Genomic DNA, 72089 nt, shown 5'->3' with positions numbered 1-72089 from the left:
ATACATTATTTTTTACGACGTCGGACAAATAGTTAAGGACCACACAAATAATGAGAGGAAACCCACTGCCGCCATTCCATGGGCTACTCTTTGATAATACCTAGAGGTGCAAAACCATTTGTTTTTTAATGGAAAAATGGACCCGGCGTGCTGCCACTAAAAATCATATCTACATATATCTAGGATCACAACCTCATTCAGTCATTGCCCATTAAAAATGGCCACCAGAATGATGCAACTTTCAACTGGTTTTACCAAATATAAATCCTTGATGATTTTATATTGTATAATTATTGTCATAGTTTTGTAGCATATTAATAAGCAGATAGAAATGACCGAAAATGGCCGTTAGAAATAGAGAAATGTTATCAGATGATAATATCGAAATAATAAAGCATGTTCACAAAGAAACAATAAACCTAGATTGAGTAGGTTTGTTTTTAGATACCGGGCGAGACGTAGCCCAGTGGTAAAGCGCTCGCTCGGTTTGGGATCGATTCCCGTCAGTAGGCCCATTGGGCTATTTCTCGCTCCAGCCAGTGCACCACGACTGGTACATCAAAGGCCGTGGTATGTGCTATCCTGTCTATGGGATGGTGCATATAAAAGAACCCTTGCTGCTAATCGAAAAAGAGTAGCCCAAGAAGTGGCGACAGCGGGTTTCCTCTCGCAATCTCTGTGTGGTCCTTAACCATAGGTTCGACGCCATATAACCGTAAGTAAAATGTGTTAAATGCGTCGTTAAATAAAACATTTCCTTCCTTGTTTTTAAATATTTATCGTGAAATGGTTGATTGACATAATTCACGCTGAAGTTTATCAATGATCTGGTATTTTCATAAATTATAATTATTAATTCATAGTGGTGGCATTATTTTTTTGGGGGGGGGGGAATGTGACTGATCAACTATCATAAATTATGAAAATGTTATTTATTTTTTGACCTTCATGTTTGTTTCTTGTAAATTTAGTAAGGGGTAAACATTTTAAATCTACGCTACTATAAACAGTTGTTTAAAACACTCATAACTTTAAACAAAGTGAACACTTTCCAAAAAAGATAACAAATGTAAGACTATTGAGCAAATGGAAAACCCTGCGCGAATTTCGTAGAGTTCCATCATATTTAACAACAACCTACACATTTCTAGTAGCTTGTTGGCAAGGTTGTTCACCTAGGTTGTGATCCTAGATATTAATACGTAGATATGATTTTAGGTGGCAAACCTTTTACAGCACGCAGGGTCCCTGGGTATTATTAGCAGCAAACCGGCCTCACTGGCGTCGTGGTTCGGTCATCGGTCTACAGGCTGGTAGGTACTGGGTTCGGATCCCAGTCGAGGCATGGCATTTTAAATCCAAATACCGACTCCAAACCCTGAGTGAGTGCTCCGCAAGGCTCAATGGGAAAGTGTAAACCACTAGCACTGACCAGTGATCCATAACTGGTTCAACTAAGGCCATGGTTTGTGCTATCCTGCCTGTGGGAAGCGCAAATAAAAGATCCCTTGCTGCCTGTCGTAAAAGAGTAGCCTATGTGGCGACAGCGGGTTTCCTCTAAAAAAACCTGTCAGAATGACCATATGTTTGACGTCCAATAGCCGATGATAAGATAAAAAATCAATGTGCTCTAGTGGCGTCGTTACATAAAACAAACTTTACTTTTAATAGCAGCAAGGGATTTTTTATATGCCGATTACCACACAGTATAGGACATACCACGGCTGTTGTAACACCGGCTTAGGAGCAAAGACTGGAACGAGAAATAGCCCAAGGGTCCACCGTCGAGGATTGATCCTAAAAAAACCCACTTGACTGATGACATGAACTTTTCGAAGATGACCCCTGCCCTCGCCCTATGTTACAAGTTGTTATTGTGCTCGCCCAATACACAGAAGCGTGACAAAGGCTTCGATGGTCGGGAGTTGATGAAAAACACGCGGGGTGAAGTCAGCGTGGCATTACTATCGACGTGTTTGTTACTTCTCGTTGACGCAACTGTAATGCTTTTTGACATCGGCCCAGTGAGTGACCTACGAGTCAACCCCACTCGGTGAGAAACCTTCGACCTAGGGTCAAACCGATAATCAGGTGGAGCTATCTCCCCAGGGTCGGATCCATAACCAGGAGCCATCTCCCCTAGGGCGAGATCCGTAACCAGCAAGTTTGATATATAGGGTTGATACTAAATTAGAAGGAAGGAAATGCTTTAACGACGCAGTCAACACATTTTATCAATCTAATTAAAATTAGCTCCACTGGTTAATTACTGTTACCTCAATAGAGCTAATTTTAATCAGATTGACATTTTATTTACAGTTATATGACGTCGCACATATGCTGAAGAACCACACAGATATTGAGGGAGGAAACCCGTTGTCGCCACTTCATGGGCTACTCTTTCCGATTAGCAGCAAGGGATCTTTTATATGCACCATCCCATAGACAGGATAGCACATAAAACGGCCTTTGATGTACCAGTCGTGGTGCATTTGCTGGGACGAGAAATGGATGATACTAGAAGGTGCAGCTCTACTATGCATAATGAAAACAATTAAGCACTCATGTGATAAAGTCCAGTATGTGACCATTAATGAAAACTCATTGCCATGGTGATTATGACAAGGATTGTTAATTTGTAACAAAGTTTAACGCACCACTAATGCATGTGTAGCGTGCTTATTGGAAAGCGCAATAGCTTCTTGTAATGTTGAAACATTCCCGTGAACATAGCACGAACACGGGTACAGATACATATTTTATTTGTAGGCACACATACATATTTATAAATAAAATAATTGCGGGGCTTGGAAAGTAGCAACGAAATAGGGTCAATAAAAGTAAAAAATAAATGGGTACTACATGCCTAGTAATAATGTACAATATAATAATACACGTCATGTGTCAATGTTGTCTGTTCTATGAGTGTAGAAGTGATCAAATATTTACACAATTAGCCGTTTTAAATTATTGCTGGACAGTAGTTGCGTTAATTTAAACGTTGATGGTTTATTCTAATGATAAGGTTTAATATATTTATATCTTATGGTACTGTAGAAAGGACACACTAGAACAAAGCAGTATTCGTCTTTTATTACATTAATTTCGTATTGCAGAGACTACACATTCTGTCCTGTCGACATTGTGGTATCTGCCTGTTGCTATGGAGAAATTATGGGAAGATAGTCTATATTTACTCAAACTATGTTTCTATTTCAGGGCAATAAGCTTCTGAAAGTAAGGTTGTAGGCAATTATTAACCAGTTTGTATAACAGACACTTCGGAGAATTGTTAAATACAGCAAACAAAGATTGAATAAATTGATCTGTCATTCTGTTTTAATAGTAATATAAATGTACTGCAATTTTCTACATTTTGATTCTACCATACATGGCCAAACCATTAGTGAGAAGGTCTCGTATTTGACTAACCCAGTTAACAACACGTGTTATCTAATGCTTGACATAAACCTACAGATTAATGCCGACCGGTATGTGTTAAAATCGTGACTGAACTCTCAAAACAACTGTTGTTATTAGATTTTTAATGAATCCTCGTTGTTGACGGATTTTTCATAAATTTTTCTAAGCTCATGTTGTCAGATTTGAATGACAGTATTAATTTCATCAGTTATTGTGAAATGCACGGAAAGGACGTTCAATTGCCATTGTGTGCATTTAATTGAATTCTTCACGACGGTAGAAGTCCCATCAAATCAGAATCGGTAAAATTTACAATTTTATCTAAGAATAATTTTATACGATATTTATTCCATTAATTTGACATTTGACAAAGCTGTCGAATTGAGCAATGAAGAAAGACCCAAGAATACCTACATTACACATGAAGTGTATTGTGTACGTTAGTGTATTACATAAAAGCGTATTACACACGGTGTGTTGCATAAGAAGAGCTATTACACACGGTGTGTTGCATAAGAAGAGCGTATTACACACGGTGTGTTGCATAAGAAGAGCGTATTACACACGGTGTGTTACATAAGAAGAGCGTATTACACACGGTGTGTTACATAAGAAGAGCGTATTACACACGGAGAGTGTAGTACACGCTGCATTGCACACGGTGAGTGTAGTACACATGGTGAGTAGTACACACGGTGTATTCACTGGTGTAGCCAGGATTTCTTATTGCGGGGGGGGGGGAGAGACCCACACTATGTATTAGAATTTAATAGTTAATAAATGCTACGCCACTGAATGTATTACATAAGAAGAGTGTATTACACACAGTGTATTTCAAATAGGGAATGTTGCAAAGGAGAGTTGTGAAAGTAAGTAAAGTTTGTTTTCTTGAACGACGCCACTGGAGCACATTGATTTTTTATCTTATCATCGGCTATTGGACGTCAAACATATGGTCATTCTGACACTGGTTTTTTTTAGAGGAAACCCGCTGTCGCCACATAGGCTACTCTTTTAATACAGGCAGCAAGGGATCTTTTATTTGCGCTTCCCACAGGCAGGATAGCATACACACACACACCTATTGGACGTCAAACATATGGTCATTCTGACACTGGTTTTTTTTTTAGAGGAAATCCGCTGTCGCCACATTGGCTACTCTTTTAATACAGGCAGCAAGGGGTCTTTTATTTGCGCTTCCCACAGGCAGGATAGCACAAACCATGGCCTTTGTTGAACCAGTTATGGATCACTAGTCGGTGCAAGTGGTATACGCCTACCCATTGAGCCTTGCGGAGCACTCAAGGTTTGGAGTCGGTATCTGGATTAAAAATCCCATGCCTCGACTGGGATCCGAACCCAGTACCTACCAGCCTCTGGCCTAACCACGACGCCACCGAGGCCGGTCTCAAGATTTTGAGTCGGTATCTGGATTAAAAAACCCATAACTCGAATGGGATCCGAACCCAGTACCTACCAGCCTGTAGACCGATGGCCTAACCACGACGCCACCGAGGCTGTTGTGAAAGCAACGATCAGATTAATGGTCAACAGACAAATAAGAATGAGTAATCAAGCCAGCTTATTAAAATAAAATGGGTGTACGAAGCCACTGACGACTTCATTCTATAGCAATTGACGAAGGAAGATTGGAAAGAAAAAGACTTTACTCTGGAGATTACACCGGCCTTGGATAACAAAGTAATTCCAGCTTTCGGAGTTTATGAAGCTTCCAACTTGATCTCACTTCGTTCCGACAAATTGATCGGTATTTTTTCTTCCACGATAGATGTTCATGCAAACAAATAATTCGTCTTGACGGAAATGTTCCGTTAAGCCCATCGATCGTTTCGCGCACCGATGACGTCTTTGCATTAGGTGGCCTCGTCTGCTTCACGATTCTTCAATTAACGGGATAAATAGTGGGTGTTGGCAACAAGGTGGGCGGAAGGATAGGTTTTTCGGATTTATTTTTCTGACAGTTGCATTAATGAATGTTAAAAATTAAAGTTTGTTTTGTTTAACGACACCGCTAAAGCACATTGATATATTGATCATCGGCTATTGTCATGCATTTGGTAATTTTGACATATAGTGTTAGAGTGGAAACCCGCTACATTGTTCCATTAGTAGCAAGGGATCTTTTATATGCACCATCCTATAGACAGGATAACACATACCACGGCCTTTGATATACCAGTCGTGGTGTACTGGATGGAACTAAAAATAGCCTAATGGGCCCACCGACGGGGATCGATCCCAACCAAACTGGAGTAAATCCGCTGTTAGACTCTGGGGTGTCGTTAAACATTCATTCATTCATTCATTAGTATAAGTAAAAAAGGAGAAAGAAAAGAAAAACAAGAACAACGTTTGATATCCAATAGCCGATGATTAACTAATCAATATGCTCTAGTGGTGGCGTTAACAAAGCAAACTTTAACTTGTTTTTACAGTAGCAGTGTATCATGTGGAGGCACCGCGGGTGTTATGTCTTGTTACACTAACCCGTTAACTTTGTTCCAGGCAGACGATCGAGCCCATCGAGTAAGTTGTGTGCATAATAATGCTGCGTTCAACAGAAATGTATATTTTATTTCCCAGTTTACAATTTATGAAGTTAAAGTTTATTTTTTAGTCAAACATTACCAAATGCTTCTAACGATCTAATGGTGTCGTTAAACATAACAACGGCAAAAGAAGTACACAGACACACACAAAGCACACTGTTGCAGCTTTGAAGCTGACCGATGACACATACAAATCATTTTATTAATGAATTTTGCCTTCTGCTAGCAGATAAGAAATTATATCACAGAAGCTATCATAGTGCATCAATGTAAAGGTTAATGTTTTATTTTTATTTTTTATTAACACTTATCTCACCAGATATACTGAATAAATAAAGGATATTTCATGTCAAATATGATTTATATCTCGAGTGAAGTTTGCAATCATATCTCACGAGTCGTGCTTGCGCGACGAGTGTGATATGATTGTATGATTGCAAACCTCACGAGATGAGATATAAATCATATTTGACAAAAAACATGATTTTTTTCTTCTATTTATTATATAACTTTTTCATAATTTTGTTTTGTTCAACAACACCACTAGAGCACATTGATTTACTAATCATCGGCTATTAGATGTCAAACTTTTGGTAATTTTGAGTCTTGGAGAGGAAACTCGGTACATTTTTTCATTAGTAGCAAGGGATCTTTGATATGCATCATCCCACAAACAGGATAGCACAGATATATAGTTGTGGTTCACTGGCTACAACGAAAAATAGCCTTCAAAAATCCTAAACCGACCGCCCCTGCGCGTGCTGTAACCTCACTTTGGTGCAGGGGTGTAACATTCTCTTTGAGAATGGCCAATACAGCACAAAATTGAAATTTTGAGTAAAAGTCGGTATCTATCCGTGATATTTGTATTTTTGCACAGTTCTTTACACCGTTTTATTTAAATCTTGAATTTTTTTTATTGATGTTGATCATCACTTTATTTGTTTGCATTACCATAGTTTGACACCCAATAGCCGATGTATATTTCGTGCTGGGGTGTCGTTAAACATTCATTCATTCATTCCTAAACCGACCGAGCATCAGGCGAGCACTTTAACACTGGGCTGCGTTTCGCTACTTGTGAAGAGCGTTCGTTTTGGTGAAATAACCCGTGAACACAACTTGTGAAATGGGCTAGGATTTTCTGTCTCAATCTTCACAACTCGTGGAAAAAATAGCGGAACAAACACAAATCATTCGTGGTAAATTTTGAAAAGAATTGCAATTTTTAGTTGATTATCATTTCTAGGCCTACCTCACGGTTATTGTAGGGTTCGATATGTGAAACACGATTGAAAAGGAAAAAAAAATGTTTTATTTAACGACGCACTCAACACATTTTATTTACGGTTATATGGCGTCAGACATATGGTTAAGGACCACACAGATTTTTTGAGAGGAAACCCGCTGTCGCCACTACATGGGCTACTCTTTCCGATTAGCAGCAAGGGATCTTTTATTTGCACTTCCCACAGGCAGGATAGCACAAACCATGGCCTTTGTTGAACCAGTTATGGATCACTGGTCGGTGCAAGTGGTTTACACCTACCCATTGAGCCTTGCGGAGCACTCACTCAGGGTTTGGAGTCGGTATCTGGATTAAAAATCCCATGCCTCGACTGGGATCCGAACCCAGTACCTACCATCCTGTATACCGATGGCCTACCACGACGCCACCGAGGCCGGTCGATTGAAAAGGAAAATTGACTGCTTAGTGTTTCTAATTAATCAATTAGCGTCCACTTGATAACTGATTTCAACGTGGCTCCAACAATTTATCGATTATGTGCAATTATGAGTTGGGGTGTGTGAGATTGGAGTGACAGTGCAGACTGTCTATAAATCGTTTGAAAGCTCTCCACTTGGTGAAGTCGTGTTCACAACTTGAAACTTGTGAACTCAAGATATTCACGAACACCAAATGAACGCAGCAGGTTTTAAATGTACTTACAGCAGTGTGGGGGTTTTATGTATAAAACGTAATTCCTTGTTTTAAAGGGACATTCCTGAGTTTGCTGCATTGTAAGATGTTTCAGACTAATAAAATACTTCTTCGATTAAACTTACATATTAAATATATTTTCTTGTTAAGAATATCAATGTCTGTACATTCAATGTATTTCTGGTCGTCTTAATATTTGTAAGAAGCCCAAACTGGATTTTGTCTTCAAATAATTTCGTACGTACGAAAAAATAATATTTTAGGAAATAAAATGAAATGTAACCGAGTACAAAATATTAGAACGATCAGAAACACGTTTAATACACAACCACTAATATTTTTTGCAGAAAAATGTATATTAAGATATAATTACAATCGTTAAAAAGTCTTTGTTAGTCGATAACATCTTTAAAATTGCAGCAAACTCAGGAACGTCCCTTTAAAAGAAACTTTTAAACATCTAGCCATATGATGAATGAGATCGCTGAATAAGCTGTGTGAATTATTCAACTTTATATGTACTTGGTCAGCTTACAACATTGTTTTTAAAAGTAACTTTTAAACATCTAGCCATATGATGAATGAGATCGCTGAATAAGTTGTGTGAATTATTCAACTTTATATGTACTTGGTCAGCTTACAACATTGTTTTTAAAAGTAACTTTTAAACATCTAGCCATATGATGAATGAGATCGCTGAATAAGTTGTGTGAATTATTCAACTTTATATGTACTTGGTCAGCTTACAACATTGTTTTTAAAAGTAACTTTTAAACATCTAGCCATATGATGAATGAGATCGCTGAATAAGTTGTGTGAATTATTCAACTTTATATGTACTTGGTCAGCTTACAACATTGTTTTTAAAAGTAACTTTTAAACATCTAGCCATATGATGAATGAGATCGCTGAATAAGTTGTGTGAATTATTCAACTTTATATGTACTTGGTCAGCTTACAACATTGCTTTTAAAAGTAACTTTTAAACATCTAGCCATATGATGAATGAGATCGCTGAATAAGTTGTGTGAATTATTCAACTTTATATGTACTTGGTCAGCTTACAACATTGCTTTTAAAAGTAACTTTTAAACATCTAGCCATATGATGAATGAGATCGCTGAATAAGTTGTGTGAATTATTCAACTTTATATGTACTTGGTCAGCTTACAACATTGTTTTTAAAAGTAACTTTTAAACATCTAGCCATATGATGAATGAGATCGCTGAATAAGTTGTGTGAATTATTCAACTTTATATGTACTTGGTCAGCTTACAACATTGTTTTTAAAAGTAACTTTTAAACATCTAGCCATATGATGAATGAGATCGCTGAATAAGTTGTGTGAATTATTCAACTTTATATGTACTTGGTCAGCTTACAACATTGTTTTTAAAAGTAACTTTTAAACATCTAGTAATCTAAAATTTATTTCCGAATGTATAATACCAGCAGATTCGCTCGGCGAGAGAAAACAAAAACATTTTAAATTTTTATTAGCTGTAAAAGCGCATACAATACTGCGCCCCGATTTTTTTCTTTTCACTGCCTCCCCGTAGTTATTTAAGATTAGATTCGGCCCTAGATAATTAGCAGATTGTGTACTCTACGCAAGTGGGTGTACATGAAATTGTGTTTACCGATAAATCAGATGACAGGCTCACGGACTACTATTTATAAGAACGCTACAAGCTATAATTTGCCTGCTAAAACATAATAATATTAAATTATGCCACAACCGCTTGGTACATAATCAATATCATTACTGTTACATGATATAATATAGTTTACTCGCTGGCTACAAACCATTAACGAACTTTACGCAGGCAGATTAAAAGTATTTGTAAACATAATCCAAAGATGTACTCATTTAATATCAAAATATCTGCTTAAACGCAAAAGTCGGTAAATCAATAAATCCGATGATACTCTTTCCATAATTAACTTTAGAATACTAATTTTAAAACAGTCTTGCACTGGGCGACGAGGGGTTTCCCGAATAATATGTGACTAAATATAGAAAAATAACAATGGAATAATGCCTATTCAAATTTTAATAAAGTAACTTGATCTAACTGATACATGTAAAATAATGTGACGGACGTACATAAAATGTGTCATGAACGTACGAGTCCGATTTGAATGAATGAATTTATTAATTTTACTAAGGTCAATACTAGTCTGCCCAAAGCCCATAACTAGACTTTAATGGTGAAACAGAATATTAATTGAGGAAAAAAAAGAAAAAGGAAGATAAAATTTCCACCAGGAAAACCCCCCAAAACAAAACAAACCCACAAACATTTCGATGAGGTACATGAAACGCCCATCAGATGTACATAATAGATGAGCACACAAATAAAATGAATGTTTTACCTCTATCAATTATCATTATGTGAAATTTGAACAACGGGATGGGTTAACAGTTTGTTTCGCACCAACTTCTGATCACATTGCACCCATTGGAGAAGGTGCTGTCCGATTAGTGATGTTATTGTTCTTTACTAGCAAGGGAACAGTTTTGTAGAATTGGTACCATGGTGACACATTTATATTGACAGAGAAACAATTTATGTATACATGTAATACTAACTTCTGGCAAAGTAAACCGTCTTGGCTTCTTCATAGGCCTTCTACTGATATGCAGTAAACAATAAAACATAAAGGACAGTCGGACGAATAGACTAACAGACGAACGAGCAACGCCAAAGACGGGCGTGTTACAAAATGTTAAAGGGGGAGGGGGGGGGGGGAGAATCACACACACCTCTCAAACCCAACCCCGATAAAAAACCCAAAAAACCTCTCCTCAAAAAAAAAAAAAAAAAAAAAAACACTGTGGGTCTTCAAATCAAAATACATTCTGTTTATTATTGTCTTTTTCAATGCACTTAAGCCTGATTTTGTTCCATTCCGTGGTCAGTTTTAGAAAACATATGTAATCATTTCTGAGGTTGCCATTATTCTATTTGTTCCTTAATCTTATTGGGTAACAAGGTCGTTCTAATTTATTTCCCAAGCGCCATAGATGCAGCACCACCAGCGGATACTTGCGAGTCAAGGACAGTTCTGTAAAATTAATATCTAGGGAAATTTAACTAGATGATTAATAATGATTTCTGTATTTCAGACAGCTATTTTGTCTCATGGCTTCTGGGAATTCGTTGTTATTAGGAGCGACATTATTACAGAGATTATGGAAATACACACGAACACACACACACACACACACACACACACACAGAGAGAGAGAGAGAGAGAGAGAGAGAGAGAGAGAGAGAGAGAGAGAGAGAGAGAGAGATTTGTCAAACGCATTGTTAATTTCATTCCAAAGTACAACAAATAAATAGTATTTCAGTCGGTGTATAAACGTAGTTCAGTCAGACCGAGCAGAAAAACGTGTGGGGGGGGGGGGGGGGGGCGCACACGTTTATATTTACACTTTTACACACTATTATAAAGCAAAATATCCGAAGTGGGGGGCACATGTCCCCTTGCCCTCTCCCCGCTTTCTACGCCAGTGTTAACGAAATACTAGTGTATATTTTTGCAATTTTGTGCAAACGCTTAAGAATCAACCTTCATCGTTGTAACAACAAATAAAAATTATTTAACTCAGGACATAAATTTAATAATAACTGACAACTCATTTATTATTATCTATATAATTCACCTCGAGCCTGAGATTACTGCCGTTAATAAAATAAAACAAAACAAAACTAACAGAACAGTCCGGCCATTAACAACTGACCGATCGAAGAAGCAATCGGTAAAACTATCGGTCGTTAAGCTTTTAATATATTAATCACTGAAAATGAAGCACTATAGTTAATGATGTGCAGGATGTGTTTCATCAGTTCTTTCTTTTGTAGCAAGCCATTACCAACAGAAAACAAAATTGACGCCTAACTCTGCATCAGCAACAATCGCCGACGACGTTGGGTGACCAATGCTTTAGACATCCGCTTCCTTCCATATTGATCGCTCAGCTTTATTGGATTGAAAATAAATCGTGATGCTTTTGGATTCAATTAGTATGAAATCAATCATAGCAGTCCAAACCAAGGCAGCGCGTTTAGTTCAGGTATCACAGGAAAACACCGCCACCAACACGAGAAAGTAGTGTTTATCAAGTTAATAATTGTATGTTCAGAGAGGTCGATAACGTTTGAGGTGTTTGCTGCCGTCATGGATTTAACTTCCGGTGGTGCACAGCGGGTATTCGTGATTACAGAGGTCTCTGAAATGAGTTTTCAATCACTAGAACTGGAATATCAGGAATCTTTTCAAAATATGCAGTGTTCACGAAACTTTCTCTTTATCTGGTTTAAAATCATTAGCGTGGTTAGTCTTTTTGGCAAACTTGTAAATACTATTACTTTCTACTGTTTTAATACACTTTTATTTGTGTTTGTTATGTATATGTAGTTAAACAAAACAAAACTTGCATCTGAACGGGATCTTTGGCTCGCCTGTTATATGCTTACAAACTGAATGAGAGAATCTGATTTCCCAAACCCCTGCCATGTTCTTCAAGCAGTTATAAGGTTTTATATGTCAGAATCTTACCGCCAACAGTGATTTAACATATGGTTGGGGGTTTTAAAAGTGAAAATCAGTAATTTTTACTTCAATGATTGTCGAATTCCTTTAACACAACTGACATGCTGAGACAAAATATAAACAATATAAGCCCTAAACAGATTAATTTTGTACACTTTCCTAATTTAAAAAAGCTGAATAAATTTAATATGTGATTTGACAATAAACTAAAATAGCTTGCTCCAAATGCTTTTCTTAGAAATAACAATGCACATGCGCTCGCTTCTGTTGATGTATGTCAATTGCAAATACATCAGTATTATAATTACCACCCCTCTTATTCAAACAAACAACAAACAAAACAACATTGATTTAAACGGCTTCCAATGGTTACAGCCTGCGTCTAGCAGTTTCACCCTTCAATAAAACGTCTAGCAGTTTTATTGACCAGTGGCAAAACCTAGAAACCCATTTTTGAGAATTAATCTTCAAGTCACCCTGGTTATGCACAGACTATTTTTCAACGACTTGTTACAAACTGATGAACAGTTAGTTTGTTTTACCGTTGGCAAGTCAGTAGAGTTTTCATCGTCAAGCGGTCAGAACATCTTTAGTGACCAGGGGCGGGATCTGGGTCGGTTATAGAGCATTCACCCGAGGTGCTATGGTCGCAGGATCAAACCTCCTCGGTGGACCCATTCTCCCGTCCCAAGCAGTGCCCTACAACTAGTATATCAAAGACTGTGGTATGTGCTGTGGTATAAAACATCACTAGCTGCTAATGGAAAAATGAAGCGCGTTTCCTCTAAAGATTACCAGTCACAATTACCAAATGTTTGACATTCAGTAGCCGATGATTAATAAATCAGTGTGCTCTGGTGGTGTCGTTAAACAAAAACAAACTTTACTTTCTCCAGTGACCAAGTCAGTTTCCATCCATAAAATAAAAGATATTCATATATAAAAACTCCAAAAGGTATTAGCAATAATCTTGTTACTACAATCAACTAGTCCCTAAACATAATACATGTATATGATAAGGCGGTATCTCTGCACAATGCAAAATAGTGTTTGATTCCACGAATCTCTATTATATCTAGTGGCTGATCTACAGGAGATAATCACTGCAGATTTCAACCCTCTCGCACTGCCGTAAAGAGGACTACCACTACTAGACTAGTTTACTAAATCAAAACTATCACCGTGCAGAGGTCATTATAATACGTACAGTTGTGATGACATGCACTCATGAATCACTGTAATAACAGTGGTGATATCAGGTGTTCCCCACCGGTCGCACCCGTCATGACTACTGCCCTCCACAGCTGGCAAATCACTCACTTCATCTAAAATGATGAAAAATAACAAAATGTGCACGTTGTTTTCACCAAAGAGATGAAAAAAGTGAATTACTAAGGGTTTTTTTTCAATTTGACAACACAGTTTTAAAGCCGCACACCCTAGTTCCATCCAGCGAAAATAAATTATAATTTGGTTAATCTACAAACCTGTAACACACTTAGATCACGTTTTTATTAAATGGAGTGAAAAAGCAGGTTTTATATCGATAAATACCATGGGAATCCCCATGTCCCAATTGTTTGAAATAATTTTGAAAGTTAGTATTCTGATGTCACCGGTAGATGTCGCTCGAAGCACAACAATGCCTACGTCACGACAAATTTCACAGAGTGCGCACAGACTTGGGGTGCGTTCTTTTCACCTCTCCTGGACATGTTCCAACTGTTCTGTCCTGGTTGTATCCCCTCTCCAGATATAGTAAGACGTAGCAAAATTATTGGTTTTAAGGGTTTGTAACGTTTTGTACTGAGACACTTACTTGTCTGAACTTTATTGTTACTGAAAATGTTCACGAACTGTGAAGAAAAATCTCACAAATGAACAACAAATCGGATGTTGATTGCGCGAACCGTGCACGAGAAAACAAACCGAACCAAAATGATAACGGTCACGTGGTATACCAACGTCTGTGACATTGAAATGGAAATATCCCGTCTAAATATAGATTAGACCTTGTCTGCTCAATGGTATTTTCTCAAACGTGCGACCGTTCTTAAGAAATACGAAAAATGCATTTTGTGGTATTACAAAAACCAGGATTACCAGGATTACCAAAAAACACTTCAGGTGAATGGAAATGCATATTCTAAATAATAAACGGTAAGTAAAGTGCAATTTTATTTGTGAAAAAATGGGTTTAATAGCGAAAAACAACGCCGTAATGGTTAACAACTAGCCGTAACTAGGGTGTGTCCCTTTAAGGTAAAACGACTTTGCGACTACAGTGATCTTAACAGAGTGAGACAGGAAATGAACAACACCCAGTAGCCAGGACACCGGTAGTTGTACTCTTATATTCAACAATCGGAGTACTAAGTGCCCTGCTGCAACCAGAGCTCTCCCGTGTGACATACATACACCGCTTGATGCTAATCGGAATAAAGACAAAAATATCACTGTTAATGGATCTATGACACCTAATACCGATCAATTAAAAAATCAAAGTCTTTAAAATGTCATTGAACAAATGTTTCTTTCTTTCCTTTTTTTCTGTTTAGGAACTAAAATCTGAAATCTAAACTATTCAGAAAAACGCACGAGAGTTTCAGCACAAATGTGAACATTATCGCATTAACTTCCTCCGTGAAAATCGTTTTTCTGAAGACCGCCTATTTATTATTGTAGTTAGTCGCGTGATGGCGTTGCATTTCTTGCGTTTGTTACGCGTGCTGAATAGATGACCCACGCTATCGGATGACAGCCGGCAATCGTGGGAAATAAGGGTGTTCAGTGACTGCGAATGCCTTTGAAAAACTTAATAATACGATGCCAATTTATTGTAAGCAAACCACAAGATCGTCCTATTAACCAGACAAGCAATTCGTAAAAGGATTATCCACCCACCTAAAATCTTTATTTCCTAAGATGTTTATTTAAAACCTGTTGAATACATACTTTACTGTTAGTATATACCCTCCCGCCCCGGAATCGGCAACTGGCGAAGTCAGAGGCTGAATCCGGGGTGGGCGTGCCTGAACCCTTGTGGATAGGGGCACGTAAATATAGTTGCCCGTTGCCCGTTAGTATATCAGTTCAGTTTAATAAACTACACATGATGTTTAAGACAGAATATAAAAGTATGCATATTTATGACTTCCATATTTATACTAAAATGATGAAATATCTGTGTTCAGTGTTGAAAATTCTGTAATTATTTAAGTCATTAAGTATATAAATTTGGTTGAATTATTGAAATTTGATAAATATTACTGCTTCTTGTATTAAAAATAGTAATCAGAGCGTTAAAAAACTAAAACGCAATTACAAAAATATGTTTCTGTCATCAACGTTTATTATGACAACGTCAATCATTATAAACGTAATCTTTGAGCGGTTTATATCGTCTGAAAGGGGATACCTCAAAGTTGGAATTACAATATTTCGATATTCTTACATTTACATGTGAGCAATAAATTCAACACAACATCTCACTATATTCAATTGTTTCTAAGGCCAGTAACATCAGTTGTGTGTGTCTGCCTTGTCCTAATTTGAAATCTACTTGCCGATGGTTAATTAGTCAGTGTGCTCCAGTGGTGTCGTTAAAGAAAACTAATATTTCTTTTTGCTTTATCCTGAATGGCGTATTGTCGCTGAAAGATTCTAGACCATGTGTTGATGACATATAATTATCCATCAACGGAAACTCTTTATAACAGATATATGCCTTTCCTGCGATGTTCATTTAAAACATTTGAATATATACTTTACTGTTAATATTTCAGTTCACAGTTTAATAACATCATTATTAATGCATGGTATTTTAGACAGAATTAAAAAAAGAATAACCATATTATGCTATTAAAAAAACGTACAGACAATAAAATATATATGAACACTTTATTGGGGTTATTTAAAGGAAGATTTTTTTCATTCAATTTATTTTCGTACTTATATTCCAATTAAGGTTCAAACACGCTGTCCTGGGCACACATCTCAGCTATCTGGGAAGAGGGTTAGTTGTTAATGGTTAGTGAGAGAGAAGAGGGTGTAGTGGTCTTAGTGGTGGGAGCCGGTGCCGGGCTGTGAACCCTCTACCTACCAGCCTTACATCCGATGGTTTCACACGAAGAAGAAAATGATAAAAGTTATAAACTGGTATAAGGCCCGATTCCAAATAATGTCATTAAAGGTTTAAATCTTGAACTAGGCTCAGAAAAAATCTTGATTTACAATGAATTGTCCATCATGTCAGAAAGGATTTCTTGGGCAAAAGTATTCAGTTCAGATTTTGACCGGACATCAAAACTGGATCGTTATCGTGGAATTGAAAGTTCAAATGATATTTTCTCAAATTGAATTAGAACCATGAATCAAGAATGAAGCGTCAGCAAACCAGAAAAAAAAAAAACGCCGAAGAAACTAGACCTAACGGTATGTTACGAAATCTTATATTCTGTTGTTCTTACTGCAATAATTCTTCACCTCAGTGTACTCCAAATCGTGAATAAAGTATGAAACTGAGCGATGATATCGGTTTTGAAGCTTAATAATTATCTAATGCAACTAGATACGATAACATTTAGTTATCGTTCGTGTATACTATCATATTACGCTTTTTAATTTGCGATAACAACTTAACGTCATAAAAAGTTGTACTAAAATCTGCTGGAAATGGAAATGCGAGTATATAACTATTAAAAAAACAATATTAATAAAAGTTTGGAAAATCAATTACGTAATATATCCGATAAAAAAAAATCATACCTCTTTTAAAAAAAAGGTATAGTTGAAAATTGTGTGCCCAGAATCCATAATCATGTTGTATATATTCATTAATTCATTCAAATGACTTATGCATAAGGATACACCATCTTTAATGTTAAAATAGTGACATTTCTTTTCGGTTGTTTTTTTTGTTTTTTTTCGTAATGTCGATTTCTTTTGCGTAAAGAAAAAGGCCTATAATACGGAATGTATGCAGATTTCAGGGGAAAAGAAACAATTACAAACCAAATGCGCAAGAGAAGTGTGTAGGACGATGAACTTGTTTTTACCATTGTCCACTGCCGATCGTCAGATGTGTGGAAATGGGTTTGCCTTGTCCTTTACGTTTTAGCCCCAAGACACCAAATGATAAGTCAGGTTCTTATTTCATCCTGACAACAGTCAATCTGTTCACAAGAATTCGTTCTCTCAATACTTCGATATCAAAAGGAAACCCGCAGTGGATAACGGTTATTCGTCTCGGTGTCGCATTCGCTATAGGGGAGTATATGGAGCCAGATGATCAAAGATGTATTTTTGTCATGGTGGGCGATGACGAAAGTACTCATTAAGTTTCGTTAGCATTTGTCTAGACAGCCAAGGTTGTTCAAGACAATATGGACAACACTCGCAAGAGTTCGACACACCAATAATAATTTTAAAAAAAATTAAACAATAGAAACATTTAATTTTTTGGCAAATTTCCAAACAATGTTCATTTCAATGACACTGCTACTCGAGCTGTGCTACAATGCATTTGTGTTTAGCAAACGTCGAGGTTTCTCCCCCCACCCCCAATCCTCCCCACCCTTTCGGCTGTGTTGCGCGAGTTTGGCCATTTGGCCAAGTATCGCGTTGAACACAATCCCTGTCAATGGGAGAATGGCTGTTGTCACCCTTTATTATGGTGACAACAGACAAAAGAGATCGGGAAGTAGGAGATGGCGTCCCACGGCGGTTCGGGGGTGGGGACCAAACCGGGCGGCTCAACCGCCAGGGGCGGTCCCTCCGGTTTTACAGACGAAGACGAGACCGGCAGGGGCGGTTCAGGGGGGATCAAAACCGGCAGCTCAACTGCCGGCGGCGGTCCCTTCTGCGTCATCGCTCCCACTACTCGGAAGCAGCAGACGCCAGAAGCGGCAAATGGGTGGGGGGGGGGGGGGGGGGGGGCGGGGGCTAAAGCTAAAGCTGTCGGCTAAACCAGCATAATTCAAAAACTAAAACTGCCGAGTAAAGAACGTTATTTCTGAAATGTGTACGAGTATAATTTTTCACATTTCAAAATTGATATATAATTTCTAAACATTAATACATTTTTGTAACAAAATCAAGTATACCGATTTAAACTACAAAAGTGCAATAGGACACTCTTCGAGTTTAATTTGATTACGTGAGTATATAGAGAAGAACTGATTAGTCTTTAAGATATCGAGTTTATTCTGAGAAGGTCAGAATGACGAATGCCGCGAGGCTCTGCCAATCGACCTACAATATGTATACTCCAAAAGAAAATAGTTCTTAAATAACAACAATTTATTTATTATTTAATAACAACACAGCATTCCTTTGCTAAACATAACTAGTGTAAGTGAAAGTAGTTCCGTCCGTTAGTGACCGAAAATATAGAAATTTATATAGTCAGTCCAATCCTCCAACAATTGTTTCTGGGGGTAAATAATTTCAGTTTGGTTTGACGTAAGAAGAAAAGTAAAAGTGTTTCGGAAATAACAAAAAACAATTAATTAAAAAATTACTATTTTTGTGTGCACTTTATAAAACAATCGGCTTAGAAATAAATAACTTACAGTAAATTCCACAGTATGAAAAATGTATCCCTTCTGTGGGAAGAACTATAGTCTTGACAATGCATATAGTGAATACAGTATAAATATTATATATCACATCACTTTGGGAATCTGTACAAGGAGATTCATGGGATGGGTATATGTAACGTATATATTTTGTCTTACTAACGTAGCGAATCTTGATTCTTAAAAGTATTTTTTCGATGTATTGTGTTACATATTCTACTCAGTATCCATTGTGTCCATGATACAGTTTTGCAATCTTATATCTTCTTTCTTCTTTTCGTTCGCTTGTTGACTACATGTGAAATGTAGTCATAATAGCTGTTGATGCATGGTATTGTAGTCTATTAGAGTGCGCCGTGCGGCCCAATACCTCTGATTTAGCACTCGAGATTTCATTTCGGGTTACCTCACCCTTAGTCCATATCAATCTTGCCTCTACCCATTGACCAGTCCAGCTTGGGTGTCCCTAAACTAAAGTATTTGTTACATGCTGCACACAAATTGTAACGAATTTTGTGTTTTCCTGGCAACATGCACAATACATCAACGACAGAATATTTCTTTCTCTGTGAAATATATACCAGACAATTATGTACATGTAGGCTACATGTAGCTGTACAGAGAGAAATATTAAGTCTAAATCCATCAGTGGTTTAACGCCTACAATGAAAGCATATGTAAATAGTCACTATTAGTCAGTCGGATACTTGATTCGTTTCAATTAATTGTAGTTGTGGCTGAAATACTTCACTAGATGTCACTAGCACCCAATCTCCAATGTTTTAACAACACAGGGCACAATATTTCACGCGAACCGCCGTTCTGTTCGCGTGTCGGTTACGCAAAACTAAATTTACGCGAACCGCAAATTGGTTACGTCATGACCTGTAAACGTTCAGAAATTAAAACTTGCAAACTTCACGATTACAGGAAGTTTATTCACGCAGACATACTACTAGTATTCCGACAAATGTTTTAGGCTGAATTTTAGATACTTGATGCGCAACAAACCAGTAGACAACGTTATATTGCAACAGTTGTAACTTGCAACCAGTCTAAACTTTAAAAAAAGTTTTAAAGAAATGTGCTCGGACCTCTAGGGACGGCTAAATTATCTGCTGCTATTTTATCTCTAAAGGAATATATGTAGACATAATATTGGATTGCCTATAATTTTACATATGTTAAAAACAGTTTTAACGTAAACAGGAATCCAAAAGTGTCACAAAAATTGAAAAATACTAACATCGCATAACGAGCTTTAAAAAGCAAACATTTGGAACGTCACTGTAGTATAGAAGTACCATCGATAATGTGAAAGTAGCGTAACCAGCGCAAAACGAAAAAAGGAATCCCTTCAAATAATTATGTATCTATTTCAAAGACGTAGTGCCCATTACGCACAGTACGCATGTGCGTAATGCAAAAACATAATCCGGGAATAGGTCGAGGCTTATGTAATTGTTCTATAAAATATCCTTTTAAAATTGACTCGAAAAAAGATAGAAAAAAATGCCTTCGAAAAGGTTCAAAATGCATCTACAGCGATTCTGAGTTTAAACATTTTTCACAGGGGGAGACCTCCCGAATCCCCCCGGCTCGGGCACACCTTTGGCGTGCGAAATGCTAAAAAAATGTCTCGTTATGCCACTGTATTTTGTTTCAGTACTGGGGCTGATATTCAGTTCTTTTATAATATTGTTAACTTTAGCAAGCATTAAAGACATATTTTTTTGGTAAAATGTTTTCTTTTGTATTTGTTTTAACTTTGTCTTTGAGCTAAAAACTATGTATTTAAAATATAATTTCAACGTAATTTTGAGGTAACCAATCAGGTAACCCACGGGTTACGCAAATATAATTCAAGTAACCGAGCAATTGATTACCTAGGTAAAAACCACGTGAACCGACTTCCGGTTACCTCAGATTTCGAAATATTGTCCCCTGCAACATCAAAAAATTTACGTTTTTTGATCATAGGGTTAGATTGCGCTAGAAACTACGATAACCATATATTTGACATGCAAAAAATAAACATTCAGATGCTTAAAATACAGCATTTTATATTACCTTATTGGTTTGGTAAAAACAAACAATAACCAAAAATGCACTTTGATATACCAGTCGATGGCACTGGTTGTGATGAAAACAAATCGGAATCTAGATAGTGGTAGGCCTATTACTGTTAGATATTGTGTTCTAATAGGTTTGATTTTGTTCCCAGTGTCTTCATGAACATTATAGGCTAATAGGCTAAGTATGCTTAAATTTGATAGTATCAGAAGAAGAAGAAAACCTCTGCAAAATTGTGTGTGTGTGTGGGAGGGGGAGAGGCAAAGCCGCCCTCAGCACACATACCCCAACTCCGACAGCCCTGAACTTTTTGTAGGTGTCCAAATCTCGCGGGCTATTCCGTGTGCGTGTGTGTATGAATTTTACCAGGGGCCAGGAGGTGATGGTGGTATAGACTGGCGGGTGTAGTTTAAAGCGGGGACGAGTACTGTTTCCCAGGAAAATGTACTGGGAATAAACGAGAAAATTTGCTTGAGCAAGGGTTCTGTGGGGGGGTTGTTGTGATGGTTTCGATCCCGACCCCCCCCCCCCCCCCCCCCCAACATACATCCATGCACAGGCACCTGTTTTTTCATATATACTAATCAGTCTATATAACAGGATATTGTTTAGAATTTTTTTTTTTTTTTTTTTTTTTTTTTTTTTTTTTTTAAATAAATAAAAATAACTTAAAGTTTGACTTGGTGGAATGTCCTCTAGCCCAGGCCTGTCACTCTTCGACTGACCACCCAGTCGAGGCATGGGATTTTTAATCCAGATACCGACTCCAAACCCTGAGTGAGTGCTCCGCAAGGCTCAATGGGTAGGTGTAAAGCACTTGCACCGACCAGTGATCCATAACTGGTTCAACAAAGGCCATGGTTTGTGCTATCCTGCCTGTGGGAAGCGCAAATAAAAGATCCCTTGCTGCCAATCGGAAGAGTAGCTCATGTAATGGCGACAGCGGGTTTCCTCTCAAAATATGTGTGGTCCTTAACCATATGTCTGACGCCATATAACCGTAAATAAAATGTGTTGAGTGCGTCGTTAAATAAAACATTTCTTTCTTTCTTCGACTGACCATGACATTTGACTCATTTCCAAATACGATTGTCAGATTTTAATTTAGTAAATGCCGCTCTCTAAAACATATTCCCTGGCTGTGCTAACCAGAATTTTTGCTCTGTAATATTGCAAAAGGAATAAGCACCTTTAAATGTTCATTTTGTACAATATGGACGTAAATCAACCAACACTTTCCATGAAATTTCAAGCACGTCTATCATGGATACTTCTCGAGAGATTTTTGTATACCACAAACATTTAATAAGCATTTTCATTCATTCGGTCTATTATCGATCCCCGTCGGTGTGCCCATTGGTATATCAAAAGTCGTGGTATGTGCTATCCTGTCTCTGGGATGGTACATATATAGAAGATGCTATTAGTAGAAAATACTTGTTGCGGGTTTCCTCTCTGACTAAAATTACCATGTTTGACATCCAATAGCCGATGATCAGTAGCGTAGGAAGGTGCCAAAACGTAGGGGGGGGGGGGAACACTTTTATATTTACATACTTTTACACTATTATAAAGCAAAATATCTGAAAGGTGGAGGGGGGGCACATGCCCCCCGCTTCCTACGCCAGTGATGATTAATAAATCAATGTGCTCTAGTGGTGCCGTTAAACAAAACAAAGTTCTTCATTTATTAATTTGTAGTTATTTTCGTACTTGTATCCAATTAATGTAATGTTCAAGCAAGCTGTCCTGGGCACACACTTCAGCTACCTGAACTGTCTAGACTATCCAGAACAGTGGGTTACTAAGTTGTATGTTAATGGGTAGTGGCCTTACATACGTCTACCCATCGCTCTCAGTGGGAGCTAGTATTGGGAGGCGAACCCAGTACCTACCAGCCTTAACCACTATACCACCGAAGCCGGTGGAAATAAGCACAAGGTCCTACTTGTTTGTACCATGTGGAGCAAATGCTGCAAATACCCACGTTGCTCGCAAGCGAAAACGACAGGCGCCAGTTTTAAAAATCCCCGCTGATTGGTCAATTAACAAAGCTGTCTGACCAATGAACAGACAGCTATCACAGCGATACGCGGAGTACAGTCAAAGTCATAACAATAGGTGTGTAGAGTAATGCCACTTTGTTATCGAGTGGATGGCGCTAACGGTTAAACTTTGAGGAAGTTGCAGACTTGAGTTCATTGCGGGATAGCCAGGTGACTCGGCAGACAGACAAGTGTTGAGACTAACCAGTAGTAAACAGCTGATATGGTGGGCTGGGAGTTTAGACTGTGGCTGACGCTGATCGTGGTGTATTACGTGGCGCATGGAAGAGAAGATTCAGATTATGGCAAGGTAAAACAACATAGTATCATTACATAGTGTTGTTATTTGTGGTCACAGTGAAGTGTCGTATGGTACGTTCGAAGATCCCAGCCTTACGCAACGTATTAGGTTGATATAACATGTAACATTTGAAGGGAATCTCAGTCAATGTGGCGAAAGCCAGGTCACAGACTTGTTCATCAAAATAAACCTTGACGTGGCCCATGGGCCAGTATCATGAGTATGATTATCTCAGTATGGCCTACCTGTCGAGTTTTTTGTTGATGAGGCTTCAGGTTGGCCTACCCCGCAGGATGGGGAGGCTTGGGGTTAGTTATTCTGTGAAGATACCACAAGTATCATTAACCCTGGGGACCGTTGGCTCTGTTGAAGTGGAGAGGGTGGGTGAGGTGGGAGTAGCCCAGTGGTAAAGCCCTCGCTTGATGTGCTGTTGTTTTGGGATTGATCGTGGTCAGTGGACCCATTCGACTATTTCTCGTTCCAGCCAGTACAAGTAAAAGTGTTTTGAAAATTACTATAAATTTTTGTGTGTAATTTAGAATCGATTAAAAAACAAATAACTTATAGTAAATTCCACAGTATAAAAAAAGGTGTTTCCTGTGGGAAGGACTGTAGGTGTAATTACACTGATCCTTAAGCTTAATAGCCAAATACTTGGATAACAAAATATCAGGTGTCATCAAAGTTAAAGTTTGTTTTGTTTAACAACACCACTTGAGCACATTGATTAGTTAATCAGCGGCTATTGGATGTCAAACATGTTTAAAACTGACATAGTCTTGGAAACCTGCTACATTTTCCCATTAGAAGCAAGGGATCTTTTATATGTACCTTTCTCACAGACAGGATAGCACATACCACAGTCTTTGACCAGTTGTGGTGCAGGTATCATCAGTGCATGCCCCTGATACCATTATGCTTTTCTGTTTTTTTTGTGTGCACACAATTCTTGTAGTCACTGAATTAGTATGTACAGTGTTCTTACGGGAGGACTTGCCCCCATCTCATAACCCCTGCCCCCAATCAGAATGTGAAAACTATTTGAAACATTGGTTAATAAAAAGTATTTTTGTTAATGTTTAGACAATATCTTTTATTTTTTAACCCTCAATTTGCCTGTTAAAACCAAATTCCCCACAAGGTTGTCTTTGTTGTGGACACCAAACATATCAGAATCTGGGGGTCTTTTGCTTTCGAATCATATTAACACCACTAATGTCTGTACAAAACAGAATGAGAGTGTGTAATGCATCTAGATTTTTATATTGGAAATAAGGCTTCTCATTTTGATTACCAAACTTGCTAAATGCCCAACTATAATGTTACGCTGTTATATTGAAACGCTTGTGTTGTTCAGTCTGATGTAACACCAAGCTGCTAATTGCCAACAGATGAACTTACATGCTTCGAGTTTACACGTTTGTAAACGTATATACTGAACCAAAAAAGAAAATTCTGGTAAATTTGACAGCAGATATTTGGAAAGGTTAAAACCAAACCAAAATATGTTTATATTGAAAGAATGTTCGATGGTGCATTTGTTTGAAAAAGAAATATGACCCAAATTTTACAATAGAAATAAGAATTTATTGATACAAATGTGGTATGGATCGGGTATGTCCACCTGCCAAATTGATTACTGCATTGCATCACTGCAGTGTTCGAAATAAGCACTTGTCTGTTTGTCCCAACAGGTGAAAATCTATTCGGACAAGCAAAATGTGCCTCGGTGGTTGTCCAGTGCAGTTTCATTTTGAGCAATCACAAACATCATCCTAGTACTTGAATAAAACAATCCATTTAATTGGACAAGTGAAAATATTGCAGGACAAATAGATTTATAGATGTATTTGTCCAGTGGACTAGTAAAATGTTTTGCTTATTTCTGTCACTGCACTGCCGCATGGAACTGACAAATGTGTTGATTTCTGCCTGTGGAATATTATTCCATTCCTCAGTTAATACTTGTCGAAGTTCATTATACATTATTTGGTATAATCAGGGCATATAAAAAAAGAATAAATTTCAATAAATTAAAAATTACAACATTTTATTCATAATGACTACAAAAACCCCACTCAAAACATACAGAACATAATTGAGCCATGCTTGCAGATGCAAATCAACTTTCATGTCGTTGTTTTGTTCCACTACACACATGGTGAGTAAAATCGATAAATTCTAAAATTCAAGATGACAGGAGAACATTTATAATTCATTTTAAATATTAAAGGAATGTTTAAGCAAGGCTTTTGGACTGGTAGGCATATTGAACGATATATAACGCACATTATTGCTTAATATTAACAAGTGTATTGGTATAATTAGTTGCAGCCATTTTGTTTGATCCCAGTGAATACGCCCTCTGGTTACGTAATACTTAACACATCATGTCAGGAATTAGTCTTGGAACTGAAGAAACTAATGAACCTGATGAGACAGGCATGCAGCACAACATTTTGTAACAATGTGAAACATCTGCAATTTAAGAATAACAGACTTCATAAATTTTATTCGCTATTAAAGGGACATTCCTGAATTTGCTGTAATGTTTAAGATGTTACCGACTAACAGACTTTTTAGGTAGTACTAAACCAAATAACTTCCGGCTGGGTCAAAGTTCAAGGTGCACCGAACTTTTGATAGAGAAGTGAACACCACAAGTCCTGTGATTGGTTATAAATGTGAGTGTGTTGGTTGTAAAAAATAATAGTTTCATCTGGGTAAAAAAAATGTGCAATTTTATTTCATCTAGTACCAATGTGTCAAGTAGCCTTGTGCTTGCGAAACTAAGGTAATCATAGACGCTACCCATTATCTCAGAAACGAGCAGCTTGACCCCATTTTTTTCTAATTCACTTCAAGTGTAAGGGGTGGTAGTATTTATATCCGTGGCGTTTATGTCGGTTGATACGTTGCAGGTAGGAGTTTTAGCCACATATGTTACTATTGTCGTCTATGGGATTTGATTTGGTAGTATACACCCTATAGCACATATTCAGTGCCTAATAAAAAATATGATTTTGTCATTTTATTTAATTAAACTATACTGGTTGATTAATTAGCCATCACTCGATCATGCAAGTTCACAATGACCTTGACCTTGACAATAATCTCTGTACATGGCTCTGAATGGAGTTTGAATCAAAGTTAGCACTGAAGGAAAGTTGGTTTTGGCCTATAATTCATACTGTAAAGATTTCAATAATTTCTTTTTACATGGTATTTGACTTGCCATATACAACTGCTCTTAAATATGGTATTATATATAGGCAACCTGAACTAAGATTTTAATAGCAATTTATTTTTATATTAAAAATAGCATGTGCCAATAGTGGGTTAATGTCTTTAGTTTCCATTAACATTGTTAATTTTTTATGTATGAAATTCTGAAAACTCAAATTTGTAAAGAAGTTGATTTTTATTGTCATTTTGACATATTTATAGGGTGCTAAGTTATATTTTAGACAAATTTGTAGTTTTATGCAAAATTTAAAGTAAATTTGAGGAAAAACTTTACCAAAAACATAATTAAATTTGTTGTCACTATTGTGCCTTCTGTTCTTATTTGTACATAACAATAAGGTTGTTAAACATATACTTAGATCTCCAGATCATTTTTGTTTCTTAATAATCACTTAGTTAGCTCTCATGAAAAGCATTTTGAGTTTATACTAGATTCAGCACCAATTTTTTCAGATTTGATTATCTGCCTTGGATTAAGTTGATAATTTATTTTATTGTTAAAGCTGTATTACCTAATGTTACTAGCTAAATAAAATGCTGGATTACAGATTGTAGGAATACATCTAATGTACATATTGTATTCATCCGGATTAGAAAATAATGCAAGAAAATAGATGTTCGGGTAATTTTGTAATTTAAAAATAGTTTTTTTCAGTAACTAATCAAAAATAAATGTGTTAAAGCTGCATAATTATTCCAGATATCACAACTATTAAAACCTCCAACTACAGTAGGCTATAAATAAAATATAGTCAGGAATATTGGTGGCTGCCAATAGTTTTGATGGACATTATGAAAATCAGCATGGCCGATGGATTTGAAATTCCCACACCTGGTAACTTGAAGACACACACACCCAGCATACAGGATTTCCTCCCAACACTAATGTTCAGGACATTAAGTCATTACTTCATACAGGTACAGTCATGTTTGTGTTTCCTTCCTCAGACAGTGTTTTTTTTAATACTGGTATTTCTTTGATGTGCCTGTTAAGGTCTTCATAATCTAGGGGTCAATCAAGTGCATGTGTTTTAATGGAATTCTTTAAAGGGGTAGAGGAACTCTGACTATCTTTGTTGTCTCTACATATATACCCGAGTACACACACCCAACTGAAAGTAAATATCTTCAGGAGTTTTATTTTAAAACAATTTGTTGTTTAATATGACATATTGCATTTGTACAAAACTATATGCAATATATATGCTTTTTGAGGTGTACATTATATTAGGTTGCACTGTAGAAACAACAGTTTCAGTGAGGTTGTCAGTTTATGTCAGAATACACCAGACCCTGGTTGTCATAAAGACACATAGCTGGACACTTTTTGAAAAATGTATGTTATCAGTATAAGTAGTACTAAACCAAATAACTTCCGGCTGGGTCAAAGTTCGAGGTGCACCGAACTTTTGATAGAGAAGTGAACACCACAAGTACTGTGATTGGTTATAAATGTGAGTGTGTTGGTTGTAAAAAATAATAGTTTCATATGGGTAAAAAAAATGTGCAATTTTATTTCATCTAGTACCAATGTGTCAAGTAGCCTTGTGCTTGAAACATGTATGGGGTACCTGTAAAAAAAAGTACTCGAATTTTGTGTGAAACTAGGGTAGTCATAGACGCTACCCGTTATCTCAGAAAAGAGCAGCTTGACCCCCATTTTTTTCTGATTCACTTTAAGTGTAAGGGGTGGTAGTATTTATATCTGTGGCATTTATGTCGGTTGATACATTGCAGGTAGGAGTTTTAGCCACATATGTTACTATTGTCGTCTGTGGTATTTGATTTGGTAGTATACACCCTATAACGATTGTAATTACCTATCAAATATATTTTTCTGCATAAAACATTGGTGTTAAATGTGTTTCTGATCGTTCTACTATTTGTACAAGGTTAAATTTTATTTTATTTCCTAAAACAAATTTTTTATACATACGAAATTATATGAAGACAAAATCCAGTTTGGTCTTCTTACAAATATTAAGAGCCAGAATAACATTGCAAATACAGACACTGATAAATTCTAAACAAGAAAATATATTTAATATGTAAGTTTAATGTTAGAAATATTTTTTTGTTCGGAAACATCTTACAAGGCAGCAAACTCGGGAATGTCCCTTTAATATAACTGGCCCAACACAAGGCTAGGGATTTAGCTCAGTCGGTAGAGTGCTCGCTTGAGGTGCTTGCATTGCAAGATCGAACCACCTCGGTGGATCCATTCTACTGATTTTTTCTCTCTCATTCCAACCAGTGCACCACAACTGGACAAAGGCTGTGGTATGTGCTTTCCTATTTGTGGGAAAGTACATATAAAATATCCCTTGCTGCATTAGAAAAAATGTAGCATGTTTCATCTGATAACTATGTGTCAGAATTATCAAATGTTTGGCATCCAATAGCCAATGATTAATAAATCAGTGTGCACTAGTGGTGTCATTAAACAAAGCAAACTATAACACTAGGCTGAGGAAAATGGCTCCACCAGGTTCAGCTTCTTCATTTACCATGATTTCCTTAACCATAATGTCCTAGATTCTAATATATATTTGCATTAGCCCACAATAGAGCAATGCACCCATTGTGTGGCTTACTGCCAGTGGGACATGGAGATTACACATAAGTTGCAGATGACGGTGGACATTAATCTAAGTGGGAAAAGTCTCAGCCCCAGAAGATGTTTAAGATAGATGACTTTCTATCTACCTAATGGCACTAGAGATATCATGTTAACTAATGTCCACAGCAGGCTTACACATATTCAAAATTTGCATAAATTGCAACGGGTGGGGGATACCAGTTTTTATATTATTTAAAAAATAAAATAGAAAGTTAAAGGTTTTTTGTTTGTTTAATCTGCTACATTTTCCCATAAGCAGTAAGGGATCTTTTATATACACATTCTTGACAGAAAGAATGGCACATATCACAGCCTTTGATCCCAGTGGGTCTGCTGGGGAGGTTCGACCTTACAACCCAAGCATGTCAAGCGAGTGCTTTATTATATCAACTGAGTTAAATCCAGCTCCCTAAAACAAAACAGGAGACATTGCTGGGACTAATGATTTGATTGTGGGGGCCTGCACTGTGTCATTTGATGTAAATCAAGTACATAAACAATCTCTTCCCTTTAAACTCACTGACCCTAGTGCGTTTGACACTTTGCAACAATTGCGTTTGAATCTTAAGTAACACCAGAATGATGAGAAACAGATTGTATTTGCCAAAATTGATAATTTCAGCAATAATTTGAAACAGATGGTTTGAACAAATGATTTTATGTATGAATAATTTTGTTACATGTTTTAACATTTTTGCTGTGGTATCTAAAATTGTTGTTCTGTTTGCGCATCAATTACACAAACCAAGACCTGAACAGCCAGTCGGTTATGTGGTAAATTGTCTTTGCATTGAGCCTAATGAAGGTGAGCTGAAAATCACTCTCTTAAAATGGTGCCTGGCAGTCATGTGAACTTTCAAATAAAATACATTAAACAAGTTTTATTGAAAGGTGATCAATTTGTCACTCTCTCCTAAAACTTTCCTTACAAGTATGGAGAAGAGGTGATGTGATCAATCACCTTTCCTATCGAAGAATGAAAAACAATTTCTAGATATTTTGTCCTCTGAAATAACATAATGTCTCATCAAACACTGGTGGGAAGAAACATGACATTTTGTGATAAGAGTAACTAGCGCAATAGTCTGGTACGTTAAAGCAACACTTATCTGTTACATGATTGTAAATATAGAGAATAATACATGAGTGGCTGTTAGATACCATTTATAGTATGAGTTGTTTTAAAATGTATCTTAACAAGCGAAAGTGAGTTTGATACATTTTTAAACGAGGTCCCAGACCTTTGTTTTTGACGGGCGTGAGCGCTATCATGCCCGTGAACCCCCGTCAACACAATCTGATGGGCGCGAAATAACGCGTCCCTAAATCAGGGGACAATATTTCGAAATCTGAGGTAACCGGAAGTCGGTTCACGTGGTTTTTACCTATGTAATCAATTGTTCGGTTACATGAATTATATTTGCGTAACCCGTGGGTTACCTGATTGGTTACCTCAAAATTACGTTGAAATTATATTTTAAATACATAGTTTTTAGCTCAAACACAAAGTTAAAACAAATACAAAAGAAAACATTTTACCAAAAAATTATGTCTTTAATGCTTGCTAAAGTTAACAATATTTAAAAGAACTGAATATCAGCCCCAGTACTGAAACAAAATACAGTGGCATAACCAGACATTTTTTTAGCATTTCGCACGCCAAAGGTGTGCCCGAGCCGGGGGATTCGGGAGGTCTCCCCCTGTGAAAAATGTTTAAACAGAACCGCTGTAGATGCATTTTGAACCTTTTCGAAAGCGTTTTTTTCTATCTTTTTTCGAGTCAATTTTAAGAGGATATTTTATAGAACAATTACATAAGCCTCGACCTATTCCCGGATTATGTTTTTGCATTACGCACATGCGTACTGTGCGTAATGGGCACTACATCTTTGAAATAGATACATAATTATTTGAAGGGATTCCTTTTTTTCGTTTTGCGCTGGTTACACTACTTTCACATTATCGATGGTACTTCTATACTACAGTGACGTTCCAAATGTTTGTTTTTTAAAGCTCGTTATGCGATGTTTGTATTTTTCAATTTTTGTGACACTTTTGGATTCCTGTTTACGTTAAAACTGTTTTTAACATATGTAAAATTATAGGCAATCCAATATTATGTCTACATATATTCCTTTAGAGATAAAATAGCAGCAGATAATTTAGCCGTCCCTAGAGGTCCGAGCACATTTCTTTAAAACTTTTTAAAAAGTTTAGACTGGTTGCAAGTTACAACTGTTGCAATATAACGTTGTCTACTGGTTTGCTGTGCATCAAGTATCTAAAATTCAGCCTAAAACATTTGTCGGAATACTAGTAGTATGTCTGCATGAATAAACTTCCTGTAATCGTGAAGTTTGCAAGTTTTAATTTCTGAACGTTTACAGGTCATGACGTAACCAATTTGCGGTTCGCGTAAATTTAGTTTTGCGTAACCGACACGCGAACAGAACGGCGGTTCGCGTGAAATATTGTGCCATGTAAATTGAACAAATCACGCTTGTGTTGTTTGTTTTTTAACTCCGCCATTTTAATTGTTTATTGAATCCAATCCACAACGCCACAAATCTTTCCATTCTGTGTTAACTATAGTACACCGATAATTAAAGTTAATCCTGTTTGTAAAAATATATGTTTTTAAAAATTGTAGTAAGATATATTTGGGTAGAAAACAATAGCTGTTGACATTATCTCTGTTATGACATTATTATTATTATCATTTTTAAATAGAGAATTTGAAGGTACATGACATGTATATTATGATATAATGATAAATGTGATAACCCTGTGCTATGTGGTTGTTACACATTTAATTTCTTTTTAGTTTAAATGATTTACAAATAGGCCTACTGACATTGTTTTTTGTGAGTGTTTTATTAGATATTTTACAGTTAGAATTCTTAATAACAATACCATAGTTGTTACAATGCCAATTCACATTCAGTTCACAGGTTTGTGTCCATGGAGAAATCATATTATTCTGCGATGAAGATTAAAATTATTGTACTTGTTTTAAATAAAACAGAATAAACACAAACAAATCAGTTTCAATTCTTTATTCATAAATAGTCAACAGATTATCATGATTCAGAATTTTAATGGAACATAATATGCATATAATACATAAGAAATCAATAAATGTTGTGTTCATGGTGTTTCTTTTTCTTGTGAAAGACTGCAATGGCCCATTCCTTCATCTTTGAGAACAACTATCATATTAGTTAAATTAGGATATTTATTTTGAAAACACAAAACTAACTCTTAATATATTTAATTTAGATATCATTACTCCTCAAACTTAATAATGTTCATGGGTGCAATTCCTCTCGGGCTCTTGCCTCTAATTCTGATTATTTTGAGGGGTGCGATTTTTCCCTCCTCTGCATTTTGAGGAGTGTCATTTCCACTCCCCTCGTAAGCATTTTGAGGAGTGTGATTTTTAGCACTCCTGGGTTTTTCAAAAACGAAGGTCTGCGAGGACACAAGTGTATAATTCTATTTCTTACATATCCTCAAAAACCAGGTTTTAAGCAAATTTTAACATCTTTTTCAACTAAAAGTTATTTACAGTCCTTGCACTTGCACATCACAAACAAATGATTGTCAGGTTAATTAATTATACGTCATAGTGTAACATATTTGTTTCATTGGATGCATGGCATTGGTGATCTGGTCATCACCTTGGAGCAGCCAGTCGTATGTCTTGACATTGTTAACATACATACATGTGTAAACAAGTATGTGTTGTAAAAAATAACAAATAATGTTCTCACCAATGGGTGTGTAAGAAATTACATTTAGGAAAGTATGTGAAGTTGTTAAATCATAACTGATTGTTAAGTTGTATTTCTTGGTTTGTACACTATAGTATAACAGGGATTAAAGAATGAATAAATAAATTATAAAGTTTAGCTCTGGATGTAAGTTCAGCTGCAATTTGTCATTTGTTCCAGTGTTACATGACTGCAGTCTTTTGATGTAGCTGGAGTTTTTTTTTTTTTTTTTTCAAACTGGGTTTTTTAAAGATTTATCCTAAAAGGACAGCCAATAATGACAAATAATTGTATTTAGTTTAAAGATATTTGTATATATATAGCTCCTTTAATTTTGTTTGAAATTTATTTGCCAAGTCATTGATTTTTAAGTTAGACAGTTTGTTATTTTTTTTATCACAATATCAACTATTATTCCATGAAAATATACCGGCCTCGGTGGCGTCGTGGTAGGCCATCGGTCTACAGGCTGGTAGGTACTGGGTTCGTATCCCAGTCGAGGCATGGGATTTTTAATCCAGATACCGACTCCAAACCCTGAGTGAGTGCTCCGCAAGACTCAATGGGTAGGTGTAAACCACTTGCACCGACCAGTGATCCATAACTGGTTCAACAAAGGCCATGGTTTGTGCTATCCTGCCTGTGGGAAGCGCAAATAAAAGATCCCTTGCTGCTAATCGGAAGAGTAGCCCATGTAGTGGCGACAGCGGGTTTCCTCTCAAAATCTGTGTGGTCCATAACCATATGTCTGACGCCATATAACCGTAAATAAAATGTGTTGACTGCGTCGTTAAATAAAACATTTCTTTCTTTCTTTCTTTCCATGAAAATACCACAAAGGCATGGATGGATTATAGTCCAGTGGGAACTTCAATTGAAATGAAGACTCATTGTCCATAACCAGTATGCAGTTAATTGCATTATCTGTTTGCATTTGTTTTTGTGTAGTTATACATGTTACATTCTAAATCATGTAAATTAATCCAAATTTGATTAATAATGTGGGTCTTCATTAATTCTAAATATGACTTCAGACCACATCATTTATCAGGTGAATGTGTCGGAGCCCCAGTTGAAGTTTGAAATAATCATATTTTGCACTATATTTTTACTAATAAAGTGCTAGAACAAAATGAAGTCTAAGGAATACCAGCTATTGTATAGTGATGGTTTAATGCACCAGGGACAATAAATGTACATGTATTATCTGTGATCTAAAATACTACAGCTGTCCATTCACTATCAGTTTACCCAACCATAAAAATGTATTGCTGACTACAGTACAGTCTATTACAAAAACATACAAGTACATGTAATTAGCACAAGTGCATCTATTAATATATTACTTTTATTATCTGTATGCTATTACATGTATTCATAATCTGATAATTAATACATGTAATAGCAGACACTAAATTGCTCAATAGTTATTGAAATTATCTCTGATGTTGTGTTTAAATGGCTTAAATCATAAAATGTCAAATTTCTGTTCCAAACAATATGAATGTAAGATGTACTGTATAATTTTTTTGTAGACCTGTATTTAGTTATAAATGAATGATTTTGAGGGTGTATTTTTGTGACAGATTAGTACAGAAAACTGAGGTCTGTAAGAAACCCATCAATACAACTAGAGTTTAAATAATGCATGCACTTTGTTATTGACTGAAACTTGCACCGTGGTGTATTGTCACTCATTGCATGTTTATATTGACAAATTCCAAGCTTTCTAAATGTTTCTTGGTGGGAAAAATACACACCATGTTTACCATGCACATTGCAGAAAACATTTTGTTCAGTACCATGTCTCAATTTGCTATGCAAATTTCAGAGATCTCTACACAATTTTAACTTTAAATCCTAGCTCAACTAATCAATTTTCATATTGAACTGTTGCTTATACAAATTTTGAAAACAAAATGTTCACTGTTGTGATGGAACATGCTCCTATCTTTTCGCCTGAGGCGATGTTAATTGTTTTAGAGGGCCGTGTGCAGCTTGGTTTCGTAATACCTCCGCGCGACCGTACCCCCTAATACACACTTAGACCAGGTGTGGAGGCCATGTGGCCAGTAGTTACATAATAACTCAGGTAGTGTGGTTTTACGACCGGGTATTTCTAGCGAACTGGCGACAGAAAAAAATACCGTCTCTGGGAGTTGTGGGAATATCACATGATAGGTGAGGTACTGCGTTGTGCCCCCAGGCGATATTCGCCGTCTCTGAGATTTTTGAATAAATAGATATAATTTTAGATATATCGGAGAGAATCATTGGAAGGCTCCTGGGGAACATTAGTCCGAGAGGACTGGTAAATATATTTTTCTGCTCTGTTGTATAACTTTGATGTGATTGATATGACTTTTAATATTTTAATACTGTATTATACCAATATTATTTAGACAGTGTTTCCGGTAATCTGAGGAAGTAAATTGTAGGCTTCACTGTCTAATATTTTATTCAAGTATTTGGTAAGATAAAGCTTAGCCGGTCATCCTAGAGGACCTAGGTAAACTGTAGGTTATTGTCTTTATGGTGATATGTACCAGTATTAATTCTGTATTACAAGGTTACTGAATGAGTAGTTACGGGTTAATTAAAAATTAACCAGTTAGGAATAGAGTTGTAATGCCTTTATTAATTAAGTTCCCCTGGCAGCGTTTCTCAATTATCACACGTGTGCGTGTTGTATCACGGTGAAGTGATTAGAATATTGTGTAAACTAGACACCTAGTGATAACTAATTAAGTGATTAGTTCTGGGTTGTTATTATATTGTTGTTGTTAATTAACTACTGCGGCAAGCACATTTGTCAGCATAGTGTTAATACAGATTCCAAAGTGTATTGTGTTTTGTTGTGTTTTCTAGTGAACTAAACGTGCTACATATATATTTTTTATATAAGATCTTATCTCTGATTAAATCTAGAGCCGAGCCACTTGGGTATTGGACTGCCCGATACAGAGAGATCTAATAGATATACAGTTAGGAGAGATATTTGGATAATCATATTTTATTCAGTTACGGGTATTATAGGATCCCCGTGACAACAGTTATGGGAACCATTTTATTATTTATAGTCAGTAACAGGTATCTCTTACGAATTCCTAATTTCAAGATGCATATCTTTTTTTTAAATGTCCTTATGTACCAGTACTGACTTTAAAAAAAAATGAAATTACTGATTTAATTATATAAATAGTCATCATTCTTGTACATTTAAATAATTGTAAGTACCGCATAGCAAATTAGAACCAGTATACAAGAAAAATGGTTAGAAAACAATATATTATGACATATTATTTTGTGTGAGTACAAAATACCCATTTGTACTGTGAAAATAGCAAATACCTAGATATTATTGCTGATAACTTAGCTTTCTGGGATCCACCCATCTGTATCTGACAGTCCTACCTGCCGAAAGTCAACTAGCCAGATTTTATGGATATTTCATTGTGATAAAAACAAGAATCTAGTCATATTGAACAGGACTCTGTTTACTCTATGAGCAAGCACATTACAATTTCAATATTCCTCGCTTATTTATGCAAAGGTTATGTGTAGGATCGATTAATTTGTGGTCATTTATCACAAATGAATGTAAAAATAGCAAAATATGACACTTGTACGTGTAACTATGATATAGCAATTTTAATGTTTATAAGATAGTAACAGCTGAAAAGGACAATGCAATCATGTTTTTTTTAGTTTTTTCTCAGATTTACTGATTCTTTATAACAAAAAACCTGCATTCCATAAAATACGATTTAAAAAGAACCTCATTATTTAATGTAAGAAATATGTAGTTTTTTTCTCAATGTACGAAGCTAAGCATTTAATTAAGAAAACAGTTCAATTTACCTATTAAACTGCTTTTTCATGTATCCACCAAATTACGCTGGCATAATATATGTGTGTATTAAATACAAGAAAAACAATACCAGCAAACTGCTTTCCCCATATAATTGCTGGAATTTTGGCAGCTGTAGCCTATGGTGGCAGCATGATTCTCCTCTATAGTCCATTCCACAGGAATCACATTTTTTAATACTATGTAATTTAATACAAGTTTTATATTTCAGAGCTGATTGATTTGTAAATTGTACACACAAATTGTATTTCTTGTTATTTTCAAAACACTTTACTTTTCAAACCAAACTGAAATTATTTACAAAAAACATAGACAGACTATAAGTATTTAGTCACAATATGAGACACCAAATAGCCATATGATTAAAATATGCTGAGTGTCATGAAGCAAATATTTCTTTCCATTTTCCCTGTAATAATATATACATATTTAACAGATAACACATGCTTGTATATTCACAGCTTAAAAAAACTATCTATTCAGATATTACTATCAATATGGTAATAAGTAACATTTATTTCACATTATCAGACACACATGTTCATGTCTCATACAGTTCATTCCAATTCTTGAATTATCATATTCAGTATTTTCTAATTCTGCTGGTTTTGTTTTCTTGTATAAATACATGTAGTTCTGTTTAGCTGTGTAGGAGTTTTTAGCTGTGTGGGAGAATGTCAGTTAACCTTGGCATATTTTACTCCTGATGGGAATTAGATACATTTAGAGTGACCGACCACCATTTGATTTGTTTTTGACGGACCAATAAATATTGATTTGTCATTCTCCGTGGAATTCATATTTCTTGTTACAGAGAATATGGGCTTTTTTAATTCAAACTGTTGGTTATTAGTGTTTTAAATGTTATGTACCAAATACGTATTTATAAAAGATAATAAATGAATTGCCAGTTATTGTCTTGTCTTTTCGAAGTCAAAAGTCGAGATATAGATATTATTTTTCTGGCAGCTGTGTCAACTTTCGATTTAAAATTTAATGTTTTGCATTTAGATAACAAACTATAAGTCCTAGTCAATGAAGCTTGGTTTATAGTTGCACCTATGGACGTTCATCACAGTGTATATGAAAAGAATTAGGAATTAATTAAACATTTTTAATTAACATATTTTTTCTTTTCCCTCAGTGTTAAAGTTTTGCATTTTGCTCCATTTCTTACACACTATTTCTTAGTCCTCTATATAGTAAAATATGTTGAAAGTTAAACATTTTAGAATTTTTATTAAAAAACAAAAAAAACTAAAACATTTGACATGAAAATTTGAAAGCCTGTCTTTTTAAGTTTTGATTGGATAGTTCTGAAACGAAATACACTGATTCTCACGGGCAGGCTTCACTAACTAATAGAGAGATATTTTGCCAAGTTGGAAATTTTGAGTTTTATTAACTTTTTAAAAATTAAAATAGAAAATTTGAGTCTCGTCTTCATCTAGAGTCTTGATCGGATGGTACTATAATTCTCTGGGGGCAATCTCCACAAACTTATAGTGAGATGGTATTTTAAAAGTTTTACATTTTGGAATTTATTCCGAAATTAATTGCTCCTAGAGTTTTGATTGGATCGTTCTTAAACTCAGTACAATGATTTTCAGTGGCAGTCTTCACAAACTAACTATCTTCTATAGTTTTGTTTGGATAGTTCTGACACTCAGTGTAATTAACTCAATGTAATTATTTCCAGGGGCTGTCTTCACAAACTAATAGAGAGATTTTGGAAATGTAACTTTCAAAATTTTTAAAGTCTATTTTCTCCTAGTTTTAAATTTAAAAGCTTTGAGTAGAAATTTAACATTCAAAATTTGAAAGTCTTATCTTCTCAAGTTTTGATTGGATAGTTCTGAAACTTGGTACCGTGACATAAAATAAATAGTGCTATTCTTGAGTGAATTACCCAGATTGTTCATGTGTACCACTGAGTAATTAGCATTTTGTATTACTTCAAGCCAGTGTATTCCCAAATGATAGAAATTGGTTAGTAAACATTGAACAGCTGCCAAGAAGACTTCAGGATTTAAGGTGGATGCCAAAAATTATTAGCATTTTGGAGAATTTGATTGGACAGTCTGTAGCCAAATTCAAGTACCGTAACAAATGCAGGGCTTCTAGATTATGGTAGCCCCACTCCCATGGCTAGTAATATTTAATGTTGGGCTAGTAAATAACTACTATAACCATGCCCAATGACTAGTCAAATTTGTTTTGGTCAAATGTTGCAGTTACCGTAAGTCTGTTTTGTAAATATGAATATCCTGACCCCACTCCAACGCCCAATGTTACTGTTTTAAGCTCTATCTCCCTCTTTAGGTGACGTATCTGATTATTACTATTATTTAGTAAAATTGTATTAAGTTAAGGGCTAGTGAATTTTTAATCATGGCTAGTAAATGTTTTAAATCACTAATCCTGTGGCTAGTGGATATAAAATAATATCCAGAAGCCCTGAAATAATGCACAGTTTTTAAATTAGCTTTTTGGAGAAATGATAATGACATATTTGCCAAATCCAAATTTAAATCACTTATGGAATTCCACTATGTACTAGTGTTTTCCCTAGCTTGTTTTAGCATGGTGCGGCACCATACCTCAATAGTCTAGCACCATCTTGCCATAATCAGTGCCATGCTGCCCTGAGATTAAACAAGCCTTTTTCAGTAATTAATTCTAAAATTGCCTATAAAACACCCAAAAAGGTATTATTAATTAATAAAATATGCCTTTTATATCTTTTGCCATTCATTTATTGAAGCAAGCACATAAATTACATTAATGTTTATTTCAATTAATTTTTGTGTATTTTTAATGAAATATAAGTGCCCCGAAAATGGTGAAAATGCCCCCAAAATGTTTGGTCTATCATGCCTTGTCAAATTTCTAGGGAAATCACTATGTACAGCAGCCAAAATACATCCTATCCAAGAATAATAATAAAAAATAAACGTTTAAACAAAGCTAAAATATGTAAATATGTCTCATTCACTTTTAACTGGATAATCTTAATTTTGAGGCATAAATATTCTAAGGGGGTCTACAAATTTATTATAATGTATTAGTAAAAAAAGTTGAAAATTAAATAGCAGAGCTGTCTGATCTGAAATGTCTCTTTCATGACAATTCACCCATTTTTCATAAAGTTATGGACTGAGTTTAGGAGATAAAAAAATATGTTAAGACTGGTAGGGGACATGTATTACTTTAGCAGTACTCTCAGAATGCTTGTTTTAATTAAGTATTAACAAATCTAGCATGTAAATGGAATTTTCCAAAGAAGTACTATTAACTGGATAATCTTAATTTTGAGGCATAAATATTCTAAGGGGGTCTACAAATTTATTATAATGTATTAGTAAAAAAAGTTGAAAATTAAATAGCAGAGCTGTCTGATCTGAAATGTCTCTTTCATGACAATTCACCCATTTTTCATAAAGTTATGGACTGAGTTTAGGAGATAAAAAAATATGTTAAGACTGGTAGGGGACATGTATTACTTTAGCAGTACTCTCAGAATGCTTGTTTTAATTAAGTATTAACAAATCTAGCATGTAAATGGAATTTTCCAAAGAAGTACTATTTTACCCTTTTAAAATATTAAAAGACATTTATGTTGTTGATTTTGAATAAAAAACAATGTCGTCTTCAGACTGCATTATACTTGACTCTTTTTATTGATCTTTTGTAGTATACAACTTATTTGACACTTCAGTACTGGTTCTAAATAGACATTTTCATTAGTGTCCATTAGTGTTAAGTACAAAATAATGTAAAAGGTTTTAACTTCAGAATTGTTGACTGTTGACTTTGACATGTTCTTTCTGTAGTCCTTAATCTCATGTCTGACGACACATATAACTGTAATTAAAATGTGTTGAGTGCATTGTTAAATAAATCATTCTTCCTTGACATATACATCATTATTATTAATCACTGGGGAATGGAGGTGAAAGGATGTGTAAATTTGGAACTTTACTTTGTATATATATATATATATATATATATATATATATATATATATATGTATATATTTGACCTTTATTGATAGTTGAGCCCATCGTTATTTATTTAAAGATCAAACTGAAGTCTGGTCCTTTTTAATAGAAAGATGAAACACCTCTAGGTTGTTCTGGAATTCCTTATTTTAGTGTAACCTGAAAACTGCTTCCTTCCTTGTTTTTTTATGACAAACTACAATACCACCTGAACCTGATTTTCAGTTAAAGGGACATTCCCAAGTTTTCTGCATTGTAAGACGTTTCCCACTAATAAAATATTGCTATGATTAAACTTACATATTAAATATATTTTCTTGTTTAGAATATCAGTGTCTGTATATTCAATGTGTTCCTGGTTGTCTTAATATTTGTAAGAAGCCCAAACTGGATTTTGTCTTCAAATAATTTCGTACGTACGAAAAAATAGTTTTTAGGAAATAAAATGAAATTTAACCTAGTACCTATATTAGAATGATCAGAAACACGTTTAATATACAACCACTAATATTTTATGCAGAAAAATATATTTGATATGCATTTACAGTCGTGAAAAAGTCTCTGTTAGTCGATAACGTCTTAAGAATAGCAGCAAACTCAGGAATGTCCCTTTAAGACCATGCAAATTTCTTTGGCTTTTTTGTGTCTTAAGATGATCTTCATCTCTTAATAACATGCATGGGTTATAGAATTAGTCACATTAACAGCTATTTCTAAGTTAAATTAAAATCTCTATATAGTAGTACGAATAGGTGAAAAAGATGTGCACATATGGAATAAAGTACGGAAATTAGTATATATTGTTGCTGTTATTTTGCGTTACTTCTGTTTGACTATAGATAACTCAGATTGATAAAATACTAGGAAACAAGCTAGTGATATTCACAGACATGTATACATTACGTGTGCAGCTGGACATTGGTGTATCTGTTACATACGTGCAATATAACTACACTGTGAAACAAACGGTGAAACACATCAAAACTGGACATTTTGAAAACCAGAATTCCCTCAAAACTGGATGTTTTTTATGGTCCATTTTTAAATATCACCACAGAACGTAACCTCTCTAAACCAAATACTAGAGGCGGGAATTGGTTGAATTTTCATGTTTGATGATTGGTTAGTTGAACCAACCAATCATTGGTTATAATGGTTGTCAACATTTTAAACCTTTTTTTACTCAAGGTTAAAAATATGTAAATTTGTTTGCTTATTAACACCACTGAATCGTATATTGTTACTCAAGATATCTAATTATTTGTTGTTATATAATAAAGATTATCTCCCATGTTCAAAATAGAATGCTCAATTACCCGACTTGACTTTATCCGTTGTCAAATAAATTTAACATAAATTAACACAAGATTGATTTAATTTTTAACTATTTTTATTGTTGGGTATAATGTATGCCTTATAAACATTACATTTTGCAGACCAATCCGCAGATAATACAGATTAAAATTTGTAGTTTATAGATACCATTTGAGTCACTTTGTCAATTTCCATGGCATTAGGTATATGTGTGTTCGGTTACAATCGATTACCAGAAATTATAATCAATTAGTTGGAATTTGGATTTTACCAACCAATCTTCGATTATTCCAATTAATCGGACCACCACTACCAAATACCCCTCAAAACTAGACTTTTTACTTGATTGTTTAGGTGCCCTGTTTAGAGGGGTGTCTCTGTATGTGTGTATGTGTGTATGTGTGTGTATATATATATATATATATATATATATATATATATATATATATATATATATAATATATATATACACATATATAATATATATAATATATATAATATATAGTACTTCACTATTTGCAAGGTCTTTAATTTACCAAAACTACTACTTTTCAACCCATCATCCTTATGCATATTCTGAAACGTTATGTTATTTTATAATTATTATATTTATACACTGCATATCACACACAAATTCTCACAAAAGCATAACATAAACATTACCAATTTTTTTTAAACAAAAATGTTTTGCAATTATTTGATCCAATTCAATTACCATAAGTAATAAAACACAAAAATTGAAGTTCAAGTTTATACAGCATAATAGCAACTATTATTATATAACATATAGTGAAATATCTTAAAATATGAGTGAAATAAAAGTGTTATCAGTCACTCAATGATGATAACACATTTTAGAGTGAATATTTCACTATTTCACTCTAAAATGTGTTTTCGTCACTGTAGAAAATGTTATCTTCACTGTAAGAAAGCCGGAACTATATTGCTGTTGGCATTCTTAAAATAAAGGTAAATTGCCAAAAGTTATATAATAAATAGAAAATTCATGTTTTTTGTCAAATATGATTTATATTTCATCTCGTGAAGTGTGCAATCATATATCACACTCGTCGCGTAAGTGCGACTCGTGAGATACAGTTGCCAACTTCACTCGATGAGATATAAATCATATTTGACAAAAAACATGAAATATCCTCTATATACTGTATGTGTGGTATTCAAGCTGACAACAGATGCAGTTTCTGTGCAAACAATCTGGAATCATTAGAGCATCTGTTTTTATGGTACTCAAACCATAATGGATGAAAACATTTAAAACTTAGGATTCATTTAAAAACAAGATTGGCATTAAACTTGACTATTCCTGATGTTTTACTTGGGGACCCTTATTTAAGTGCTTTATAAATCATCTAATTGTTACAATGAAAGATATTTGAGTATATATTTATAAATGTACAATAAAAACACTATACCAGTAATTTATGGTAGCTCTAAATCTGAAGAAGTTTTTATCAAAGTATTGAAAAATACTTTTTTCTCCTTCAGCAAGCCTTGAAATAAGTGGCCGGTCACGGTCATTGTCCGGTACAAATTTGTAACTCGTCAGTAACAATGTCGATTGCGCCAGTCACCATGTCCGAAGCGTATACTTCCTGTGGCGTTTTCGTTTAAAGTTTGCAATTCAAACTGTCTCGTAGTTAACAATTAAAGGATGTTGAACAAAATAACTTCAGTCTTTGCTGTTAAAGAACAGACAGGTACCGATAATGACAAATCAACTGTCCCTGTTCCCAGTATCCGCGGTGGGTAGCCGCCGATTAAATCGTCCCCCCAAAATTCCCAAACGAATATCCCGCAGAGTAGTATCATAAAATCTAGCACTGAATAAAAATGGCAAAAGGAGGATTTAGTTAAAACAAATGCCTCTTTGTGGCTACAGTTTGAAGAAAACACCAAAAACGATTTTTTTTTTACGCATGGGTCAAAGGGTCCACAAATCTGCGTGTGTCAAATGCTAAAGATCACTCGGCAACCAAAAATATAGAATATTACCACAAACAAGACACTGATGACATTGAAAAAAATGGATGAGTCTGAGTCAGATCATCATGCATCTGAAAGTTCAACACAAAGTGATAGTGACAACAGTTTCATGGGTTTCTTAAGCCCTATCCTAACCGGCCATAAGCGATGCGAGCGATTACTGCCGCATGCTAACTGCACGCGTGCGACGCGACATATAAAGGCATATGGTTAGGATACGACAATTGAAATCCATGATTTCAAAAATTATAGCTCACGTCGCTTGCTGTATCCTAACCGGCTGCGAGCGATTATTTTAGAAATCTGTCGCGTTGCGCGTGTGCAGTTAGGATGCAGCAATTGAAATCAATGATTTCTAAAATAATCGCTAGCTTCGCTCGCGGCCGGTTAGGATACAACTTAAGGATACAGCTTTACCAGAGGACATATTAATGCATCATAGACTAGTAAGTACGTAACAATAATAAATGTCATCATTTGGTGACTATTGCCTTAATTGCTGCATTGGTTATTTAGTAATTAAATATATAAATTATTAAAGAACATAAAACATAATTTATTTCATTTTTATTTACAATGTTTTGTGACAGGTACAATTTCTTTTATGTCCGGCACAACTTGATTGGTGCAGGACATTGTGTCAGGTACACCAATTTTTTTTATTTCAAGGCTTGTTCAGATAAATTAATGAAGACTTTTATAGAAAAAGGGTTATTTTTTTATTTTTTTTTTTAATTGTGCTAACTTTATATACATTTAATTGGTTCCAGTTTGAAACATCTGCCAGTTGGAAATGAAATATTTCCATTAACTTGTTTGGTGTTTTTACTGATATTACTGCCCTCCATGAATTTGAATTCAGTTAATTTATTTCATTGCACATGATGAATACACATGATAGGTTTAAAAGTGGCAATTCATTGTAATAAATGGTTAAAAACCTTTTTACCCCCCCCCCCCCCCCCCGAAAACAATAACAAAAAATACAAAATAACAGCAGCAAAACAAAAACAAATAACAATAAAAACAAAAACAAAGAAAAATAAAGTTATTTAATAATTTTGTTGAACAATATATTTTACAGTAAAATACCCTTACAATAGTTTTATTATAATTAAATTATATTAATAGGATTTACGTCTATTATCCATACCATTCATAGAAAGATGACTGTGAAATGACAGCAGTGTTAACAAAAGACAGTGGATGAATACATTAGTTGATTATATTAATAAATTGCAAGAACTACTGAAACAGACGGTCTGTGTTTGCATTTAAATAATCATAATTCCCATAACATTAGTGTAGATACATAGACAAAGTCCTTGTTGATTCAGATGAAAAGCTTTTGAACTGAAAGAAGCTTTTATCAGATGAATATGTAATCTTTGGTCCCACGCGTCTTTGCTGAAAATAGTTAATCATGGTAATAATAGCTGAATTCTACAAAGAAGGTATGATTAAACGAATGTGCACTGTTGTTATGTCCACACTACTAGTAATAGCATAACAAGATAGATTTAAAAGTTAAAGTGATAATGCTTAATGTCCTTGTTTCAGCGACCAAGACGGAAGGCCAAAATGCAACTAAAGAAAGGTTTGAAGATTTTAGCTGAACTGGGAGACAAGAATTTGTTTTGGTCTGATGATCTGAAACCTATGTTAATACCAAGAATATCAGGCAGTGACAACAATAAAAAAGTCCAAAAGGTTTGTGCTTTTCCTGTATTTTATGTATTTGCATCTTATAGTTTAGGGGGCAGGACATAGCCCCATCATGAAGTGGTCAGTCTAGGATCAATCCCTGTCGGTGGCCCATTGGGCTATTTTTCTTTCCAGCCAGTGCACCACCACTGGTATATCAAAGGCCGTTGTATGTGCTATCCTGTCTGTGGGGATGGTGCATATAAAAGAACTCTTGCTACTAATGGGAAAATGTAGTGGGTTTTCTCTCTAAAATTATACATATGTCAAAATTACCAAATATTTGACATCCAGTAGCTGATGATTAAACAAAATAAACTTTAACAAATAGTTTATTACTTAACCCTTCAAATTATGTATTGTACTTCTTTTTGTTACTGTTTTAATTTCAAATGCTCCAGGGCATGATTTGGGAATCAGCAATGAAATTCTCTAGTGATAAACTGACCCCCAAACATCAGCTAACTGTATAGCACAGTTGATTTTGAGGTCAAAAGTTATATGCATAATAATATGAAGTAGAAACTATGGGGCATTTTCACTGAGCTACTAAAAGCATGCGATCAAGTTGTATTATGAGAATTGCTAAATGGTAATGAAATTATTCATTTACTCACATGCATCAAGTTATGCAGCATGGAAAGTAATAAAAAACAGAATGTTACAAATTGTTTATGTAACCAGACAAAACTTTGTTTGACACCTAATAGCAGATCTCTATTTTTGTATGTTGTGTCAATCATTCATGTTACAAGATACACATGTATTACTACAAGACACATTTATTCATTAACTATGGAGAGAGAAGTCGTAATAAAAAACCCATAACCATTAACCTTTACATTGATGCATTATGATAGCTTCTGTGATATAATGTGTTCTTAGTACTAGCAACAGGCAAAAACTCATCAATAAAATGGTGTTTATGTGTCGGTCAGCTTTGAAGCTGCAACAGTGTGCTTTGTGTATGTGCCATGTATGTGTTTTTGTCTTGTCTTTGTTTTAATGGCACCACTAGGGCACATTGGCTATTGGATGTCAAGCATTTGGTAATTTTTGACTCAAAAACTTAGAAGAAAGTTGCTACCTTTTTCAATTAGCAACATGTGATCTTTTATAAGCACTTTCCCACAGACAAGACAGCACATACCATGGCTTTTAATATAGCAATCATGGTGCACTGGTTGGGACAGAGAGAAACTGAATCAGCAAATGGGCCCACTGAGGTGATGTGATCCTATGATGCAAGCATGCCAGGTGAGTGCTCTATTGAATGAGGTAGATCCCAGTCAGAATTAGGCAAGATGATTGCTATTACTTTTCCAATGGCTATTAATACATGTACTAAAACCAATTCTGATCTTTCAGTTAAAGAAAAGTAACGTGCTTTAAGTATGTTAAATTAATAAAACCTACTTTTGCTTCAGCATATTAAAGACAGACTATCACCGTTGGGTTTCACAATAGAGGAGGATCATTTTGAGGATGACACGCCTTACGGACGGAAGCCATTCACGAACATCATAGCAACATTTAATGTCAGTGCACCTCGCAGACTCACCCTGGCCTGCCATTTTGACTCCAAGGACATGACTCATGAGAAGAAGCCATTCGAGTTCATCGGTGCCACCGATTCAGCAGTGCCTTGTGCCATTCTACTGGAGAATGCACGCCTTCTTCAGTGTTTGCTCAACAAGAGAGAAAAGGTTGGTCTAATGTTTAGTTTATGGAAGAGTTAGACGGCTTTATCGGGGCTCGAACGTCACAATATGTCATCCATGACATTTTTTTTTTAAAGTGCTGTGGGTGAAACCGCCCACTGATGGCAATTTTGAGCCTGCCTATGGCAATTTAAAAAACAAAGTGACCATTGCAGCAAATAAATATGACTTAAACATTATTTTGTTGCATGTAGAATGTAAACATATTGTAGATGTACAAATGTTAAATACTGGCAGATAATGTACACCAGATATATTCCTTTTGCTGTCGTTGAGTAATTTTACTGATGACAGTAATTTTTATCCAGTGGCGCAAACGTGCCATCAGTGATTCTTCCAAACCACAGTAATTTATGTCTAGTGCCTGTCATTTTAAGCTTTTATTTGTTTTTCCCAGGGTGAAATAAAGGAACATAAAAGCCTGACTGCTTATCAGTGGTTAAAATATGAGACTTAAATCTCTAACTATGTTCAAATAAACTTGGTTTGCAATGAACTGTTGATCTTGTCAGAAACAATTTCATGTGCAAAATCATTCAGTTTCTACAGATTTTGAGCAGAAATCAAGACAGAATCATTAACATGACATCCAAATTTCAGTTAATCCTCTCTTAAACTACTTTGAATGAAGAATCATGATTGAACTGTCATCAATACACACAAAAATTTTGTTAACTCATTTTCCCCAAAATAAAAATATTGTGGTTTGTGGTTTGCTACCGTACTTAGTTTAAAAGGTTTTGCCTTTCCAAATAATACTGTTTTTTCTCAAAGCTATGCTCTTTGAGACTGTAGAGGCCTTTTACTGAAACTCTTGCTGTAGACCACTTTCTCATTTTTATTACAGAAATCTAAAAGCTATATAAGTATTCTTTCTATAACTTTGCTCAGGGTTCGAATTTTTGTTATGGGCTAGTGAAAATTATCAACTGAATTGCTATATTACATAAGGCACTAGCAAAATCGTCTATGAGGGCTAATGACTATTAAATGTTTATCAAACACTACCTTGTTGCATGAAGAAAGTAACATTGACATTCGTCTTTGTTTTGATCTCGCAGGATCTAGACTTCACCCTACAGCTGGTGTTCCTGGATGGAGAGGAGGCGTTCAAACACTGGAGTCCCACTGACTCCATCTATGGCGCCAGACATCTGGCCTCCAAGTGGAAGGAACAGCGACATCCACAAAATTCAAGTCTTTCCATGTTACATGCAGTAGTACGTATGATCAGATCAATTTTGGAATAGATAGACTTCTTTTTTCAAAAGGAGAGGAATGTATATTTGATGACTTCACAGCAAAAATGTTCTCAGAAAATCTGAGAGAAAATATCCAAGAAAAAAGATAGCTTTTTTTGCCATAACCTAATGATTTTTTTTTTTTTTTGCGAAACATTGATTTTCAATTTTTCGTTGTTATTGCAGAATGATCTTGTGTTTTTGGATTTAATAAACACAAAAAATACAAGATTTGCAAACAGCAGAAAATCTGAGAGAAAATATCAAAAGAAAAATGAGTTCTTTTCCATAACCTAATGATTTCTAACTATAATTTGTTGGATAATGTGATTTTTTGCAAAACATTGAATTTTCTTTTTTCTTTGTCCTTTCAGAATGATTTTGTTTTGCTGGATTTGATAGGCACAAAAGATACGAGATTTGCAAATATATTTCCAGAAACATCTAAATTATATCAAGATTTACATAAAATAGGTAAGTTCTGACATTTTTCATAAAATGTTAAGGATTTCCAATTCAGCTCAAACTGTTTACCTTTATTGCATGAAAATAATGATTGTATAACAGCACAACTGGTAATACAGTCCATTTAATATTATTAAGAAACTGTGAAGCACAGGCATGTCAGTTTTTCTAATGAGCTGTAAATTAGGCACTTTTCTTGATCCATTAGCAGCACTTTTTGGCACCTTCCTATGCCACTACTTATGCAAAGATTCTATTTTGCTTTTGAAAAAATATTAATTGGAATGGTAATAGTTTATTGTGAGAGAATGTCATAATTTTAAATAAAAGAAAAAAAAAAATTATTTTTAAAATGGCTATATGGCTTCAGGCATATGTTAATTAAGGACCACATAGATAATGATTCCACCTGATTGGGGGTTTTCTCGTTCCAACCAGTGCTCCACAACTGGTCAAAGGCTGTTTTATGTGCTTTTCTGTCTGGGAAAGTATATATAAAAGATACCTTGCTGCATTAGGAAAAATGTAGCAGGTTTCCTCTGATGACCAAGAGTCAGAATTACCAAATGTTTGACATCCAATAACTGATGATTAATTAATCAATGGGATCTACCGTATTTGACCGGAAATTAGCCCAGGGGGCCAAGACAACTCATTGTAAGCTTAGCATGGGGTGGGCTTATTCCCAGACAAGGGGCCAGTTTTATTGAAAAAAACACAAAAAAACTAATAATTAAAATAAATAATAATTAAATGAACTAGGAAGAAAATGAAAAACGTCCAGTAGCACATTTATTAATTAGTGTTCCATTTGTTATTAATAAATAATAGTTTATTAATTACAATTTTTTTTTTACTAGTATCTAATTATCAGAAACGCACCTTCTATGTTACAATTACTTACCAGTGCTGTTTATTTACATTCAAAATTTAATGCTGAGAAGACTTAAAACAACAAACTCAATAGTGTATACACACGTTTCTGACAGGCAGCCAGCTTACACTACAAAGAATTGTCTATCTAAGCCATTGTTCTTAGCCAATCAGAATAAGGTATTTGCCTAATTAGCATTAACTGCGGACACAGTGTGGTGGTAAAAATAGACATTGGTTTTAGTTCAGACTTGGGTTTGGGTACTTCAAAGAAATACTGCAGGCATGAAATTGAAAACAATGTTACACACTGTTACTGTTAGACTACTAAATCTCACTGGTGGTAAAATATTGTGTTACATTTGTGTGTTTAATTATTTGCAGGAGATATGACCTTTAAATGAACTTTGAGCAAACTTGCAGTTTTGTGTTATTTATAAGGTGACGAAGTTGGGGGTGGGCTTATTTACGAATGAGGGCCTAATTTCTTAAATGCTATCAAAATGGAGGGGGGCTTATTCAAAGACATGGGCTAATTTCCGGTCAAATACGGTAGTTAAACAAAACAAATCTTAACATAGATATTGAGAGAGGAAACCCACTGCTGCCACTACATGGGCTACTCTTTTCTGTTAACAGTAAGGGATTTTTTTATATACACCGTGTTAGAATAGTACATACCCCAGCTTCTGTTACACCATTTGTGGAACACTGGCTGAAACAAGAAATGCCCAATAGGCTCACTGATGGTGATTGATTCTAAATTGAATGTGTATCAGGTGAGCGCTTTACCACTGGCCTATGTCCTGCCCATAATTTAAAATAAAATGCATATCTTCAAATAAAGGGGCGGGACGTAGCCCAGTGGTAAAGTGATCGCTTGATGTGCAATCGGTCTGTGATTGATCCCGTTGGTGGGCCCATTGGACTATTTCTACAGAGTATGACAAACATTTTGAAAAGTCACTAGCCACAGGGCTAGTGGGTTTGTGAAAACCACTAGCCCACCAAGATAAAGCACTAGCCCAAATTCCTGATCAATTATAACTGGATTTTTATAAAAAAAATTGTAACATTACACATTTATGAGTATAACAGTAAAATAAAACAAACACTTAAATCATGTTGTAACTTTCAGTTTTTTGTCGTGTTGTATGTTTGGTTTTTTGTCAAGTGTGATCCATCGTCATTCGCGTTTTCGCGTTTGCCCTCCCCCAGGGGAAAAATAATTGAGCAAACTCATGGTTGATATCTAAACCCACTATCAAAATAATTAAATTTAAATGAGGGTACGACAGTGTGACACACGGTAATAGATGGTTCAGTGTATTCGGTAGTGGGTTATACATTTAGGGCCCTACTATTTATGTCGCCAGGAACGGTGATGCCAATTGCTCAAATACTGGGCATTATCCCGTGTCAGACCGATATCAAAAGAATATAACGGCGACATCTAATCCGTTGTTAATTGATGAACAAAAAAGGTATCATCTTGTATCGGCAGCTGTGACACATTATCCAGACCGATACACAAATAGGTCAAGCAGAGTCATTGCATGTGCGTTACCATTAAAGTAAATTGTTTTCCTGATTGCCGATAACCACATGTCAGCGAAGTGTAAAAATTAGAAAACAACAGGTAAATAAAACAAACACTGAAATTCAAAGCATGACCGGGTTTACTTGATTGAGATTAACCTGTCGTCGCAATTGGTGATTTCCAAGTTCTTAAGTGCGAGATTTCCAAGTTCATATGTGCGAGATTAACTACCACGTGACGTGTCCAACCAATCAAAACATGCATGTCATTAAACTTATTTCCTGTGCCAGAAACTTGAAAGGGAAAAGTAAATAATGCATGCTGTAACTGTGGCGATGTAGAGATAGCATGTTACTGCAGTTTGCAGACCTAGTTCAAGTGGATTATCATTATATACTGATTGCGTTGTTGATATTATTCGATGACAAACGTCACAATCAAATTTATTAAACGAAATTTCAGCCGAGAGAAAAACAAAAAACCACAATAAACCCACGATCGAGCGATAAGGAGGGGTGTGGAAACCACTAGCCCTGCAGTTTTGCGGTTCTCACTAGCCCGAACTTAAAAACCACTAGCCACGGGCGTCGGGCTAGCGGATTTCTAGTTCCAACCAGTGCACACCATCAAAGTCTGTGGTATGTGCTATGCTGTCTGTAGGATGGTGCATATAAAAGATCCCTTGCTATTAATGGGTAAATGTAGTGGGTTTCCTCTAAGAATATACGTCAAAATTACCAAATATTTGACATCCAATAGCCAATGATCGATGTGCTCTAGTGGTATTTTTAAACAAACAAAAAAAACCCCAAAAACATGTTCAAGTAATAAATTGCACAGTTTGTTAATACATTTTTAGGATCTTCAGTTCATTAAAATATTTTCGGAAAGCTGTAAAACATTACTGTAAATGACAATATTTATCATTTCCTATTTATTTAATTTAACTATTTAATTTAACAAATGTTTTCTTTTTATGCCTGATTATATGTTTACAGAATCATGTTCATTATGACTTCCTATATAGTTAGTTAGCATGTGTTTTTTGTTTTATGTCTTATTTATGTCCATAGAATTGTAGTGGTCATGGTGGTGTGGCTGAAAAGTTCAGAACTAAATGATTTACATGTGGAACACACACACACACACACACACACACACAAACACACACAAACACATGTTTGGTTTATCACTGCACTGTCTCTGTTTACAGAAAAAGATCTTTTTAAAGAGAACCTGTTGTTGAGAAAAGCAGATTCCTATGAGAAGTACGTTCGAGAGAGAAAAGTTTTATTTCCCAACATGCCAACAGCCAGGCATGCAGGTGTCCAAGATGATCATTTGCCCTTTATGTATGAAGGTTGGTTTCTCTTTTATTATGTATATAAAAGTTAATTCCTCTTGGTATATACGTATGAAAGTTAGTTACTCTTTATAACATTGTAAAATACACAAAAATCAGTTTCTAATGTCCTGTCCATGACCTGTTTTATGTAATGACGTCCCATTTGATGTAATGATGTCAGTTTTTGAGTTTTATCGAAGAATAACATTCAATAACAGTAAATTGTATAATGACAACAAGTTTGTAATCATATATTACTAGTACCCTACCAGTCCAACTGGAGAAGACTATCGGTTTCAACTCTGTCTGTCTGTCTGTCTGTCCATCTGTCCCACTTTTAGTTTTCCAAATGTTTTCCCCACAACTCCTTGATATATTGAGCTGACATTTTGTGTATAGCTTTATCATGTAGTCTTACAGATCACGTTTGACTTTATGGCAATTTACCAATTTTTTTTACATAGTTATGGCCCTTGAACTTAGGAGATACGAAAATGTGTATATTGAGCTGAAATTTTATGTAGGCCTACAGTTTTATCATGTTCTGTTACAGATCAAATTTAACTGTCAAGTTTTACCTATTTTTGACATAGTTATGGCCCTTGAACTTAGGAGATTTGTTTTTAGAATTTATTTTTAGCAATGCCTCAACGTATTTTGAACTGAAATTTTGTGTGTAACTTTATCATATTCTGTTACAGATCAAGTATAATTTTCATGGCTATTTATTTTCACAGAGTTATGACCCTTGAATTTAGGAGATACGAACATTTGTTGAGGCCGTATGGGGATATGTATTGCTTTAGTGGTACTCTCAGAATGCTTGTTAAACTTGGTATAATTAATTTACATTTATTATCTTATTTCTTGTTGTATTTCTTTCTCTTTTTTACAGGTGTTCCAATATTGCATTTGATATCACTTCCTTTTCCATCAGTATGGCATGAAATAACAGACAATGGAGATTCACTGGATGCAAATACTATCGAAGATTTTAGTCGAATTTTCCGAACATTTGTCGCAGGGTATCTTCAAATCAGTGGGAATCACTCTGGTTGCAAAAAGTGAGCCTCTTTTCTGTGAAATCAAATAACTGTTGCTTCCCTTTGCATTAACTGTGATGTTATTACTTGGGGCAAATCCATGAAGTCTACTTCGAGAATTTGTTTGCGGGGTTAAAAACTAAAATTGTAATTATAATTCAGTTTTAACTGTATAATATCTGGTGTACATAGTCAGTGTATTTCTCCACAAAATAGCAGAATTATAAAGAGGAAGAAGAAAAATCCATCCCCATAGATTAATGTTTTTTGTTTTCACTGTGTGTTGTGCAAATACATCATGCTGTAAGTGAGGAGACAACAGTGAATAATAAGAAGCAATAAGGTCAAAGCAATATTTGAATGTATTCCTTATGTGTTTGTTTTTATTTGTTATTTTTATCAGCATTCAATGCAATGTATATATTTTTAATAATCAAGATGGCTTCTATATCATGCCATTCTTTGATTTAAGTTGGCAGTGATCCTGAATCTAGGTCACATACTATTGTACTGTTTGCCATACTTTTCAAGGTTTATCTCAGTTGCAAGATGTAACCATTGTCAGTGAAAAATTAGCCAATGATATTATGAGCCCTATTTCAGTTTGTTAATCTGAAAATTATTTATTTTTTAAAACGTCTAAAAAAATTTATTATATTTTATATTTTATTTATATAACAATAATAACATAAAAAACCCAGCATATAATAGTTGAATTTAGGTATACAACATTATCTATTACACCCAAGATATGAGTAAATTCAAACCCTACTGTGCATGTATTATAACCATTTAACTTAAAAATAGTGATATAACTGAAAACAAAATGTGTAGTTATAATAATTTGTATTTATATAGGATTTAGAATTGTTTAGCATTTACAACAGAATGCAGTGGTTATGCAATGAAACCAATTATTGTCACAGCAAAATGTGTATTACTATTGATGTGTTATATTTATCCTGGAGTTATATAACTGGTCACAATTATTTTTCCAGTGGTACAAATAAAAATGTGTTTACTTAAAACTTTTAAAATCAGTTGCATACAAAATGACTAGATTAGTGTTCTATTTCATTGATTTGTTAACACATTTAATCTGGCAAATCAACATAATTTAAAAATAATTTACTATTCTACTTATTGATACATGCATTAAATTTTAAATTCTGCCCACTATTTTTGTATTATTTGCTAAATCATCTTGTCACTTAAAATTGCCTGAACCAACATAACTGATATTTTATCAATCAAGAAGCACTGATTTAATTTATTTTAATCTTGTCTCTTCCAGAAACAACTCCAAGTCAGAATTATGATCAAGACATTAAGATGTTATTTCAACCATTAAAGGGACTATAATGAGTTTGTAGCTATTAAAATAGACAGTGGCTTATTGTACTCATGCCTGGATAATAAAAGCTCAGAAAGTTTGAATTATAAAGCATTGTATCATTAAATACATTTGATCCACTTATTTCACATTCTTTGTGTACACTGGTGGTTGGGAGGAGAAACAAATGGTTTTATATGGAATTTTTGTACATAAAATCCATACTGTTCACATATCTTCTAAATATTGTAATTTAAATACATTTATTCAGAAAGGCTACATTGGATGTGACTTAAAAGTTTGTTTTGTTTAACTACACCACAAGAGCACATTGATTTATTAATCATCGACTATTGGATGTCAAACATTTGATAATTCTGACATTGTATTTAGAGGAATTCCAGTACATTTTTCCATTAGCAGAAAGGAATCTTTTATATGTTCTTCTCACAGACAGGACAACTCATACCATTGCCTTTGATATACTGGTCATGGGATGCTGGTTTGGATGGGGGGAGGAAATGATCAAGGATGTGTTCACATGAGGGAATTCGATCCTTTAAGCCAAGCCCCTCAGACAAGTACTCTGCCAACTGAGCTTGATCCCATCCACATCGACTGAAAACATGTTACCATGGTTATAAACTCAGAATAGCCCCTTTGATGTATCACATTTCTCTTGTAAAACTAACATTTGTACAGTTAATAGTTATTATTGTAGTACTGCTTTTTCTGTAACAAACACAGATTCTCAAATTCAGTGTTCTCAGTTTGTTATATGATAGCTGCACAGTTTGTAATAAATTTATCTTTTGACTGGTTTTAGTATTTTCCAAATGATACTTGCCACTTTTTATTTGGAACTAACATAACTCTTAAACATGGGGATTCATGGGTTTAATTGTTGGTTTTTGGTATGTTTTTTTACTTGATATGTTTGTTTCTGCATATATTATTATTTACAATACATGTATATGCTTTCTAGTGTATAATATTAATATACAGTATTTTTCTGTTCATTAAACTTCTAAAATGTGGAGATAATGGGATTACTTATTTGGGTTTTTTAAAATAATTTTCTTACTGGTAAAAAAAAAAAATTGTGTTTGCATATTTTATTTAACAAAATATGTTTTGTAGTGTATTTATATATATTTAATATATACCAAGTTAGATTGAGAGTAGTATTTCTTTTAAGGTCATTAATTACTACATCTTTAATAGAATAGATGTATTTGCTTTTATTTGGTAATTTCTTGATTGTTTATATAAAGCCATTATACAGTGAAACTCTGCTATTGCGATCATCAGTGGGAAATACAAAAATTGGTCTTAATAATGGGGTGTTTCTAATACCGAATTACAAATTTTCAGAATAATGATTGCTTGGTAAATATTGATTGTGTATTTTATGTCCCACCCTCCTTCCCGGTTGTCATCAACAATGTCTCAACAGATACAATTAATAGGTTCTGATGGTGTATTGCTATTTATACTGACTGGCAAGAATAATTAAGTGTCAAACCTACTTCAGTTATTTTTTAGTATGGTCCCCATATTTTTCTTAATTATTATGCAATAGAGATTAACAACTCTCTGGATAAAAGATACCAATCTGATGTTTGATGGCATCCGCTGTAACATAACAAGGCAAATGCTGTGGTCGCATTTATGGGGTCAGAATATACTGAAAATGTACATTGGGTCTGCTGGTTGTAATCTAATAGTGGAGTGGTCTTTATACCATAGTATTTTAACTATAAAATGATACGGAAATATTCTGGTCTTTAAAATATTGGGCTTTATACTGGGGTGGTCTTAAAGCTAGATGGTCGTTAGGTGTACTTTCATTGTATAAATATATATGTTATTTTATCTAAAGCTTCAATTTACAGTTTTGATCATCAAAATATTAGTTTAACAGAAATTAAAACACATTGCACTGTTTTGTATGCAGTGTATTTTAAAAAAAATTCGTAAGGTATTCTGAAATCTCAAACTTATTGTGTGAATCAAAATATTTAATTTTAATATGACCTATTTTTTTCCAGACAGTCTTCAGAGGTTCCAATAGAAGAGGGTGCAGAGACATCGAATAAAATATTTGATTATCGTTTTAATAACTGGAATGAACAAGACACACAAAAAGGGAGCCGCGAGTACTTAAATGAATGGATTTAAGAGTTATTGTGGGTGGATGGGGACTGTGCTTGTTCTTTTGCTTTAAAACTTGTGGCACATTTACAGTGCTCCCACTGTGTCAGATAACTTGAGAATATGTACAGAAAAATTACACGTTGAATGTAAGGTCCCTATATTAAGGTTATTTCTGAAAAACTTATATAAAAACAAATGTCTGATTACCTTTCTCGAAAATAAATCAATAAATATTATATCATCTTGAAAAGACTGTTTTAACAAAATATTTGGTTAAATTCACATTTTAATATCCTGACATTCAATTATTCATCATTTTCTTACTCTATTCATCAGTTGAATAGTTTTTAAATGGCATTTTGTGCACTAATCTCATCTCTTATAGGCAGGTTGGTTCTTTTACTCCTCAGATCAGACCAGACCAAGTGTCATTAAATATATATAAACACATGAAATGCCCAGTTTAACATTTACTCTCGTACAATATTCTCCTCTGTATAGTGCTGTTCCAATAACTACACTGTATTGAGACCAGGAGTGTATTGCTATTTCTTCTGCCTCGCTATACGGTCACTGTAGTGTTGTGCTTGTCTTCCCCGTGTCCTTATTCTCGGTGTTGTACGTCTCTGCACCCTCTGAACCTGTTGTGTTGTGTTCTTGTCTTTATCTACTGATAAAAACTTTAGTGCTGTTGTCTTTAAGATATATGAAGTGAAAGACTAAATTTAATGTCATGGTGTAACTTGTTCGGGCCTGGTGCTTATAAATGTTTAGGGCTGAATTTACAAAGCTTGTTTATGCCTGCCTAACACACATGTAACTACATACATTTACAATGCTTAAACACCTGTGTTTGTAACTACATACATTTACAATGCTTAAACACCTGTGTTTGTAACTACATACATTTACAATGCTTAAACACCTGTTTGTAACTACATACATTTACAATGCTTAAACACCTGTGTTTGTAACTACATACATTTACAATGCTTAAACACCTGTGTTTGTAACTACATACATTTACAATGCTTAAAACACCTGTGTTTGTAACTACATACATTTACAATGCTTAAAACACCTGTGTTTGTAACTACATACATTTACAATGCTTAAACACCTGTGTTTGTAACTACATACATTTACAATGCTTAAAACACCTGCATGTAAGAAAAACAGGCATTGTAAATTCAGCCCATTGAGTCTAGACTCAAGACTCCATTATATAAGAACGAGGCCTGGTCCTATAGTTTAAGGCCTGCTTTCCATTAATGTTATTTCATGGAAATATGCATTTCCAGTTTTGTGCTTTCACAAATGAATCACTATACAAAATTTGATGTCGTTGAAGTGTACTTTTAAGTCGGTAGTAAACATTTTGTGTTATAACATCATACTGAAAACCTGTACGCAGAAAAATCGCTCATCGATGTTTTCAGAAATAAAATGCATACATGGAAAAGGTACTGTGGGTATGCACTACATTGATAAATCACATTAATGAAAAGGTGGGCCTAAAACTTTAGTCTGGATTTGGGGCTTTTTATAAAGCTACTGAGCCTGATTTCAGAGGTATGTATGTTTTGTTTCCTATAAAATGCATTTTCAGGACAACCAGAAACCCATTGAATTTTCCAAAACTAATAATTTAAGTAAAAGTTAATAAATATTCAAGGTTATGAAATCAGTAATATCAGAAAATAGTTTAGTGTCTAATAACTAAAGTCAGAAGCTTGTTAAAGTAAAGTAGCGACCATACAAATAACATACAGTATCCGTGGTCCCTGCAAATGCATTGAGTCTCAACTGTAGTTGTATAAGCCATGTTCCCCAAGTTTCAGATTGTGATGATAAGTACCAAATGTACACTATATTATGTTTGTAGCTATACATTTTCTTCTGAATATACTGTTACGATGTAATAAAAGGAATGTTAAATATTTTGTAAAAATTCCCACTAGTTTTTGTTTTTTAATTGGTAATTTTCTTTGGAACTGTAAAATATTTATGATGCATTATTACTTCAGATCCATATTGTTTTTTGTATGAGAGTAACACACTACATCAAAGTAAATTAATCATATTTTCTTCGTAAACACATTCCACTGTGTAGTATAGTTTTAATAAAATTGAATAATTTGAGATACAGGTATTAATATGCAGAGATTATTATCAGAGCCTCTGGCGAGCATAATACCTTATTTTTATTCCTAATATATGATATTGATGATACTGAAGCACACGAGGGTAATAATCTCTTTATCATATAATCTCAAACTCAAAAGACTTTTTTATAAAACTTTTTAATTAACTATATTCCTATCAGGCGTTACTCGATATTCAAATGACATGAATATGTAACGGTCTTTTTGAATAAAAATGACGTCGACCATAAATGACGTGATTTTGGATATTTTTACTTAAAATAAACATGATTTGTTTTTGTTTTCAGACAGCTGGGCAACTTTCAATGTAAAGTTGCTATTGAAATGTTTTTGTTTGTTGCCTATGAATGTGTAGGTCAATTATGGAGTGTCACCGTAGTGTGTTTGCTTAAATGTCAATAAACATAGTGTCATGACCCGATTAATTTAAATCTAATTTGCAGTTATCAAATTCTGAAAGTTTGTTATCTGAAAAATACTTCATACTTTGATTATACTGGATACGCTACCTATGATATGATTTCATTTACATATTGTATTGCTGATATTACTGTACTTAAATATTGGTGCCTTTTTCAAAATTAATTTATAATTTCTTTTGTACATTAAATTAGAAATATTATTTTCTTTAAAAAAGGTATTTCAGTATCAGTAAATGTATGCACCAATTTGACTAAAATGCAGTTATATTAGTGTTGATCCTTGAATGGTGTTTGTAAAGTTACATTTAAGTATACTTGTAATGAATTTTGGTAGCATTATTGTAGTGAAAATTAATTTGCAGATATATAATACACACACACATATACATTTACGTGTCTTGTGATTTACATATCTTGTGAACTTGATCACAGTGAACATCAACAATATTATGGATAAAATAGAGTACATTAATATCGTATGCTGGTTAATATTTCATTTGTAGTATCAACTTTAATCTGGATATCAATTATTTGTTTCATCATTATGTGCCTGTGATAATCACAGACGATATAAATATAATCTTGTCTGTGCAACCATTCTGTACTTATGCTCCATCTAGAATAGTACTTTGGTGGCATAGTGGATGTACTTTGGTGGCATAGTGGATAAACCATTGGTTCTAAATTCAGTACTGGGGATGTGTAAAATAAATAAAGTCTCATCAGGGACAATCAACCAACCATTAACTCCCGACACCTACTGACAACTGTGTGTGCCAGAACAGTGTGCTTGTGGTGGTGCACTAGAGCACATTAATTTATCATCGGCTGTTGGATATCAAACATTTGGTAATTCTGACACATAGTCAACAGGAAACCCGCTACATTTTTCCTGATGCTGCAAGGGATCTTTTATATACACTTTCTCACAGACAGGAAAGCACATACCATGGCTTTTGACCAGTTGTGGTGCACTGGTTGGAATGAGAAAAAATTCCAGTCAGTTGAATGGATCCACAGAGATAGTTCGATCCTGCAATGCAAGCACCTCAAGCAAAAACTCAACCGACTGAACTATATCCCTGCCCCTTGTGGATACAAGCCTGAAAGTGTGTATGTTTAAATCAGTGTGTCTATAGTTGTCTTTATATTATGAAAGCAGTACAAGATGACAAGTTTATTTTTCTTTATTTGTTAATAAACAGAGAAATGTTTCCAATATGTAACATGCAATATACCTCGAGCATGTATTTTAACAAGCATCCAATGAAAATGTTGCTATGACCTTTATTTGGAGAAGTATGTATGGCCAAGTGTAATTGGCAAACACAGCCTCTGTTGTGAAGACAAGGTGTTAATTTGTTTATATTGGCAACAGTCCGTAACATTTTTGCCAGAGTAACACTTTCTTTAACATTAAGCATGCTTATTGTATACATTGAAAAAGCTGGGTTTTTGTTTTTTTCTTATTTCTATATGTGGAGAGGGAAGGGAGAAGAAAATAAACCAATGGACAAATATTTTGCAACATCCAGTAAATAACATGAAGCATGTTGGTTGTGGCATTCTTGTTTAGCATATGGAATAAACATGCATTCCAATCCTTGTACAGTTGTTAATCTTGGTGCAGTGGGTGAACATTGTTGCTGTTTATTGATGAATTTGTTGTTTATGATTACATATACAGAAATGCTGTATATATCGAATAAAATTGTTTATTCCTTAAAATTAGTAAAAGATGATCTTGTTTGTTTTTTCAGTGTTGCAATTTGTTTTACACAACTCGTACTTGCATATGTGCTTGTACAGTTTGTTGTAAATGGTTGGTAAGCTTCAGTTTTGTAACTAGTACTGGCATTTCTTTGAATATTAGACCGGGAAAGTTTCCTTTTACTACTCAGTTTTTTTCATACTTTTATTAACATTTTCATTTTAGTTTATTAATTGGGCATTAACAAAATGGTACTGGTTTTAGTTTATTTATTGACAGATCTTAATATGTATAGTGTGCTATTTCACAGTGTTTTCATGAACTGAAATGACACTCAGGCTTCTTAGGTATCCTGGAATGTCTTTGAATTTTGTGATTTTAAAATCCAGGCCTGGAATGTTCAGAAAAAGGAATTAAATTTTTTTGTCATGGAAATTTAGGTAAAAACTTTTGTGGGTTTTTTTTTTTTTGCATCTTTATTTTTGTTGTTATTATAACCCGTCTAAATCCAGACAACAAACATTTATTGATTGAACATTTCACGTCCTGGAAAACCCTGCTTATTATGTTTGAAGCAAAGTTAATATTTTTGTGAGTAGGAGTGTGTGCCCCTCCCACCCCAACACACATGGGTGAGCAACTACCTGGCAGATGCAGATAGCTAGAGACATTAAACATGGGGCACGACCCTATCCAGTAGTCCTATACTGACAGGGGAATAGTGCATCTTTGCTATTTCATCTGTTATATCCTAAGCAAAAACATTAAAAAAATAAAAATAATATCCACATTTGTGGCCTATTAAAATGAAAAAAGTCTTAAGATTTTATTGTATATTGATAGTAAACCTGTGAAAAATTAATGCTATAGAACTACAGTTAAGTAAACTTTAGTTGCAAAGTTTGGTTTGCCAGTTTAGTGGACACACAGCTAGCAAATGTTTTTTATACGCCAATGTATGATGGGTCATATTATGGTATTCGTGGTGTTCGTCCATCTGTCGACTTTTTCTTGTCCGGACCATATCTTAATGCAGACAGGATCATCAAACCTCACATGTAGGAACAACATGGGATAGTGGTGTCGCATACTATTACTAGGTCAGTGTGACCTACTTTTCAGTCAATTGCACATAATAGTAAATCCTTGTCTGGACCATATCTTGCATATAGGACCATCAAACCTCACACGTAGGGACAACTTGGGATGGTGGTGTGTCGCATACTATTACTAGGTCACTGCGATCTACTTTTCACGGTCTACTGCTCATAACAAATCCGTATCCAGACCATATCTTGCATACAGATGCACACAGGACCATCAAACCTCACATGTAGGAACAACTTGGAATGGTGGTGTGTCACATACAATTACTAGATCTATGCGATACAAATAAATCTAATTTGTCTATATTCTGAACATCATATGGTTTTCCACCAAACTCCTGACGGACATATCATGTACCGGTGAGGTACTCTTGTTAACATGGTTTGTGGTTTGGTAAATACATACAGTACATGTTAAAGACCATGCAAACCCTGTGCAATGGACAAGCTTTTGTGAAAAAGGACACAGACTAGCAATGAATTCTTGTCTTTGTCAATATGTTACATCTTTACACAGATGTTTTGGACCAACACAACTATTGATTCTTATTTATATTAAAGGCGTATGATCTCCAATATGCTGAATGGTTACTACATATTTTCATCAGCTACATATGGAACAACCAGAAACAAATTTTACTGCGGGCTACTTGATTTTATAACCTGGTAGCCCGGTGGGCTACCCAGGGTATAAAATTGGGCATGGATGATTCTGTCGTTTGTCCATCGGTTATGCAAAACCAATATCAACATAAATGACGGATTGTTCGTGCAAAAGCTGTAATTGCTAATCAGAAAATCCAAACAAACATATGTTGGCTAATATCATCAATGTTTTGGAAAACTGCGTGCAGTGGGAAATCCCTGACCTAGATGCTTGATGGTACTGTTCTAACCAGCCTTTCCTCCATCGTTCAATGTGTCCAGCTATTTTTGTCATGACCATCGTCAACTTCATTATAAAACGCTACCTACGTTAGCACACCAGTGACATTTGCTGAAATTCTCAAACATCTGACGTCACTATATTCGGTGTTTGTAGCACATCAAAGAATTTTTATGGGTAGCTGTTTTTAGAATATTATATTTTATCATCCATTAAAGGCTTTTCTAGGAGATATCACTGGCACTATAATTTGCGATGTGTTTTGTTACGTCACTGTGTTCGTTTCAGCGCTAAACCTACCATTAGTGACATCACACCACCGCCGTTCTGCTAGTTAACGAGTCTACCGCTGACATTCAACCCACATTACTGACATTGTTGCAACTTTCGCAAATGAAAAGAATGATAATGGATGATGAAAAGAATACCACCCTCGTGTCTTGTGATATAATTTATCAGCACTTGTTGATAAAAGTGCTTGTGCTGAAAAATTATGATATTACAAGACACGAGGGGAGTATCCTCTATATATCCCGAATTAATTTAATGGCACTGATGAAAACAAAATCTTTTAAAAAAATAATAAACGGCAGGGCCGTAGCTAGGATTTTTTGTTTGGGGGGGGGGGGGGGGCGGGGGAGTAGTTAAGATGATAAAAAAAATTGTTTCTAAAAAAAATTATGGATTTGTTTTCTACGGCCTTGGGCGGGTGTAATGAGAATCTCGCTATTTCAAGCTAATCGGAATAAATTTTTCAACTGAATCGGATCTATTAATAGCCATCGCAATGGCATTCTAGTACTGTAATATTAACTTTGTGACTATCAACGCATGCCAATGCTCACGCGATGGTACCTGGCATCTACCTGGCATCTACCGTTAGACTGATTTTGTTAAAAACACATTTTGCCTGTCACAAGAGCATGTATTACGAACAGCATCGCGATGCGCAAGATCTCACGCCACCGTCGCGAGAAAATCGTGTTCTCGTTCCAATGAATAGCATTTTACACAATTTCTAATATCCAACGAATCGAAACGAACTTTAATAAATTTTCGTTAAATGATATCGATGATTTAAAATTTTGACAAATATCTACAGATCAATATTAGGGTCAATATCAAAATTGGTAACATTTTGGGTGCCGGCTGTAAATTATATTATTTCCCAATTTTTCACAGAATATTACTTTGACGTCAATACACAAAGCCACACATATTTGTAATATATTTCGTACATTAATTTTAAAAAATCAGCATTATATTTAGGAAATTATGCCGAAATCTCATGTTTTTTGCAAGGGGTGAAGTAACAGTTAATTAGGACAATTTTACAATATTTTAGCAATTATGTACACAAGGTCAAGGTCAAATGTAGAATGCCTAGTTGGTACATGGTGTGTACTTGGACAACATAATTTCCTTAAATGTTTTAATATGTAATTTCTAATTTTGGCATATGCAAAGACAGTAACAGTATGGATGCTCAAAATTTGTATGCAAAGAAATATACTTACTTGTTCTGGTACAAGTTACTGAATTAAGGCCACATTCAAATGATAAGACAGAAGGTGGAAGATCCTTTGTAGAAAGTACAACAAGACCAAGTTCATGGAGCTCCAATTATGAACATTTTATGATGAAGGTAACAGTATGGACATGTATATAAGGGACACACATATTTATTAAAAAAATTGTAAAATATAATTATCAAAAATAAAGTATAATAGCACAGTATTGTTACTTAATATCTCATGATTATATTTATGCAGAAACAGTTAAAGAATATTATATTTTTTGATACAATATTAAACTTTATATAACTTCACCCCTTGCAAGGGACATGAGATTTCGGCATAATTTCGGAAATAAAATACTGATTTTTTAAAAACTAATGTCTGAAATATATTACAAATATGTATGTCAATGTAATATTTTGTGAAAAAAAATTGGGAAATATATACATTTTATAATATAATTTAGAGCCGGGACACAAAATGTTACCAATTTTGACATTGATTGATGTTCGTAGGTCGGCTGGGTTTGGACAGACAAACTTCATTTTTATTTTCACCTGGCAGCTTTCAAGCTAGTCCTAGCACATAAATAGTATATTTTCGTATTTATGATATCAAATTTGATGGAGAAAAGCTATGAAAATCGCTCATCTTAGATTCTCACTTGATTATAATTGTTGGCCAATAACCATTTTATTTGTATCTAACTACTGAAGAAAATCGTTAGTGTAAATATTAAAAGCACACAAAAATTCTTAATTTTATACCCTGCTACCACTGAAAAAACCTAAGGTCAAGGCCTGTAGGTACAAATTAATTTAATCTTTGAAAGATATGGAAAGTAACATTAATTTTTAAGGGCTTGGAAAAACTTTTATCAAGAATATAAAGTACTATACAGCAAATTGGGATCCCAATATATTTTGCTCTGTTCTCCAATCGGTAAAGTTTATTGACACACAAATAACAGAACATGAATATTTAAACATCCATTTGCATTAACTTTATTATGACCATACAAAAATATTCTGAACGGTACAAAGTTTACCGGTAATCATGTACCAAAGATGCAAAAGGTATAAAACGACTGAAAGACGTACAGAGATGAAGATGTTACACATACAAATGCCAATTCAACTTCATTAGAAGAAACCCTGTGTGTTAACTTGTCAGAACAAATACACTACATGAAAATACTGGTCCATATCCCCCTCCTCCCAGTACTTCGCATACCACGCTGTTTCAGTGAAACTAAATCTGTCACACACACAACATGAAAACATGAGTACAAGCTGATGTTTGTGGCATGAAACATACCAAATGATGCCATTATAATTGAAGATCAACACTTTAATTTTGATATGTTCATTCAAGACTTCAACACTGAACATGTACTTTATTACTGCATTCTTTTCACTTTGAATAAAAAAATAACTTGCAGTTTCATTTATAATACTGTTAAAATAACATACTGGGATGTATTCATAACATAGTTTTTTAAAATTAGTTTCCTATAAATGTATTAAAAATATATTCAATTTATACAAAAATAAATAGTCTTCAACTTGCTATTGTAGCAAAAAACTTACCCAAAATTTGTTTTATTCCCACTACATGTATTTAATTTAACAAATGGGCATCAAAATGTCAACATACCACATTTAGTGGAAAACATGCCAAACTGAAATTTTTATTTGAAACTATTCAGGAAGCATGCTGCAAGTTTGTTTAGTACAGATGATGTAGTATTTAACTACATTTAATATAGAACATTTAGTGAAATATCTTAAAATATCAGCGAAATAAGTGTTATCAGTCACTCAGTGAGGATAACATATTTTAGAGTGAAAATTCCACTATTTCACATTAAATGTGTTATTGTCACTGTAGAAAGTGTTATCTTCACTGTAAGAAAGCCAGAACTATTTTGCTGCTGGCATTTTAAAAATAAAGGTAAATTGCCAAAAGTTATATAATAAATAGAAAAATTCATGTTTTTTTGTCAAATATGATTTATATCTCATCGAGTGAAGTTTGTAATCATATCACGACTCGTGAGATATGATTGCAACTTCACTCGAGATATAAATCATATTTGACAAAAAACATGATATATCCTCTATATATTACCATCATCACAATGTACAAATGTCACATTAATGATGATAAGATTGAATTGACAGATGCCAAAGAATAACTTGCTGTCAATACATGCCATTGTGCAGGGGGAGGGTTTTGGAGGACAAACCTCCCTGCTCTAGCAAATTTTCATTTTTTTCCCAAACATTTCTGGGACAGCTGTTCAGTATGACTCGACCCGCTCCATAAACTTCACCTGTTGACCATGAAACAATAGCAAGTTTGTTCTTTAAAACCATCTTTAAAAGAAAATATAACATATTTCATCTTATAACTTTAAATTTATGATCTTCATATTCACCATTAAACATTTCATTATTTTAATAAAATATGAATAACTAACTTAAAAACTACTCTATTTGTTGCAAAAGCTTCAACTACTACAACTAGTTTTTTTTTATGTTATACCGTCTCATTCAGTTAAAATCTTACCCATAAATTATAATTTTACTGACCGTATAAATGTCTAATGTTAACAAACAAATAAGAAAGTAGTTGGTACATAAAAATCTGCTAAGAATTACAAATCTTCATAGCATAAATAGCTGACAATGGTTTTGAAGAAATTGGTAAAACAATATATTCCACTTAGTCACGTTCATTGAAAAAAAAGAAAGAAAACAAAAGGTTTGCTAAAGTAAAACAAATAGGTTACAAATTTATTCCATAACTAAAGTAATGGGGAAGAAATAGCTGACGTCATACAAATTTATTCCATAACTAAATAGCATTCCCCAGAATAATATATGAGAAATACAACCCACTGACTTGATATTTTGTCTTGGACATGTTTAAAATATGTCAATGTTCAAAGCCTCGATTTGTGTTTTAAATACAGTAAAAATAATTTTTCAAAATTAGAAAAACATTTTAAACACATAATATATTAGACCCCCCCCCCCAACATCTGTGGTAAAATATTATAGAATAAATATTATTTACTACTAGTTGTTTTAAAAATGTGTCACTTCAGAATGTGTAATTAAGTTGTTTTTTAAAAAGTTTAATCTGAATACTACTCTAATGAAGTTGCTGAATAAAACAAATTTAAATGTGAAGATGGTACAGGGATAATAATGTAGCCTGGATGGTAGTAAGAAGACTCCATACTTATTTTTAAATAACATTATTGTCATCAAAGTTCTCGTTACAAATGTGTTAAGTATATCATGATTTAAAAAGCTCTTTGTACAGTCTTAAATATTGAATCATAATACAGAATACACTGATACAAATGTAACATAATATATGCCACACTGTATGCCATGCATTAAGTAGCACTGCAGTGATTAGCTTTCACTTATATTCAAGCCAAAATGTACTGTCAGCCTTTAATAATAGACATTTTACGTTCTGATAATAAAAAATCAAGCACACACATGGCTCAAATTTTTGGTACACACAAACATCTAATGCAATAAAAATAAATATGTATATACATATACACAAATCTATGATTTACCAACACATTTGGTACAACTCATATAATTCATTAACAGCTACATTGTTTATCCATTAACAAAAGTGAATATATTAAAAATCAGCATTTGCAACATTTTGAATAATAAAATTAGAAAAATGAAATAATACAACAAAATACAACACTGAACAGCATGTAAAACCTATGCTGAATATCCACTTGTTTACAGCCTAAGAAACACTCGAGTATTTGTGATAATAACTGAAACAAAACAGACTTTCTCATCAAGGTATGTTATATTTTTAACATCCTTAGATTTATGTTTTAACAATTAAATACAGCTTTCAACTACATACAATTATAATATTAAGCCAAAATAATGTTTTGTATGGCTAGCTGTGGTAAATGCATACTTATTTTATAAAACAAAAAAATACCTCTATTCAGTATTATTTAAACCTTTGCCAGAGATTAAGATAACTAACTATTTTCATGAAAATTTTTTAAAAATTAGACACTTAAAATCAAGAAATGTAATTTAAAGAATAGAATGAATACATGTGCAAGGGGCCATTCAACAATTACATAACACAATCTGTCATTTTTTGTATCAAAGTCTCCCCCTTACAACACTAACACTAAGAGCACCCCCTCTCTAAAATTAAACTACACAAATACTCACTACTTTTTCTGTCATGATGCAGTTTGACCAATATTATTAGATTTTCTGTTTTATTTCTGTTTGGTTTAGTAATAAATACTATATAGAACATTATTTGTTAAAGAACAAAACTGCATTTTATTTTTAAAATAATACAAAATCACACTTTATTTAACTCTTGACGAACACACACCCCCCCCCCCCCCCCCCCCCCCCTTCGCCCCCCCCTCCCCCCCCCCCCCCCGCCCCCCCCCGCCCCCCCCCCCCCCCCGAGCATTACATAATTGTTGAATGGCCTCTAATGAAAAATGTTTGCATAGTAGCTCAGACATTCCTGTTGGTGTAAAGTTTAATCCAAAAGTGAGATTCTGAAAAGATATGTACATATCCCATTGTCAATATGTAAATGCTTTTGTTTGTGTTTTAAAAAAAATGTTATTCCTCTTGTAATTATTTGTTTTAAAAAACCTGACAAAATGATTGAAATAATAAATAAGATACTTTTTGTCATGGTGTCTCAATGAATACAGCAATGTAAACAATTAATGTTGTAACCAGTGCCCTACGACTGGTATCCCAAAGACTGTAGCATGTGCAGCCTATTTGCGTGAAAGTGCATACATGTTCAATGAATAATAATCTGTTACTGATTTACTGAACTTGCTGATACACAAACAATTTATACATTTCCATGTAAATTTGTATATATATATATATATATATCTATACATACAGGGCTCACACAGGAACACATTTTGTTTTAGCCTATTTTGAGATATGTAGAGAACTTCCTTTAAACTATTAAAAAGTGATTACTTTAAAAACAATTTATGAGCCAATAAACAAAATATTGTAGTCACTTTTCATAAAAATTAGCAGTTGGCTAATTTGACAATGGGCAGGATGAGCCATATTATTAACCTGCATAACTGCATGTTATAGCTAATGTTAGTCTGCCACCTGTGAAGACAAAACTATTGAACATATCTTTGACACACAAAGACAGTTCTATGTCCCACTTCAGTGAACAAAGAAACATTAATTCACTGCATAGAATTACAAGTATAGAAATACAGAAGGTAAGATAATGATGTTAATTAAAATTAATAAATATAAGGCAGTTTCTTGAAATTGATTAAACAAATATTATGTTGACAAACAAATGAAAGATATGACATTAAAATGACTAAAACAATAAGGTTTATAAGTGGTGATGCTATAAATGTTTGCACAATTTGCTGGACTGCCCCTCCCCATGACTAGTCTAATCATCAAAGATACATGATGCTGCCTTCTTTGTAACATTAATTTGACAGAGGATTTGTCACAAATATTTTTTAATATGGAAAATATCAACAGTCTCTGCTAATCTGTATTTGTTAATACTGCTTAACCAGATGAGGCTGATATTTTACATATAAAAAAACCCACAAGTAGCAAATTCTGTTTGTCCTATAACAATTCTAAAATAACATTTTAATTTGATATTTAGTCAATCACACTTTTAAAGTTGCCCCCATTGGCAACTGACATCATCATGATTAGCACAAATGTAGTTTGAAGTCATGCACTTTAACTAAATCTGATCAAAATGTTACGCTCAGGTATACAACTCTTGTTGGCTTGTGAAAAAATGACCCATTGATAGCAAAAACATATTAACTGAGTTAATAAATATCAAACAAATTTATGACAGATATTATGGGCAAGTTATAGGATAAATGAATGTACAACCTAAGAAGGTTACCATCAGTATAAAACCTAACTATCAGATCTACACTCTGCGGATGTATGATGTATTCTCACATGCAGATTCACATTATATTATACTGTATACAATAAAAAAAATTCTCAGTGAATTACTTTAACTACATTCAAACTCAGTGTTAAAATCCTGTCTAGTTTTAACATAAGGACCTACATGTATACTACTTCAGCTATTCATCAAAATGGTATGTCCATAAAGACTGAACTTCCATCAAATTAACCCTATACCCAACTTTATGCATGTTCTATTTAATAATTATGTTCATAATAATAATAATAATTAATAAATAATACCTTTAATGAAGATAGCACCATTAGTCTTCTGTGAGGCCTTCAGAAATAAGAAGACACAAAGAAATATCCAAATAATAAGACACCAAATTAAGTACATATACAAAATAATTCTACGTTCATCAATAGCCCTTCAGAAATATTGTCTAAAACCCATGTTAATTCAATGCCACTTCCATATGTACTAAAAAAAAGTACAAATATTTAGACAAGAACAAGCAGTACTTGATCTCAACAGATCCAGATTAATTAAATGA

At 34.4% G+C, this 72089-nt stretch overlaps 1 protein-coding gene across 3 annotated transcripts; it reads left to right on the top strand.

Annotated features, from left to right (window-relative positions):
* Positions 1-23264: 23264 nt before the first annotated feature.
* LOC121371380 (glutaminyl-peptide cyclotransferase-like) lies at positions 23265-62492 on the top strand. 3 transcript variants are annotated; one of them, XM_041497226.1, is made up of 8 exons: positions 23265-23505; positions 45886-46035; positions 47457-47735; positions 48812-48970; positions 49366-49465; positions 53083-53229; positions 54110-54278; positions 62095-62492. In XM_041497226.1, the coding sequence occupies exons 1-8, from the start codon at positions 23419-23421 to the stop codon at positions 62162-62164; spliced, it is 1161 nt and encodes a 386-aa protein (XP_041353160.1). In that variant the 5' UTR covers positions 23265-23418; the 3' UTR covers positions 62165-62492. The 3 variants fall into 3 exon arrangements, with proteins under 3 accessions (XP_041353160.1, XP_041353159.1, XP_041353161.1); XM_041497225.1 differs by lacking the exon at positions 62095-62492 and adding an exon at positions 57642-58622; XM_041497227.1 differs by lacking the exon at positions 62095-62492 and adding an exon at positions 55552-57782.
* The last annotated feature ends 9597 nt before the right edge of the window (positions 62493-72089 follow it).

This window comes from Gigantopelta aegis, chromosome 4 (genome assembly GCF_016097555.1).
Source record: "Gigantopelta aegis isolate Gae_Host chromosome 4, Gae_host_genome, whole genome shotgun sequence".
NCBI lineage: Eukaryota > Metazoa > Mollusca > Gastropoda > Neomphalida > Peltospiridae > Gigantopelta > Gigantopelta aegis.
This window is presented reverse-complemented; position numbering and strand designations above follow the sequence as displayed.

Coding starts and splice junctions, on each gene's coding strand:
- LOC121371380 (XM_041497225.1), top strand. CDS start 23,419: ATGGTGGGCTGGGAGTTTAGACTGTGGCTGACGCTGATCGTGGTGTAT. Junction 23,506..45,885: donor AAGATTCAGATTATGGCAAG/GTAAAACAACAT, acceptor TCCTTGTTTCAG/CGACCAAGACGGAAGGCCAA. Junction 48,971..49,365: donor TTTCCATGTTACATGCAGTA/GTACGTATGATC, acceptor TTGTCCTTTCAG/AATGATTTTGTTTTGCTGGA.